We start from the raw sequence: 72,089 nt of genomic DNA on the forward strand, positions 1-72,089 counted from the left end.
AAGATTTAACTAAAGCAGTGCCCAGGAGTTATGTCAAGGAACATTATGCTCTTCTACTCACCTGCATACAGAAATATCTGACTTGTGAAGGAAGGTACAACAAGGTTTATTCTTACCATTTCAAACTGCTTCTGCATTTCACTGGGAAAGTCTCCATAGACCTTCCTTTTTATTTGTTTCGCAGCTTAAGTAAGATGTGTGATAAGGTGCAGCTGAGGAAAGAGGACTGTGAAACCTCTTTGTTTCATCATGGTTTGATTAAGTTGCTGGTTTTAGATGGCCTCCAGAAGATAAACAGAGACTGGAATTCTTTTATTTTCATGGCTGGATTCCAAAGCAAGACTGGCCTCACTCCACAACCAGCCAGAGAATTCACAATAGCTGAGCTCCAAAAAGAAGCAAAAGCTAAAAAGCAAACCAAGTCACAGCTAAGAAAACCAGTGAAGCCACTAATCATTCAAGATCAACCACAGCAATCAACAAAGGAAAAAACTCATGATAAGAAGACTATACCTGAAACAAGCACATCTGAAGCAGTTTCAAGGGTAAGGACAAGAAGTCAGATAAATAAGGAAAAAGGTAAAGCCATAGCAGTTGAAGACAACCCAGTGTCTAAGGCAAGTTTGAATGATTTATTACAGGCCATTGAATTCGAGCAGTCTGAACCAGTCCAAATTGATTTGACACAGTCACCGCAAGAAGGTACCAAAAAGTCTAAGGCCTCAAAAAGGCTTAAATTCGATGAGCCAGCTGAAGGATTCATTTTTAAGCCCAGAAGACCTATAACAAGGAAATTCCAGCAAGTAAAGGAAGCACTACCAAGAACAGAGGAAACAGGGAAAGGAACGCAAAAGGACATAAGCAAAACAGTCATCACATCTCAAGGAGATAATATAGCAGCCATAAAGAGCCAATTAGAAGCAGCTAAATATGAGATTGCCAAATTGAAGAAAGCCGCTAGAAAACGTGCAGTCATATACGCAAAGTATCGTAAAGCTCTATGGAAAGGTAGTGAAACCCTAGAAAATCAGTTGAATTCAGTGGTTGATGGCCATGCACAATTTCACACATGGACAGTACCAGCAATCAGAGAGGCCAGGTATATCAGAAGGATCAATATGCAACTGAGAGCTGGGAATAAAGCTATGAAGAGACAAATTGAAGATCTGAAGGCACAGCTAGGTCAGCTACCTGCTAAATGAGTTTTGAGGCCAAGTAAGATTTTGTTTCAAATTTTTGTCAAATTTGCTTAGTCTTATGGTTCTGAAGAAATATAAATCCCTGTTCTACATATGAAAATTCGAAAGGAGTTTTTGGCAATCAAATGTTTGGGTGATAAAGATCTCGGTTCAGAGGCAAACTGTTTTAAATAATTCAGCAGTTTCGTAGCGCGCTACGAAACTGCTGTAGGTGATGATTTTAACGCAAACAGGCAGTTTTGAATTATGAGCGGGAATTTTGAAAGAGAAACACCTAAAGGGTATGCAAGACATCAGCTGGAGCAACAATAGTCAATCAGATCAAGACAGGTGGATGTTTAAAAAAGGTGGAATATTTCAACCCAATCTCAAATTTCTGTTGTAAAGCCCCTTTATCACCATTCAAGAGGTATCAAACGATTTGTATACAAGGAACTTTTGCATGCACACATGTCCATCGATGAAGCTTACAACACATCAAGAACGTGGCAGTGTTCCATGTTTTGGGTTATTAAAGGATAGAAGACATGCTTCTGTACATTCGAGCATTTTGAGGAAAACTGAAGCCGAGAAGCAAGGGAAATCTCCTAATACTTCTGAGCAGTTAAAAGATTCAGTGTTCAAGGTCAATATGGAGCATTAAACATCCAGCTCAGCCAAATCGAAAGAGGACCAGGTGTCAAAGAACAAGGAGAAACCATTATGCATGGAAAATGGAGTTAGAGTCATAGTTAATTTAGAACTCTTATAAAACTCCAGTCAGTATTTTATTGTATTTATTAGTTAGTTAAATAGCTGATAGGTGTCATTAGAGGTAGTTATCGAATTCCCCTCATGCTGGAGGAGGAAGCTCGAATTAGTTAGAATAAGGACTCTATATATAGCTGAAACAACAATGTAATGAGGGTTGGAAAATTTTATGACAGAGCATTGTATTTGACTTATGTAAAGACATAGTTTCAGTAATAGAATTTGGGCTTTACTTCTCAGGATTCATGAAGGATTTCTATGTTCAGAATGTGTAATCTTGTCCTTTCCTAATTTCTTTTTACAGTTGTATAAATGTATAATCACTCAGAATTCACTGATTGTGCTCTAATTTCCTGTATGCATTTATAAGCTGTGGTTTCATATGAGTTATGTTCTGAATATTCAAATGCAAAATGCCCTGACTTCTATGTAAAGTCAAGATCCTAGTTTATTGAGGTACTGTTGACTCCATAGGCCCAATGGATACCTGTTTAATGTATTTCCAGCATCCATATTTGTCACAGTTATTTCACAAAGAGTTAGCCATCTTATCTTAATCAAAATCATTAACCCATCTAGAGAGAGCCCTCTCAGGTTGAGGAGGCTAAGCCTCAGCCTAAAGTAGGTCTGAAACAGTTACTTGAAGTCTTCCTGGTCTGCAGCCTTCTAGGGCCTAATTTTGAGATAAAATTTTGGTGCGTCTGCCAGGAGCCTGAAGATTACTCATTCCCGAAATTATGAAGCTGGACTTCTAAAGGTAGCAGGAGCTCAGAAGGTTTTCGAGGCTGCATTCTACCTTGGTGACTCCATTCAATCTTAAAGTTAAAAAGGTGGCTTCGAGAGGAAGGTATACAAGGAGTAATCCTGACCCAAATCCACCTAGTCCTGTGGATAATCCCAACATTATCTCAAGGAGCAGGCAAAGATTTTCTGATATACCAGGTACTTCATCCATATCAAAATCTTTGTTCCCTGAATTTTCTAGAAGTCCTGAAGATAAACTTGTTGATGATAAAATTCATGAGGTATTGTTGAGGTCTGAGAACGAAGAAGAACTTATTGGAATTATTTTAGATTTACAAAAAAGAGGCATTGATACTTCATCTTTAGTGTCACAAAAAGATAAAGAAGAGTTTTGGGAGGTTGTTACTTCAGAATTGCTATTAGAAGAAGAGGACTTGAATCAGCTCAAAGAGCTTGATCCTTTTGAAGTTTTGCTCAAATCTAAAACTGGTTTACCTCTCCCAAATTGGAGTTCTTTTGTCAGTGGTTTGCAAAGTCCAAATAGCCCTTTTCGTACCCATACTTTATCTTCTGCCTCAGCTAGTCCAAATAGTCCTCAGACACTATCTCACACTAGTTCTGCTCCCACTGGTCATACAATACCTGTTGTCACTGCTCCTCCATTCATTATGGCTATACCTGCTAGGTATGCTCCTCTAGCTCTCCCTGCTGTTTTACATGATCTCCCTAGCAAATATGCTGCCAGAATTCCAACATGGGGAGGTGATGAAGATATTACAGTAGAGGAACATGTGGATAGGTTCAATGATTTTGTTGACAGGGAAGAAGTGGATGATGAAGATGTAAAACTAAGATTGTTTTCTCAAACTTTCATTGGGGAAGTCAGAAAATGGTTTAAAGCCCTTAGAGCTGGAAGCATTCATAGTTGGGTAGAGTTTGAAGACAGCTTTCTAAGGAAATGGGGAAATAGAACCAACCCTGTCCAAGCCCTTACTGAATACAACAATCTTAGGAGAGCTCCAGAGGAAACTGTTCAAAATTTCTCTAAGAGGTTTAACAAAATATACAATTCTATTCCAGCTCATTTGAAACCTCCTGGAGCTTTGGCACAGTTGAGATATGCTGAATCATTTGATTCAGATTTCTCTCTTTTACTCAGAGAAAGAGAGTCTGCCACTCTTGCTGACATGCAAAATGATGCAATTAAGGTAGAGGTGAATATGCTTGCTGCTAAGAAATCAAAGATGGCAAAGACTAAGCTGAAGGAAGAAGAGAAGCCTTCTACCTCTGCTCAAGAAGACAAGTTTGAAACAATGATGAAAACCATGGAGAAATTGATGGACCGGCTTGCTCTTGGAAATGCTTCTGCTCCTCCAGCACAGCAAGGACCTCAATTTAGGAACCCTCAGTTCAGAAGACCTCAGAATCAACAAAGGCCAAGAGACAACAGAAATCAGCAGGCAGATCCTCCAGTGAGACCTCCCTTCCAACAAAATTTGGTAGATGAAGAGGAAGAAGATGAACCTGAAGTCCCTGAGGAATCAATCCATTGTTTTGATGAAGAAGTGTCAGGGATATTCTTGACCAAGGAGGAACATGATGAGTCCAGCGTAATAAAATCAGGAGAAGAGCCTTCAGATTTTTTAAAGGGCTATCAGCATGCTATCTTTGAGATGCAAAAGCAGTATAATCTTAGGAATAGAGATGTTCCTATTACAGCAAACAAAGCACAACTCAAGAAGAATACCTCAAGGACAGCTGATGATAAAAAGGAAAAATCAAAGGTGGTTGAAGGTAAAGATGATTCTCCCCTTGACAAAAAGGATATTCAAATTCCTTCTCCTCCCAAAGAAATTGACAAGACTACTTCTGTTTTTAACATTGAGAATGAGATTGCAAAAATTAAAATATCAGTCCCTTTTAATGAAATTCTCAAGGTAGACAAATACAGAAGCAAGATTGTTGAAATGCTTAATTCACAACCAGGAGTGGCTGACATCCTAAATGTACAAGAGGATAATCCTATTATCTGTTTGGGTCCAAGACTTGAGGATGAACAAAATGAAGAGTTTCCCCCTTTTTACATAAGCATTACCATTCATGACATGACTCTACATAATGCTATGTTAGATTCGGGGGCATCACATAATCTCATGCCTAAGGTAATCATGGAAAGACTGGGGTTAGAGGTAACTAGGCCATATAAGGATTTATTTTCCTTTGATTCAAAAAGAGTCCATTGCATTGGTTTGATAAAAGATGTTGTTGTGGGGCTCACACAAATTCCAGCAAAAACAACTGTTATGGACATTGTTGTTGCAGACATTCCACCGAAGTTTGGAATGCTTCTTTCAAGGTCATGGGCAGCAAAAATCAAGGGCACAATGCAGATGGATCTTACATATGCTACCATCCCAGTGTTTGGTGAACAAAGGAGGTTGTATCGCGAAACAAGGATGGCCTACATGGTAAGCAGCAAAGAAAAGCCTCAGAATTTTCCTATTTATTCATGTGATACTGGTCTTGGATCAGCTATCCTTTTCAATGAATCAGTTGGGAGAGAATTACAAGATAAACCTGCAGAAAATCAGAGTCAAGAAGGGCAGCAAGGAGATGAAAGGGACATCATGGGCTGTTGGTCATTGTATTTTGATGGATCAGCAGGAAAAGAAGGTGCAGGAGCTGGGATTTGGATCACTAGTCCAACTGAAGAAAGTAAGTTTCTCTCATACAAATTAAACTTTGATTGTACCAACAATATGGCTGAGTACGAATCTCTAGTTTTAGGTTTGGAAGCCTTGATAAAATTGAAAGCCAAAAATATTGTTGTTTGTGGAGATTCTGAATTGGTAATTAAACAAATAGAAGGTACATATCAAACTAAGGATGCCAGGATGAGAGCATACAGAAATTTGGTGTTGGAGATGTTGGAAAAATTTCAAACCTATTCTTTTAGCATCAAAACTAGAGATCAAAACTCTATTGCAGATTCGCTTGTTGTTTCAGCCAGTCTCTTTATCATTCCTAAACACTCTTCTAATAATTATGAAGTGGAGGTTCGCCATAGGCCAGTCATACCGAATAATATCACAAATTGGAAAGTTTTTGAGGATGATCAGCATGTAAGGAACTTCATTGAATTAAAAGAAGAGTTTGAGCACAATCAGATAGATCAGCAGAATATGTTAATAGAGTCAAAGGGAAGTTCTGAAGTTGTACAGTTACAAAACAATTTCATCCCGAAAGGCCTCATTCCTCTTGAAAAATTATTTGATCAAAATGATGTGTTCAAAGCACCAAGACTGCAAGCTAATGAAGAGGAAGTAGAAAACTGTAATTTAGGTGACTCACTTGTGCCTAAAATAGTCAAGATTTCAAAATTCCTTTCAGCTGATATGAAGACCAAATATGTTGAAATCATGAAAAGATTCATTGATGTTTTTGCATGGAGCTATGCTGACTTGAAACAATATGACTCTTCAATCATACAGCACACCATTCCTATTAAGCAGAATGAAAAGCCTTTTAAGCAGAAGCTAAGAAGAATTAATCCTCTTCTAATGCCATTGATTGAAAAAGAAGTGAAAAAGCTTTTTGATGCCAAAATTATTGTCCCAATCAGATTCTCAAATTGGCTTGCTAACTTGGTACCAGTCAGAAAAAAGAATGGAGAAATCAGAATTTGTATAGACTTCAGGAACTTAAACAAAGCTTCATTGAAAGATAATTACCCTCTCCCCAAAATGGATTTCATTCTGCAAAACATTGTTGGTTCACAAAGGATGTATATGCTTGATGGCTTCTCAGGGTACAATCAGATTCTTGTCCATCCAGATGATCAGGAGAAGACAGCTTTCACTACACCATGGGGAACATTCATGTATGCAAAAATGCCCTTTGGCCTCATGAATGCAGGAGCAACTTTCCAGAGAGCAATGGATATTGCTTTCGCTGAAGAAAAGGAAAAATCAGTGGTGGTTTATCTTGATGATATCACAGTTTTTTCAAAGAAGGAAGAAGACCACTTAAAACACCTTGAAAGGGTCCTACTGAAGTGTAGGAGATTTGGTATTTCTCTAAACCCAACCAAAAGTATTTTTGCTTTAACTTCTGGAAAACTGCTTGGACATATTATTTCTGAAGAGGGAATTAGGATTGATCCTAATAGAGTTAGTGCAATTCAAAATTTAGATTTACCAAGAAGTAAGAAGGAGATTCAGTCCTTTCTTGGGAAAGTTAACTTTGTTAGAAGATTCATTCCTAACTTTGCTGAAGTGGTCAAGAACATAACAAAGATGTTAAAGAAAGGAGCAGATTTTAAATGGACAGCTGAAGCAAAGAAATCATTTGAAGAGATCAAGAAGGCACTTACTCAAGCACCAGTCCTCATCAACCCGAATTTTACCAAGGAGTTTCTGATCTTCACATTCGCTTCTGAAGACACAATTGCTGGAGTTTTATTGCAAAAAGGAAGTCAAGGTACTGAACATCCCATTTCTTTCTTTAGCAAGACATTGGCTAATGCTGAATTGAAATATAATATCTTAGAGAAACAAGCCTATGCATTGGTGAAAGCAATTAAGGATTTCAGAATTTATGTTTTGCACTCTCACATTGTTGCATACGTGCCAAATGTTGTTATAAAAGATATTCTTACACAAGCTGGTCCAGATGGAAAAAGGGGAAAGTGGATAGCAAAACTGTTGGAGTATGACATTGAGATCAAACCCACCAAGTTGGTAAAGGGTCAAGGCCTAGCCAAATTGTTGACTCAGTCAAATTTGGACTGTATTGATATTAATTTAAGCACAGAAATCTCAGAAATTTCTGAAAATGAGGAAGAATTGGTCCAAATAAATGAGAAATTCTTGATCTCAGAATGGTACAAGGATATAGCATTTGTTTTGCAGCATAATAGAGCTCCCGATAACCTTTCAAAATCCAAAGCTCGGTTTACCAAGTTGAAATCTCTCAGATGTTTTGTGTATGACCAAAATCTGTTTTGGAACGATGCAGGAGGAATATTATTAAACTGTCTCATTGAAGAAGAAGTTGATAAAGTAATTGATGAGTTTCATAAAGGGGATTGTGGAGGACATCACTATTGGAAAGCCACTGCAAACAAGGTTTTGAGAGCTGGTTATTTTTGGCCAACTATGTTTAGAGATATTTATAAAAAGATAGCCACATGCCATGAATGTCAAGTGTTTGAAGGAAAGAGAAAGCTCATGCCAATGCCCTTGGTTCCTATTTATGTTGAAGCACCTTTCCAGCAGTGGGGATTAGATTTTATAGGGGAAATCCATCCTCCCTCATCAAGACAACATCGCTGGATTCTCACAGCCACCGATTACTTTACAAAATGGATAGAGGCAATACCCACAAGGCAAGCAAATGATTCAGTGATTATTTGTTTCTTAGAAAATAATATATTATCAAGATTTGGTTGCCCAATCAAGATCATTACAGATAATGCTCAGGCTTTCAAGTCCAAAAGAATGATTAATTTTTGTCATCAGTATCACATCTCCCTGGGACATTCCACTGCTTATTATCCACAGGGAAATGGTCTGGCTGAGTCTTCAAACAAGAGTCTTGTGAGAATCATTAAGAAGCTGCTGCAAGAAAATAAAAAGGCTTGGCATTTGAAACTGAAATATGCCTTGTGGGCTGACCGGATTTGCACAAAGAGGTCCATTGGAACATCACCATATGAGCTTGTATATGGGGCAGAGGCTATATTTCCAACATCCCTCGGAGTACCAGTAATGAAGCTTATTCAAGGATTAGAAGAGGAACCAAATGCTGTACAACGAAGGATCAATCAGCTTATAGCTTTGCAGGAGAAAAGAAACGAGGTGTTTGACAATCATCAACAAAACCAGAACAGGATCAAGAGAGCATTTGACAAAAAGATCAAAGAAGTTACATTCCAGATTCATGATAAAGTCCTGAAATGGGAAGCTAGAATTGAAGAGAAAGGTAAACATGGTAAATTTGAAAATTTGTGGAAAGGGCCATATCAAATTTCTGCTTTCCATGGGAATAACACCTACATTCTACAAGAGGTTGATGGAACACCATATGCTGGAGGACCTGTTAATGGCAGGTTCCTAAAGCATTACAATTGATTGAATCTCTGCCAAGTGTCTCACAAACATTGTATATAACCGTTTTATTAGTTTTTCTTTGTTGAAAATAAATGACAAGCTGAACAGGAGGCTTAAGCCCGAGGTGAAGGCCCACAAAAGCTAAAAAGGGATGCTTGTCAACTCTGTTTATGTTTTCAGAAATTGGACAAAGCACTGGACCTACGAGTTCTTAGTGTACTACAGGAGCACACTATCCCAAGTGGAGCCACTGTTATCACTTAGAACTAAAAATTTGATGCTTATCATTGTCTGTCCTAGTCCGATGACAAAGGTCTGTGTTCAGTTGATTTCGTTTTTTTTTTTCTCACTTAGGATTTGGAGTTTTCAAAAGTTTTTAATCCAAACCATACTCAACTCCCATTGGTTCTCCTCCACCATCATTGTTCTATAGTCATATCTCGTCTTATCTGAGTCACCGTGTCTTTTAGTAATTTCGCAGCGTAATCCCATTCGCCAGTTTCGCAGCGCAATCATGGTTAAGCAATTTCGCAGCGCGTCATGATTAGGTCGTTTCGTAGCGCATCATTAGAATTTAAAACTAACAGCGCTGCGAAATCATGGATTCATGCATTTCGCAGCGAATCTTTCCCGAAATGTCAAGTCCGTTAGGTGAGTCATCAGTTATGTCCTCTCATGTCAGTTTATGTACCTCTCGTATCACGTTTGAACGCTCACTTGCCACTATCACCACCACTAAATCGATTGATATGCACGAAGTATCATTCCAAAAAATCATACCGTGCATAAACCTTAATGATGGTCGTAATTTCTGCATGAGTGACAAATCCGCAGGATTATGTATTGAAAGGTTTTAAATGAAAGAGTTTAAATTTCAAGCGAGGCTGATTTAAAAAGAAGTTGAATCACAGTTTTAACTGGAACTGTTAGTCTTTGTGTGTGAAGACCTCGAAGAAAGAATGGAGAAAAAAGAGCACAGATCTGGTAAATGTCAGAAGACTGAACCTGAGGGCCTGGACATAACGCTGAGAGATGAAAGGGTGAAGAAGGCATTTAAAGATGCCGGATGCTGGAACTTTTGCAAGAAGCTACAAGGAGGACATGCGCAGGTAACTAAAGAATTTGCGCTAAACTTCACTGGTTTAAATTCAAAGATAGCCATGTTAGAAGTGCAGGTTTCTCCAGAAGCAATATCTGCTGTGGCAGAGATCCCAAGAGGACGAGAGGAGTGGTTTAAAAATTTTAAGTTTGACCTGAATCCTTGTAAGGAGTTTTTAAAGGAGGCGTATGTAAATGAAGATTTAACTAAAGCAGTGCCCAGGAGTTATGTCAAGGAACATTATGCTCTTCTACTCACCTGCATACAGAAATATCTGACTTGTGAAGGAAGGTACAACAAGGTTTATTCTTACCATTTCAAACTGCTTCTGCATTTCACTGGGAAAGTCTCCATAGACCTTCCTTTTTATTTGTTTCGCAGCTTAAGTAAGATGTGTGATAAGGTGCAGCTGTGGAAAGAGGACTGTGAAACCTCTTTGTTTCATCATGGTTTGATTAAGTTGCTGGTTTTAGATGGCCTCCAGAAGATAAACAGAGACTGGAATTCTTTTATTTTCATGGCTGGATTCCAAAGCAAGACTGGCCTCACTCCACAGCCAGCCAGAGAATTCACAATAGCTGAGCTCCAAAAAGAAGCAAAAGCTAAAAAGCAAACCAAGTCACAGCTAAGAAAACCAGTGAAGCCACTAATCATTCAAGATCAACCACATCAATCAACAAAGGAAAAAACTCATGATAAGAAGACTATACCTGAAACAAGCACATCTGAAGCAGTTTCAAGGGTAAGGACAAGAAGTCAGATAAATAAGGAAAAAGGTAAAGCCATAGCAGTTGAAGACATCCCAGTGTCTAAGGCAAGTTTAAATGATTTATTACAGGCCATTGAATTCGAGCAGTCTGAACCAGTCCAAATTGATTTGACACAGTCACCGCAAGAAGGTACCAAAAATTCTAAGGCCTCAAAAAGGCTTAAATTCGATGAGCCAGCTGAAGGATTCATTTTTAAGCCCATAAGACCTATAACAAGGAAATTCCAGCAAGTAAAGGAAGCACTACCAAGAACAGAGGAAACAGGGAAAGGAACGCAAAAGGACATAAGCAAAACAGTCATCACATCCCAAGGAGATAATATAGCAGCCATAAAGAGCCAATTAGAAGCAGCTAAATATGAGATTGCCAAATTGAAGAAAGCTGCTAGGAAACGTACAGTCATATACGCAAAGTATCGTAAAGCTCTATGGAAAGGCAGTGAAACCCTAGAAAATCAGTTGAATTCAGTGGTTGATGGCCATGCACAATTTCACACATGGACAATACCAGCAATCAGAGAGGCCAGGTATATCAGAAGGATCAATATGCAACTGAGAGCTGGGAATAAAGCTATGAAGAGACAAATTGAAGATCTGAAGGCACAGCTAGGTCAGCTACCTGCTAAATGAGTTTTGAGGCCAAGTAAGATTTTGTTTCAAATTTTTGTCAAATTTGCTTAGTCTTATGGTTCTGAAGAAATATAAATCCCTGTTCTACATATGAAAAGTCGAAAGGATTTTTTGGCAATCAAATGTTTGGGTGATAAAGATCTCGGCTCAGAGGCAAACTGTTTTAAATAATTCAGCAGTTTCGTAGCGCGCTACGAAACTGCTGTAGGTGATGATTTTAACGCAAACAGGCAGTTTTGAATTATGAGCGGGAATTTTGAAAGAGAAACACCTAAAGGGTATGCAAGACATCAGCTGGAGCAACAATAGTCAATCAGATCAAGACAGGTGGATGCTGTAAAAAAGGTGGAATATTTCAACCCAATCTCAAATTTCTGTTGTAAAGCCCCTTTATCACCGTTCAAGAGGTATCAAATGATCTGTATACAAGGAAATTTTGCATGCACACATGTCCATCGATGAAGCTTAACACATCAAGAACGTGGCAGTGTTCCATGTTTTGGGTTGTTAAAGGTTAGAAGACATGCTTCTGTACATTCGAGCATTTTGAGGAAAACTGAAGCCGAGAAGCAAGGGAAATCTCCTAATACTTCTGAGCAGTTAAAAGATTTAGTGTTCAAGGTAAATATGAAGCATTAAACATCCAGCTCAGCCAAATCGAAAGAGGACCAGGAGTCAAAGAACAAGGAGAAACCATTATGCATGGAAAATGGAGTTAGAGTCATAGTTAATTTAGAACTCTTATAAAACTCCAGTCAGTATTTTATTGTATTTATATTTAGTTAAATAGCTGATAGGTGTCATTAGAGGTAGTTATCGAATTCCCCTCATGCTGGAGGAGGAAGCTCGAATTAGTTAGAATAAGGACTCTATATATAGCTGAAACAACAATGTAATGAGGGTTGGAAAATTTTATGACAGAGCATTGTATTTGACTTATGTAAAGACAGAGTTTCAGTAATAGAATTTGGGCTTTACTTCTCAGGATTCATGAAGGATTTCTATGTTCAGAATGTGTAATCTTGTCCTTTCCTAATTTCTTTTTACAGTTGTATAAATGTATAATCACTCAGAATTCACTGATTGTGCTCTGATTTCCTGTATGCATTTATAAGCTGTGGTTTCATATGAGTTATGTTCTGAATATTCAAATGCAGAATGCCCTGACTTCTATGTAAAGTCAAGATCCTAGCTTATTGAGGTACTGTTGACTCCATAGGCCCAATGGATACCTGTTTAATGTATTTCCAGCATCCATATTTGTCATAGTTATTTCACAAAGAGTTAGCCATCTTATCTTAATCAAAATCATTAACCCATCTAGAGAGAGCCCTCTCAGGTTGAGGAGGCTAACCCTCAGCCTAAAGTAGGTCTGAAACAGTTACTTGAAGTCTTCCTGGTCTGCAGCCTTCTAGGGCCTGATTTTGAGATAACAATTTGCTTGGTTGAGAATAGTGATGGCAACAAATGCAGCTTCACCCCAGAAGGTTGTAGGAGTTCCAGACTCATCTAGCATAGCACGAGCCATTTGTTGAATAGTTATGTTCATCCTTTCTACCACTCCATTTTGCTGAGGAGTCCTTGCGGTGGAGAATTGCCTTTTTATTCAATGTTCTTCACAAAAGTCAAATAATTCATCCGAGGTAAATTCCCCTCCTCGATCAGATCTGAGGCATTTGATTTTGTGATCTGATTCATTTTCAACCAAATCTTTCAAGGCTTTTAACTTTTCAAATGCTTCATCTTTATGCTTTAGAAGTCCTATCCAACACATTCTGGAAAAATCATCAATGAACAATATAAAGTATTCTTCTCCACGAAGTGACTTTTTCCTTGTTGGTCCACATAAATCAGTATGAACAAGTTCAAGAGGCTTACTAGCTGATCCTTCCTTTTCAGGGAGGTGTGATATGGTTTTCTTACCAAATTGACATGATTTGCATATCGTATTTTCTGGAATGATGATATCAGGAAGATCACGAAAAACCTGGAATTTGCATGCTTTTCTTATTTTAGAGAAGCTTAGATGCCCCAATCTTCTGTGCCATAGCCAATGTTCATCATTTTTGCATAGATATCATTTTTGTTGTCCTCCCTTGAGTATGTATAAGTTGTTTGGAGTTCTTATACCTTTGATCACGGTTTCTCCTGTATCAAGCTCATGAACAACACATCCATTTGATCAAAATACTACTTCATTTCCTTGATCACACATTTGACTGACACTCAACAGGTTATGCTTTAGACCATCAACATACATAACATTCCCAGCTTTAACTTTTTCTTTTAAGAGAATAGAGCTTTTACCTTTTATGACAGTAGGAGTGTCATTTCCAAATGAGACCTTATTTTCCTTTTCTAAGGAATTATATGAATGAAGTTTTTCTTTGTCACCTGTCATGTGTTTTGAGCATCCACTGTCGATGTACCACTAATTTTCTTGTCCTTCTGCATACAAGGCTATACCACATATTTTTGTTTGCAGTTCTTTCCTTTTCCATATTTTGGGACTTAATGGAGTTTGCTCCTTCTGATATGTTTGCCGAAATTTACTCTTGCATTCAGGTTCTTCATGACCGAAGTTGTTGCAGATAGAGCATTCTATTTCATTTTCAAGAAGAGAAAAGTTATTGTAGGTACTTTTCATGATCCCTATCACATTTCTTCATGCTTCTCTAGTCATGATGGTCTTGTAAGCAACACATTGAGTAGCTTTGTGTCCAAATTTATGAAATGAAAAACATTGGCCATTAAAGAAGTTCCTGCGATTATCGAATCTACTGACCTGGTGATTGTAGCTTCTATTGATATTCATTCTAAAATTAGATTGTGTATGATTTACCTGACGTTGGTTGTAGCTTATGTTCATCCTTGAAGTAAATTGAGCCTGATTTACTTGGTGATTTGCTTTATGCCTTTGCTGACGATTATCAAACTGTTCACTACTCTTTGCTGGATCAAGATAGCTTTTAGTGGAGGTTGACGGCTTCTGTGCTTGAGATGCTTCTTTAGTATATCCAAGACCTATCTTTATCAGAGGAGAACACTGCACTTTGATAATTTCATTTAAGGTTTCTGATCCTTTAGCAAATCTAAGATTGAGAGCTTTTGTTTTCTCAATATCATTTCTTAGATCCACAATTTCACATTCTAGTTTTTCATTGTGTTTTTCTCTTTTAGCAAGTTGGAATGTCAAAGTATCTATAATCATATTCTTTTCTTCTAAACATATTTTGAGTTTAGATATTTCTTCATAAAGGTCATCTTCATCTAAAGCATCCAAGAAATCATCATCTTCAAAAGCCATCAGAAGTCTATAGTCATTACTATTTTCATCTTCATCACTAATTGATAAACCATTGCTATCTTCATGCGTATAGTAGCTTTTCTACTTACACTTTATTTTCTATTCCATTTTGCAAATTCCTTTCCTTTATCAAACTTATCTTTATGAGGACATTTAGCAGCATAATGACTGACTCTTCCACAAGCAAAACATTTGAAAGGTTGTTTACCTCTGAATCTTCTGGAACCCTGTTGAAGGTTCTTGACAAAGTTTGTTTCTTCTTCTCCTTCTGAAATATGTCCTAATTCATTGAGTTCTTCTTTTCCTGAAGCTTTAAATGTAGCTTCTCTCATATTTGATGGACCTCCTTTTCTCATCTCGAAAGCAGTTAAGATTTCGTGCAGCCGTGTCATAGTGTCACACGGAATAAGTCGATCTTGCGGACAAGATAGACCTTCCTAGAATCTAAAGAAGACCTAATGACAAGCAAACCAACCAGACACTATCTTTCTCTAAATATGCTTTGATAGACAATAGCAAACAAGTGTTTTTAGGGCCTACCTTAGGTCCAACGCTAGCTTGTGGATGCCCTCGCTCCTTCTATCGAAATAAGCTCATTTTCGTGAATCTACAAACACAAACAAGGCAAACAAATTAAATAGCACCTGAAAAGCCAATTGCATAAAACATATTTAACATGAAAGTCAAGGAGTCCATGAAACAAATAACATAAGATACTTGTTGAGAAAAATGAGTTTGATTGTATTAATTCAAAAGAAGAAGAACCTTACAACCTTTGCCTTGACGCTATACAAGCTCCTCCCAGGGTCCAGCAAGAAGTCTCCTCTACTTTGACAAGTTTCACTCACTCCCCAATGAAACCAAAAAAGGTATGTGATCTCTCCTCTTTAGGCTTAATTAGGAAGTCTTGATTTCACCAGCATTTACCCTAAAAAATGTTCAGCTTCTAACCTCCCTAGCAACCAGCCCAATGCCTGTATTTATAGTGCAATGGAGGGAGGTTACTAGGTCCTCCTTCAAAGGGATAAAGCCCTCCTTCAAAGGGATAGCTCCTCTCATCAAGGGATTAGCTCCTTCTCTTTTGGGATGCATGAACCACCTCAGAGCGAACAATCCACGTCAAAATTCCTTCTAGAAACCTCTAGAATTAACCCAAAGTAAGTTTTTTAAGATAAAACTTGCACCTTTTGACTTTCACAGGGGTCTGCACCTACACCGTTAGGGACAGAGCGGGCAGGTCCGCAGTTTTTGTACACAGAAGGTGCAGGACCACAGGTGACCATGAGAGAAAGTGCAGAACCAGAGTTACATTGATTTTTAATGTCTTTCTCTCATTTCTAAAGCTTGATTTGGAGAGCTGAGGTTTGATACTTGCTTAGGAGGACAGTACAAGTGATGATAGACCCGTACTGACTGCAAATAATCATGATGACGATATTTTTGTGTAACAGATTGCCCCCTAAAGTGCGAAGTCTGTAGTAGATGAGGATTTCTTATCATTTAGGAAGAGTGAAGTACTTTATCATTTCGAGGATCATCTTGTGGAGAACCCGGTTGGAACCTGTAAAAACATTCAATGCAAGATATATATATGAGATCATATCATCACTGAGGTAGGCATTCCCATACTCAGATAAAAACTGACTAGAAAAACTAACTACTGCTCTGATACAGGAATGATCTTGTAAAACATCACAAGTATAGACTCATGTGGACACAGTATGGATGCAGCCATCTATTTATGAATAGTCCATTATATAATGAATACAAAATTCCTTGCAGCCTGGATTGTGGAAACTAGATCCAGGGTCTTCATTTCTACTTCCCGAAACAGTACGATTCTATCCATGCGAATGAATGTGTTGATGTCGAACATGGTAGAAACCACTTGATTACCAGTCAATGATGTAAACTGTTAACAAGTGTGAGAGAAACCACCAGTAATGTCAATGGCTCTCAAAGTACCCAGTACAGTCCATGAGATGCGAATAGATGTGTTGATGTCGAGCATGTCACAGAATCCTTTGATCGAAAGTCAATGATGTAAACTGTCATCAAAGGCGAGAAATCTGCCATTGATGCATGCAGATCTCAAGGTACTGACAATTCCTAGATCATCTTTCTAGATAATGAGCTGATGTCGATAGAAAGCGATCCATCGTAGGCAAGCCCACAACATGAAATCATAGATCAAGTTGAAGAAATTTAGTTGCAAAGACTGACTCAGGGATGGTCAAGATGGATGACAGATATTTTGCAGATGAATGGCTTATTGGCAGTGACCTCTTGAACACATAACGACACGACAGATGGTTTGGTGACAATTGACCCAAAGTCAATACCCAGAAACCGGCTGAAGACTTTCAATGTGGTTTGATCAACTGTTAGGCAAAGGTTTTCCCAACCCAGGTGAATAAAAGTGTCGTGTTCAAGAGTTGTTACAAAGTATGACAAACAGGCTCATTTTTCTCTCTTTCCCCCCACCATTTCTGGCAAGTACCTCTTTATTTTTGACAAGCTTGAGGAGGATAACATTTGCTTGATTATAAGCTCATCCTTCGGATGAGTCCAACTTAGTTTAAATTCGAACCCTAAGAAGGAGTGGTTCATTCCTGTTTGTAATTGAACAGGACCTTTACTGTGAAATTTTAACGAGTCCAGTATAGGAGAAACTCGGCGTTTTTCAATTTTAGAGAGTTTGAAAAAACTTAAGAAGACTCCAGGGTTGACCTTTTTCGTACATTTGTGTCTCCCAAGCCCGAAAAAGTATAAAATAATACTTGAGAGAACCGCTTGATCTTTTATGACCAAGGAGTACTTTTCATCATTAGTGCCTTTGACCCGAAAAAGTAAAAAAGCGATCAATGACACGTCGTTTTATAACCAATATCGAATTTGAAACGACAAAAACCCGGCAATCTTTTCATGTTTTTACGGTCGGAAAAGAGCTGTAAGTAGACCGTCTTTTAATTCCATTTTAACGAGTTTAAAAGAAACACTCGGCAATATTTTCATGTTTTAGGAGTCAGAAAAGAGCTTAAAGATGACTCTACATGTTTTTCTGTTGAAAATGCTAGATTTCGCCTGAATAATCCTTGATTCTGCACAAAAATGCAAACATTACTCATACCTGTTTGAAATGGATAAAAACGTCGCAAAATACCTTTTAAAAGTGAAACATAAACAAATTTGCGATTTATTTACTCAAAAAACTTATAAAAAGGGCCTTTGCCAATTCATTTTTACCGTTTGAATTTGGGTGAGAAAAATAGTGCTTTTGGCTAGAAAACTTCCCGTGAAGATTTCGGAAAATCCAACCGTCGGAATCGAGTGCCGTCTTCTCCAGGTAATCCACATCATCCTACTCTTCATTTTCAACCGTTTAGTTTTTTGTTTTAGTCCTTCATTTCATTTTTTGGGAGGGTTTTTAGGTGCAAAACCCACGCGCGGGGGCCTGCAGGTTTACCATTGCGAGCCTGCAGACCCCAACTTTTTCTCCATTGGGAAAAAGCTCGCGGTCCGCACCTTCCATGTAGACAAAGTGCGGATCCCCGCACTGTGTCTAACCCAGAGGGTGCGTACCCCGTCGCAAGGGTTTTGAACCCAAAAATTCTCAAAAATGGACCAACCAAAATATTTCCTAGCAATTTAATTAATCTTTATGCTTGATGCAGAGAGCACATCATGCTAGATTGGCATGAACGAGAGCACGAGGACGTGGATGCTACCGCATGGAATCATCAGCCTTCTCTTGATGCTTTGAGGGCATGCAGACTGTATAAATTCTAGGCCATTCCTGGCATGAGGGCTCATGTGGATTTCTTACAGTGGCTGGTTGACAGATGGAGCATACAGGACCAGTGTTTCTTCATTGGTGACCGCCAGCTCAAAATCGAGCTGGCGGACATATATTTCTTGACTAGTTTGCCTAAGAGAGGCGAAGACTTGACTCTGCATGAGACTAGGCTAGGTGGCCAGTCTGTCGATAGCCTCCGGTTAGAGTACTGCAACAACTATGCTAGAGACAAAGGGATAGACATAAAGACGATACCCCATCCTGAACTTATGGTGATTGCGTTTACCGTCACCAGACTTTGTGGAGCTTCCGCATTACATATTGCCACTGGATCCTAGATGCGTATGGCAGTTGATTGCTCCCGAGGCACCATCTTCAACTGGTGCGATGCCGTGTTGGCCAATGTGAAAGGCCAACTGACCAGGGCCAAGAACGGACGACTAAATACCTTTGGTTATGGGGCTTTGGTCGTGAGTTTTGGCCTGGAGAGGGTTCCTATGCTAATCCCACAACACCTTACTGTTGGAGCGGGGCTTCCTCGAGAGCCCAAACTAATGTGATGGGTTGCAGTCATGGCCCGTCACCCGGACGAGAGGACAGAGGTTGCTCGTTTCAAACCTGAGTATTTCCAATGGCTGGAAAACCAGGTCTTTTCCATTCAGGACTTTCCTTATGCTGGGATAGATTTTCGTGGTGACCCAGACATGGTTCTTCCACCAGGAGAGCAGTGGGATGAGTCAGGTAAAATCCTTTTCAACATTTTCCTATTTTAATTTTTTATTTATTTTTCCATCGTCTCAAAACTGATAGTAAAAATTTTAAAATGCAGATGTGGGTCCACAGCGACCAGCCGCTCTCCGGCCTTTCGAGAGAAAACAACCAGTTGCACCCACACCAGCCCCACAGGACGAGTCAGCAGAGGTTTTGGCTGAGTTGGAGGGTCATCTCGAGTGCTTGACAGGAGATATTCCTGAGACCACTATAGACGACATTCCTCGTCGACTTCAGCGCTATGTGATTGGAGTTCCGGGACCTTTTAGGAAGTTCCTTTGCAAGGTGGCCCATGCAGTGGTTTCTTATAGAGATCATCACCAGTGATAGGATGATCGCCTATAGTGGGCACATGTGACATTTTTGTTTTTTGTACTTATCATTTTTGCCGATCATAAGGTGTTTTTCAACCTATGATCGAAGACGATGTATTTTTTGACACACTCCTATATATATATATATATATATATATATATATCACTATTACCGGCTTTATCTTGTTAATCATGTTATGGAATGATTTTAAATTTACATGTATGATTATTGCAAATGTCTATTTAACATTCGAGAAGCAATTGCATCTGCTAATGTAATTAAAGACCTTGGAATATGCTGATATTCAATGTAATCAAACTCACGTTCCAAGAGACACTCTAAAAAATAATCTTAATAACACTGGATTTCTAATGGCATACACTCTATTAAGCTGTAATACAACGAGTTCAGAATCTAACCTCACTATCAAACTCTGAATCCCAAATAAAATAGATTCATATAATAACTCAATCACTGCACTGTACTCGGCAATGTTGTTCGTTGTTTGACCGAGGCTTACCCCATGCATAGATACTAACTCGTCAGAGGGTGAATAGATAACCCAAGCTGCGGAAGAGATGTTCCGTGTATTATGACAAGCACCATCAGCGAAACCAATGTATGTTTGGAGAGGCATCGACATCTGCAATATCAAAAGTAAAACCAAGATAAGCAGGAAAAATGACGAAAAACACTCTCTAAGCTAAGCACACTGTTTAAACTAAAACACACCAGCTAGAAAGAAAAACTATCCTAACTAAAAATCTCCATACCCATTCTTTTAAGCATAACACCTCTTTAAGTAAAGGCCATTTCTGGGTTTACCCAAAGAGTCCCCATCAAAGTCTACCAATTCATAAGCCCCTTTGGCTAGTTTTCGCTGGACAACATAGGGACCATGCCACATAGGAACGAATTTTCCAGCGCCTAATTTATCATTAGCTTGATCATACACTAAGACTAGATCTCCTTCCGAAAAATTTCGAGGGGTCACATTTCGATCATACTGAGTTTCATTCGTTTTGCATGAGTCTCGATTGCCAATGCAGCATCATGTCAATTCTCATCTAATTGAGCTAAGTATAACAAACGCTTTTCCTCTTCGGAAGTGGCTGAAAGTAACTCGATGGCCATTTGCAGTGACAGGATTTCGCATTCAATGGGTAACACGGCTTCCAAACCATAGACTAGTTGGAAAGGAGTGAACCTTGTTGATGTTTTTACTGAAGTTCGGTACGCCCAAAGCGCTGAAAATAGCATGTTGTGCCAATTCGACCGATGAATCCCAATGATTTGTTGGATCATGATAACTAAAACTTTGTTGATGGATTCAACCAGACCATTTGCTTGTGGATAATAAGGGGTTGAACTATCGTGACGTAAACCAAGCTGGCTTGCAAGTTTGGTCATCATAATGTTTCGAAAATGACGCCCATGATCAGTGATTATTTCTTGCGGGACACCAAACCTAGCAATTATATGATTGAACATGAAAATTGCAGCTATCTTGCCGTCTGCCTCGAATGTAGGCATCGCCTCGGCCCACTTAGTAAAATAATCTACCGCAAGGATGATATACGCATGCCCCCCGGCCGAGTGAGGGTTACATGTAATAAAATCGATACCCCATTTGGAAAAAGGACCAACGACAATTATAGGATGGAGAGGAGCAGGTAGAGCGTGCATCTTACGATCAAAAATCTGGCAGTTGTGGCATTCTCGGACCGTCGTAATACAATCTTTAAATAAAGACAGCCATAAGTAGCCAGCGCGCAATATCCTTTGGGCTGTGGCAAACCCAGATATATGATTGCCACACGCTCCAGAGTGACAGTCATTTAGAACCCTTTCAGCTTCCTCATGAGTTAAGCAACGTCGAAAAATAGAGTCCGCCCCATGGCGATAAAGAGTATCTCCGATAATCCTGAATTGTTGGGACTCGAATCGAATTTTCCGACGTTCTGACCTTGAAATTTCTGGCCGAAAGGATTGGGTCTGGAGATAAACAATGATATCCCCATACCACGGATCTAAAGTGCTGATTAGAAACAAGGATTTGTTCGCAATGGGTTCCTCCGCCACAGTTTATGTGTTAGCACGCGGGAAGTCAGACATTAATTCCGCAAAAACTAAAGATTTCTTAGACTTAGATTTCTCAAACTCCAAGTCGAACTCTTGTAGGATAACGATCCATTTAGAGTACTTGCCCCCTAGTAATTTCTTGGTCAAAATGTAGAGCATAGGGTTGCAATCCGAAATTACCGTAGTTTTACATAGTAGAATGTAGTGACGGAAACGTTGGACAGCTTGCACAGCTGCCAATGCCAATTTCTCCACATGCGAGTATTTTAGCTCAGTTGGGTTTAGCGTGCGACTGAGGTAATATATCACATGTTCCGTTCCTGATTCATCTTCCTGAACTAAGACCATCCCAATGGTGGAATGAGAGGCGGCGAGATACAAGAAGTAATCCTGGTTGTAGTTGGGAGGATGCAACAACGGTGCATGGGTCAACGCGTGTTTGAGTGCATCAAAAGATTTCTAAGCTATCTCATCCCAATAGAATTGAGTGTTTTGCTTCAACAACCGAGTAAAACCCTTTGTAACCTCGGTGTAGTTAGGAATGAATTGTCGTAAAAAGTTTGCTTTCCCCTGCAAAATTTGGAGTTGGCGAAGACTCGAAGGAGGAGGCAATTTGATGATAGCTTCGACCTTCGAGGGATCAACGTGAATGCCGACTTTCGAAACTACAAACCCCAGAAATCGACCCGTTTCTATACAGAAGACACATTTGTGTGGGTTCAATTGAATCCGATAATGCCTACACCTCATAAAGATTGCTCGTAAATGGACGAGGTGATCAGCTCGATGTAATGAGTGAGCAGGCAAGTCATCGAGATAGGGTTGCACAATGTGTTTGATGTCATGAAACGCATAAGACATCGCCCTTTGAAACGTTTCTCCGGCATTCTTAAGCCCAAAAGGTAATTTGCAATAAGCAAATGTCCCCCATGGACAAATGAAAGCCGTTTTTGGTTGATTGGCAGGTAGAATATTGATTTGATTGTATCCGGAAAAACCGTCCATGAGGGAAAATAATTCGCTGTCGGCACAATCATCAATGATTTGATCGATATAGGGAGTTGGGTAACTGTCCTTTGGACAGGCTTGATTAATGTCCCTATAGTCGATGCATATTCTTATTGTTCCCTGTTTTTTGTTAACCGGAACAATATTCGATACCCAATCTGTTAAAGGGATCAGATAAATGAAACCTGCTTTCAATAGTTTTTCAACTTCTACTTTAATTGCAGCATCTTTTCACGGGTGAATCTGACGCAAACGTTGTCGGACGGTTTTAGCATCCGGGTAAGTTTTGATCTCATGAACAACAATCGTGGGATCAATTCCTGGCATTTCCTCATAGGACCTGGCAAACACGTCGCGGAACTCTTGAAATAGGACCTTATATAATTGAATTTCGTCATCTGTACACGAGGCACCTATATGAATGTTTTCAACAATTCCAGGCTTAACCAAAATTTCAATAGGAATAGTTCGAGAGATGTTCCCCAAATTTAACTCTGAATCGGGATGTTTCATTGGATTCTGAGGTTCCTTGACATATTCGGTTGTAAAGATTGATGAGAAATCATTTTCAAAACAATCATCCTCAGGTAAAAACGAATATCGGTGATGGAGATCTTCCCATGGTAAATCATCTACACATAGTATTTCACGAATTTTCTCATCAGAGTGAACAAGTTCAGAAAACGTAGTTAAATCCGAGGTTGATGTGAAAAGTGATTCCTCACAGACCACATTCATTAAGTCATTTTTGGTTGAAAACGAGTCAGCAAACGACTGCACAGCTTCATATGCAATTTCATATGGACTCAAAGGCATGGAATCACCAAATGAGTGTATCTCAGATTCAAAAGGAATGATCCAAGGATCATCATAAACAATGGTATCTGATGTAATCATATGAATGGTTGCAAATGAAGATGATGCATTGATTGGAGGAAAAGGAAAAGTTCCCAGTAAACCGACACCTTTAACTAATCCTACTCCAACATCCTTATATGGGATAGTCGTTTTACCAACATGCTGAATACTCTCCAAAGAGGCTGGGTCTGATGAAAAGTAAGCCAGCTCGTCTATTGTCACGATCTTTCCATTGTGTGGAAATTTTATTACTCGAAATACCGATGAAACGACCGTTGTCATAGCATAAGACCAACTTCGACCCAAGAGAAGGTTGTAGTCTAGAGGGGCATCAACCACCTCCACATCTAGACTAACGGTTTTTCCTTCAACCCCTATAGGCAAATCCTGTAGAATGCCAAAAGGATGAAACCCACGGCCATCAAAGGCCTTTAGAATCGTCGGGGATTGATTTAGTGAAGGAGAACCAAGCGATCTCCACCACTGTATCGACATAATACACGTTGAAGCTCCCTCATCAATTACAGTCTGATGAATAGGCCTATTTTTTACTATCACTGGTATCTGGAAAGCCATTTGATGAGGCAAACGTGGTGTACTATTTTCTAGATCGAAAATTATTAGGTTCGGGTCTTGAATAACAACAGCTCCTATAGCCGACAAAAGTAATTTACGTTGTGCTGGGCATGATTGCAGCACTTCCAAAGCCGACATTGCCAAGGGTGAAACAGCTAAATCCTCAACAATGTTATAATTTTGAGCCACTCTCGCATGTGGATTGAAAGCTGACTTTCGAAGTATACCCTTGGTGGGCGGTTTGATTACTAAGTCTGGATTAGGTTTCTCAATCTGTAGTGGATCGGAACCGGGAGTTGAGGTTGATGGATTAGAATGAGAAGATTCTGCTTCTTTACCATCAACAAGACTCTTACTACCGTAATCTTGTGATCGAGTCGCAATCATAACATGGGACATCATCAGTATGGGTTCTTCATTGGCATTCGAGGATGAACCTATCATCTTGCTGTCTTGAGCCAGAAAAGGATCCTTCAAAACAGCAGGAGTTTGGGAACCCTTGACAATCTTCGCAACCTCTACACGATGAGGGCAGTCTCTTCTAAAATGTTCATCGTCACAAATGGGACAAGGATAATGAGGTTTGCGCTTTTCGTCATTGGATTCCGCCTTTTCAAGTTTCTCCTTTGAACTTTTTTCCATTTTATTCTTCTTCTTTCCTTTCTTCTTCCCACCGGATTTTGATTTGGTTGTAGATGACTCTACAACGTGAATATCGGCGGAAATCTCTATAGAAGAATCTCCTGTTGGGGAATCAGGCAAGGTTATGATAGGAGAAAAATCCTTGGAAGACTTCTTCTTACTTTTAGTGTTAACTGTGCCGATCATACCATCGGCGGCATGAGATCCCGAAGGAGCTGCAGTGATTTGGTTTGACTTGGGAAGATCGGGGATTTTTTCATGTAACGTACCTGATTGAGTATAGACCAAGTCAAGGTATTGTGCTTGAGCAATGACTCGCTCCTCAGTAACGACTCCGGCTTTAGCAACATCTTCAGTGATCCTTGGCAACAAAGATTTTACAAACCACTCAGCCAAGATTTGATCCGAAATAAATACCTTCACTAAACGGCGTCGACGTCTCCACTCGTGAATATGATCTGAAATGTACATGGATGTCAATTGTTTTAGCGAAGTTAACAATTCCGTGCCATTGTCATATCGAATTGGCAACTGAAAATGAGTTAGAAACGAGGTAGCTAACTGACTAAAATTATAAAAAGTGCCTCGTGGTAACTCAATGTACCACTTGGCCGCGAGACCAATTAGAGTGCGCTGGAAAAGTCTAAGACGGATCGAATCATCTATGATGGAGTTAGACGCACACCAGAGGTGGTAAGTCATCACATGGTTCGACGGATCCTCTCCTGATTTACCTTCAAACTTGGGAATGTCACTGGGTAACTTATTCGGCATTGGCGGCCAAAACGGAAGATAATTAATGGGATCGTTCGTTAGGCGTGACAAGTCAGGCAAGTCCAAAGTTGCGATAAATGGTAACTGCCGATTAGGATCCCTAGAACTCTGGGTCATGAGACCAGCCCCAGGAGGAGGATATCTAGGATAACTAGGAATAGAAATCGCGTTCGGGATATTGTATCCTCCCGGAAAACCAGGATTAACCGGACCATACTGGGGTTGTTGAGGTTGTTGATAAGTGTACCCAGGATACGATTTATACTGATAAACTGGCTGTTGGATAGCAGGACCGAATTGGTACTATCCCTGGTACGGTTGATAGGTGAATTGTGGTTGACTTGTGACGACCGTACTTAAACCAGGTTGTCCTACAGGCATCTGAACCGAAGTTTGAATCGTAGATCCAGACGGTGGTAAAGATGTCTGAGGAGTAGATACAGGAACAGTAGAAACCAGAGCTGTCGATACTCCAGAAGTAGGTGGGGTAGATTGAATAGATGTAGCAGTAGTTGTAGCAGTCGTTTGAGGCGGAGTACGAGGTGTACTAGGCCCAGGCTGAGAAACTACCGAAGGTACAGAAGTTTGAATGATAGACTGGACAAGTTGCTGGGATGTACCAGAAACTAAGGGTTGTCCAGTTTGAGATGACAACTGTACACTTGGCTGCAACACTTGTTGGGTTTGTGATGAATCCCACACTATATTCATTCCGGGGTACTGACCCATAACTGGTTGAGAATACTGAAGACCATAACTGGGTTGAGGGTAGGATTGATAATTGAAAGGTACATTTCCCGTTCCTTGAACAAACGTTTGACCTTGGGGTGGTTGGAAACCTTGGTTCGAGTATTGACCTTGAGGTTGATACCCTTGAGACACATACTAATATTGGGGTTGACCTTGAGGTATAAATTGATACTGGGGTTGACCTTGGGGTACATATTGAGTCTGGGGTTGACCTTGAGGAACGTACTGTCTCGTAGGTATGTACTGTCCTTGAGGTTGCCCCCCAGATGCAAATTGTGTAGCTTGAGGTTTCCCCCCAGGCGTTAATTGAGGCTGCCCCCCAGGCGGTAACTGGCCACCTTGAGGTTGAGGATTGGGAATGGAACCTGACATCATAAGAATGTCTTCTACGCTCAACGGCTTTGTACCATTGCTTCCAGTTAATAAACCTTGCTCAATGGGTTGAGGAGATGCTCCCAAAAAAGTACCAGAAAGAGACTGATACCCAGAGGGAACAGATGGACCGCCGTACAAAAAGGATTCAGGTGATTGAGTAAACATGGACGACTGTCTTGCCATATTGACGGGAGTGTAAAAACCTCTAGGTGTTGAGTGATAAGGAGCACGAGGTGGTGAAAAACTTAACCCTGAGTTTTCTAAATAATTAGTCAAAGAAAGATACCAAGAACTACTCCTAGGCGGACTGTAAAAAATTGATTCACGCTCCCTTAATTCAATAGTAGGTTGATTTTCAGGGATAGGGATGCCTACTTCTTCTTCTTCCGGAGCAAGTTCTTCAATAGAAATCAATCCAGAAGGAAGATCTTGAGTGATTACTCTTTCTACCCTAGGTGAACCAGGACCACTAAAAGATGGAGAAACAAACCCTGATGTTGGAGTAGCAGCAAATTCACTTTCAGGCTCGGATATTTCGGGTTCTTCACCTATATCGCTAGTAGATGAAAAGCTACCAGCGATTTCGGAGACAGACACTGACTGCGGATTATATTCTGCTACTGGCGTTTGAAAATCAGGATGTACTATCAAAGAAGATTCTCCTTCTTCTGGTGACCCAACTCTACTGTCTCTAGGGGTTACGAGGACTTTTAAGCCTTCAAGTTGGCTTGGTACTTCCTCAGGCGGTTGGCCTCGAAGTCTATGGGACTTCCTCAGTAACTCAGCCACGTTTACAATCTCAGGAGACTGGCCCCGAAGTCTACAGGATTGTCTTGGTAATTCAGCCACAGTTAAAGACTTTTAACTACTTCACATGCAAACAAAGTAAAATCTCAATGAAAAGCACCTAAATTCTCTAAAGAACCAAACAAATTTGAATCATGTGCCTAAAGAATCTAGGAGATCAATCACACTCAAATAGTAACTTTCCAGACCGAAAACACTAGTTGGTGATGAAATCCAACGTCGCAGAGTTCAGTACAGAAATGGCGGTTGGAACAGTTACCCCGGCAACTTGCTTAATGAATAGACTAGCACAAGTTCCTCCACTTAACCGTCTCGAGTGAAGTGAACCCCCCAGAAAATCCAAGTGAGTCTAGCCGATGTCTGCTCCAGGTACAGTGGGATCTTCCCACCACTGTCACCTTAGGAAGAGTCCTAAAGAATATGGCCACTAAGGTTACCAACTGAGACAAATACACCTGGGGGAACAGTCTACAATCTGATACGCACGCAAGGGCAGAGTAGCAAGCTCAATCCCCCTGAAGGCTCCTTGACATAATCCAAGGTTTACCAACAAGTGACCCCAGGCTCCTCGACAATGGTTAATCCGAGGTTTACCGTTTGTAATATGTGAATATCTGGCGTCGTTCCCAATGAGGAAGGATTGATTCCCACACTGGTTCAGACACGATCTCGTGCTTATCCTTTAAGAGGAGCTTTCCTAGAGCATAAATGCAACAATTGGATTTCTTCCCTACCACAAGATACAGCTACTTGTTTGTTTTTACCGTCTTGGAGAGTTAATTACTCTCCTACTCCAAGACACTATCCTAAGCTAAGTTGGTGTATCAGAGCCCTAGAAATAAAAATGTTACTAGGTGAATTTTACTTTAAGCGTTAATTTTAGTGGTTTTTGTTTAAGTCCAAAGGTGCGGAGATGAAACTCGTGGTATGAAGACTCGACTCAAAATCACTAAAAATGCACCTAAGATGATCCAAACAATCTTTTTCTCTTCGATGAACTTCTAAACTAAGAAAGAGTTTGAGAATGCAAATACTTTGTAAACACAAATCTTTCTCAATTAAACAAATTAAAAGAAGAGCTTTTCCTTTCCAAAGCACTCAAAACAAGACAACTAATTATTTCACAAAAATTTCCCTTTTTCGTTTCAAAGCACTCAATCACTACAAAAAACAAACTTTTTTCAAAAGAGATTTTTTATATTTTGTAAATAAAACACTCAAAACTAATAAAAATAACTAACTTTGAGAGCTACAAACTATAAAAACCTATTTGAAGTCAAAGCCTACTAAAAGTCTTTTTAGAGGATGTTTTACTCAGCTAGATGTAAGCTAAGGACTAATTCATGCAGAATCACAAATCAATCAAGAGCAACCAATTTCGTTTTCTTTTTGAAAATGAAAATCCAGGCTCTCAAACACAAGCTTTTCGAAGTTTTGAAATGAGAAAATACAAAACGGATTCCTCAGCAAGGGGAGATTTCATACATGGTCAGACTCATAAGAAGGTTGGTAGACACTAAGGTAATCTAAAGTCCCTACAGCTTCTAAGCTCAGAGCCACTACACAACCAAAATGAAAAACAAACCCAACAAGCAAAACTCCTAGGAATTTCACCTAAAACCCTAACACTGACGAAATCAATCCAAGGAAAGCTTCTGACAAGTTATATGTAGGTCTGGGCAGTGGATAACAATTTCTAAAGACAAACTAAGCTGACTGACAGGAAATTTTAGGGTTTTCAAAATTTTGACAGGGTCCGCAGGTCCACAGTTGGCACAGGTGCGGTCCCGCTCTGTGCTAAAAGCCAAGCTGCGGGTAAGTATGCACTGTGTCAAACGGCTAGGGTGCGGTCCTCTCCCAAAGCTATGAAAAACAAAAAATAACCCTGGATCTACAAACTCTACCCAATTTTACACACAACAAGCCAAAAACAGAAACAAAAATAGAGTTTCTCAGGTCAAAGTAAAAACAAGGAAAACAATCAAGTCCCCAGCGGAGTCGCCATTCTATCACACGGAATAAGTCGATCTTGCGGACAAGATAGACCTTCCTAGAATCTAAAGAAGACCTAATGACAAGCAAACCAACCAGACACTATCTTTCTCTAAATATGCTTTGATAGACAATAGAAAACAAGTGTTTTTAGGGCCTACCTTAGGTCCAATGCTAGCTTGTGGATGCCCTCGCTCCTTCGATCCAAATAAGCTCCTTTTCGTGAATCTGCAAACACAAACAAGGCAAACAAATTAAATAGCACTTGAAAAGCCAATTGCATAAAACATATTTAACATGAAAGTCAAGGAGTCCATGAAACAAATAACATAAGATACTTGTTGATAAAAATGAGTTTGATTGTATTAATTCAAAAGAAGAAGAACCTTACAACCTTTGCCTTGACACTGTACAAGCTCCTCCCAGGGTCCAGCAAGAAGTCTCCTCTACTTTGACAAGTTTCACTCACTCCCCAATGAAACCAAAAAAGGTATGTGATCTCTCCTCTTTAGGCTTAATTAGGAAGTCTTGATTTCACCAGCATTTACCCTCAAAAATGTTCAGCTTCTAACCTCCCTAGCAACCAGCCCAATGCTTGTATTTATAGTGCAATGGAGGGAGGTTACTAGGTCCTCCTTCAAAGGGATAAAGCCCTCCTTCAAAGAGATAGCTCCTCTCATCAAGGGATTAGCTCCTTCTATTTTGGGATGCATGAACCACCTCAGAGCGAACAATCCACGTCAAAATTCCTTCTAGAAACCTCTAGAATTAACCCAAAGTGAGTTTTTTAAGATAAAACTTGCGCCTTTTGACTTTCACAGGGGTCCTCACCTACACCGTTAGGGACAGAGTGGGCAGGTCCGCAGTTTTTGTACACAGAAGGTGCGGGACCGCAGGTGACCATGAGAGAAAGTGCGGAACCAGAGTTACATTGATTTTTAATGTCTTTCTCTCATCTCTAAAGCTTGATTTGGAGAGCTGAGGTCTGAGACTTGCTTAGGAGGACAGTACAAGTGATGATAGACCCATACTGACTGCAAATAATCATGATGATGATATTTTTGTGTAACACATAGTAATAGTCTGAAGATCCTACTTTTCTTCTATGGTAGATACTTTTGATTCAAACTTAGCAGACAAGGATCTTAAAACATTTTCAACTAAAGTAACTTCTTTTATCTCTTCACCCAAATTCTTCATGCAATTAGCAATCTCATCTATACGTAAGAAGTAACTAGCTATACTTTCATTATTGTGCCTTTTGAGAGTTTCATATTGAATTCTGAGAGTTTGCAGTTTTGCACGTTTTACCTAAGAGTCTCCTTCATAGCTTAGAACGATTTTGTCCAATATTCTTTGGTGGATTTGAGCTGCATAACTTTGAAAAATTCTGATTGTGACAAACTTCCCAATAATGTATTGACAACTTTGGCATTGGTTTCATATTGCTTTTTACCTGCCGCATCTGTAGGAATTGTTGATGGAAATGTATATCCTTCTTCCATGATTTCCCAGACATCTGTTCCAAGGGATTGAAGATAGGTTATGGTTCTTACCTTCCAATAAATGAAGTTTCTTCCATCAAAGATTGGTGGCTTGATGGATCCATCTCTTTCTTGATTACTCATGATGATGGATCTTCCTTCAAGTGATCAAGCTTCTTCTGAAGGACCTGCTCTGATACCAATTGTTGGAAATAATACTGGGGGGGGGGGTGAATTAGTATTAGCAAGTCAAACAATTTTTCATTTCCATAATCAGATTCATATACGCTACTTCAGTTAATGGAACTCGCGTGTATACACAACTGTGTTTAAGGAAACTAGCGTATATCCTGTAAACTTATGATTCAGTTAATTCATCATATGTTGATAATTAATCAGTGCATCAGAGCTACATAAATAGTAACTAGGTGCAGTAAAAACAGAACAGAAAATCACACACATGAACACAAGATATAAGGTGGAAACCCAATGTGGGTGAAAACCACCTGTTGCAATCGTCTATAGCTCCTTTTAATAATAAGAAACTTCTTTTTACAATTTTTGTACTGGTGTAGACTTATACTAGTATGCAGGCTTCTACCTAGAGAAGGCTACAACCTTCTCTCGTTCTCCAGCTTCTTCTAGAAGGGAGATACTTCCCCCTAGCTCTTGTACTAGCTGATATGTTTACTAGTACGTAGGTGTTGGCCTACAGAAGGCTACAACCTTCTCTTTTCTTCCAAGGACGACGTTTCATAAATTTTCAGACTGGATCCATCAATATCATCATTCAATCATCAAATATATCTGCATCAACCAATCTCCTTTGCACCAATCACAACTGAATCAATCAATCACTTTGACAACCCTTCAATCTGATCTTTCATAATGTTGTAACCAGAATATAGTAACCAATACCCAAGCCAGAACCCAGAACACTGCAACAACAAACAGAAGGAGCTAAAACATATTTTATAAGGTATACGCTACTTGCATGTGTCGAACGTGGGTGCATACGCTCTTTTCTCAAGGTGAACCTGCATACAGATCTGCAAATCATATTTAAGATGTATACTTTGTTTTGATATGCAGAACAAGTGTGTATACGTGCCTTTTCTAAAGTGAACTTGTGTACAGATCTGCAAATGATGATTTAAACATTACAACAATTCCAGACTTCAATTATACCCAAATCATCATATTTACAGGCTACAACATGCGCCAATTATTTAGATAAATGATCAAACCACATAAAGATACTTCACTTCAAGCCTTAAGATCTTCACCCATCATTAGATCTTATCCTTCATCAAGCGCTAAGGTTCATCCTTGGTTCAGATCCAACTATGCATCATAACCCAATAACCTGTACACTAGATCTTTCTCTTCATCAAATATTCAATACTTGAGTGTCCTAGCCTACTGAGCTTCTCCTTCTTTTATAGTTTTAGGCCTTTCCCAATACCATGGACCAAAACCATTTAGGACCAATACCTTGGACCAAATACCTAGGGTCAATACCTTGGATCAAATACCTTGGACCAATACCATGGACCAAATACTTCGGACTACAAATTTAGTTTTCCAAGTTATACACGCCTTTCCTTTTGTGAAAGTGCATGTGTACGTATATGCGCCTTGAATACAGTTAACCCATGTGTACACGTGGCTTGGCCAATGGTTAACCTGCGTATACCTCTCTTTCTTCATTCTGTGAAGTCTGATCTGTAACTCTGTGCTATTAGCCTGCTACACTGTGATCTGTCATCTGAGTGAGTTGCCATCAAGGACAACACCTGTGTCATAATGCCAACAAATATTTCTTAGAATCCTTAATAGCCAACTTCATGCGAAGGGTATTAAAAAAATTGGTGAACTCTGACACATCTTGGTCCCTTCCCTGCCGCAACATGGTCCGCTTTATGAATTTATCCTCATAGCTCCCAACAGGGTAGTACTTCTCCTTGATGGCGTACTGGAACAAATTCCATGTGGGTACGACTGAAAATAGTGAGGGTGTACTTTCATCCTTCTGGTCATATTAGGTTTCCCACCAGTCCTTGATGTGGGGGGCATCTTTGAGATAACAAAAGTAATATTTTCCTGAATGGAAAATCATGAACAAAAATATATCCTTCTAGCAAATTTAACCATTTATCTACGGTGTCTACATCTATTTAGCCCTCAAATGTGGGAATGTCAAATTTTATTTGTACCTTAAAAGGAGTGGCACCTTCAGAGTGGATGCTAGATGTGGATGCGCTACCGATATGTTATAGACATTTTTGTGCCTTACAACATTAAGCATGAAATGTCCATAATCTAAGGGATCCAAAGTCCCTAAACATGTTGTTCCTACCCCTAGAGGAACAAGGCTAACAAACCACAGCAATTCACAGAAGTTCTCCACCAGAAACTGCTCAAAAACAAGTCAATTCAGCGGCTCCACTAGCTGTTTGCACTGAATGTCAAAGCCAACACTGGCTACCTGCGCTGAATGTCAAAGGCAACACTGGCTACTTGCACTGAGCGAGAGGTGACATGTGGCAAGTTCATTCCACGAGGTGTAAAATCCCAGGAAACTTCCAAAATCTTCCTCAATGACACTTGCCTCAGGGAATTCGACTGGTGATGAGTAAGAGGTTCCAAATCTCCAAGTGGAAGCAAGAACCTCCAAGTGGAATCAAGAACTGATAGAGGGAGAGGACACTAGTCAGATCTCAAGTTGACTCATCCTCTCTCCAAACATCTATATATGGATCTCTCCTCCATGAGATCTAGAGGCTGGAATTTTGTTATTGCAAAGAATTGCTGTTGGTTTGAGATTGGAATCATTGGGTGCTTAATGCTTTGAAGGGGGTGAAGATAGGAGTTCCATTTTCTGGGAAGGATATGCTGGATTGGAGCCCTTTGGGTTGTATCTCTTCCTGAACCTTGTTATTCATCAATAAAGCTATCTTGGTTTCTCCTATATACTGATGTATTTTTGATGTATGATTGCATTAGTATGTTTAGTTTATTTCTAATCCTAAACTAGTTATGAATATGAATCCATGTCTTGTGTAGTGTTCTCTTCTTGTGATCTTGCAGAAACCTCTTGAAGCTGGGTGAGCGAGAAGGAAAGTAGCTGGGAACTCACAACAAGAAGAGAGACCGGATCGAGGGACAAACGGAAGACACCGGTTAGTCCATCTATCTCTCTTCATTCTTAATTCATAAAGGAAGAATACTAGAATAGTTGTCTCTATTTGTTGCTAAGGCACTGTCACACCTTAGGTGGATAGGATCGTCCTGCATAGGCATTTTTCCCCACAACACGATAGGCAACCGTTGTAGGATCTAGGAAAATTTATCCATCATCGCATTCCTTTGCTTCTCGAGGACCTCATTGGGGACATAAAAATAAGGATCAAGAAAGAGAAAACATCTTTGATACCAATGATTCGAATTTAAACAAAAACAAAAAAAAATATAGATATAACCATAAACACAGAGATGCAATAGAAATAAAACTTCATTTCATTAATATCCAAGAACTGAAATATGCTTACATATAGAATGGAAATGAACTAGCTCGGGCGATGGTAGCTTATCTCTTAGAAGAGATGTGGCAGCTACATGCCTCTGAACTATGTTACAATGAGGTTTGAAGGCATACTTATAATTGAGAAACAATGGAAAACCCCAAACATCCAAAAACTTAACCCTAGGAGATGAAACGCCAAACTATGGGCCCCGTTGGGGTAAATTGGCATGTCAACTTCTTGGGGTCGTAACTTTGGAATAAAATCTTCATTTGGTGCACATGATACCTCGTTAGAAATATCTATTTGAGGAATACAAATATTGATAGCGAATATCAAGTTGAAAACTCGTATATGCCACTGATGATTTTCCAAAAAAACATCATTTAGGACTTCAAAACAGCTCTGGAAGTTTAGTACCTGAAAAGCTGCCAAAAATACAAATCTGTGCTACAATTAAGGAAACTGAAAAACTAAAAGAAACAATGGTGGGGGTCCAAGTGGAATAGGTGAGTGGCCACCAATATCCACCTAGATCAATGAAGCCACATTCGCTAAACAAACTTTCATTAATGAAAAAATAGAGGAGATACAACCTCTTGTTATATTTTATTTCTAGCTATAACATGCCATATCAAGCAAACCCAAGAATGCCTTTTACATGAAATAGTGTTTCATTGCAAGGCTACAATAATCAAAAAAATATAATGGTACACGTAACTAAAGAATTTTCCCTACATATTTCTCTAGGGTCATGAACATACTTGGTGTCTTAATATACAACTTCAAATTATGGATTCAACATTCATCTTGGATAATCATATGTTGCCTTTTATTTTTTAGAATTATGGACTTTAACAAAATGGTTGCACTCTCATATTGGGTTACGTAAGCTCAACACAATTTTGAAGTTTTGACTTCAAGAAATTTTTATGACCACCATAAAAGTTCTACATCAACATGCACAAATGGCATTTCATCTAAGGATCTAATCATGCTATTAAAAAAGCATAAGGCTTTCATACAATATCTTTTTTCCTATCAAGCTAACCATGGCCAATTATTAGCTACAATGGAAAGTAGATTTGTTCTGTAGCCAATTGAAGAATTTGATATCTACCACATGACCCTAGCCACACAAACTTATAATTGCTTTCAATAACATATATAGAGGGAGCGTATGTTTTGTTATATCCCAATATTTCCCCAAATCCAAAATACAACTAAAAATAGAAGGTAAAGAAACAAATGAATAGAGAGTACTTGAGGGTGATGCCATCGAAGTAGTGGCTAAGTGGAGTTGTGGTTGATCAAATCTATGCTTCATGGAAGCCCCATCAATGATCATAGGAACAGTTGTAATGAATTTTGGAGTTGGAGTTGCTGATAGAGTAGGGGTAGTTGAGACAGTTGCAAAAAGGATGGGAGGAGTCATCATTATCAGGACAAGGCTTTTCTCTTTCATCTTGGGAGATGATGGCTTGTACATCCCTTTGTTGCCATGTGACCCAAATGGACACTGTATACAATTTTGTTTGTGGTTGTGACATCTATGAAATATGAATGTGATGCCCTCATAGTCTAAAATCTGGAGAGAAGTGATGCCTTGATGTTGGAGTTTCATTTCACCCCATAAGTCATTTCTGATATCTAGATTTACCAATACCCTCACCACCTTCATCTCCACAAAGTATTTGAAGTGAGATCAACCTCCAAGCATTCCCCTATCTTGTTTTCAATTTCACTTATTGTCTGCTCTGATCAAAATTGTACTTTTAGTCCCAAAAGTCGAAACCAGATAAGGGCCTTGTCTAGTCTCTCTCGAGTGGGATCAAAAAGAGGGCTCTAATGCTTAAGCATGAAAGGGATGGAGTCAATACTCCAAAACTTATTCAAAGTCATTGAAACTCTTTCTACTTGTTGAAAATAAAAGTTTCTAACCTCTTATCAGTATCTTGAAAGTTTGCAACAATTTGATGTGAACCCCCCACTCCTTTTTCATTCATTCTGAAATTATCTTCCTGCTAAAACGAAGGCCATGAGCATAACCCACCAATGAAAACACATACATTTAAATGACTTCATGCATCTCGTTCTTGTCACCGAGAATGAAGGAGAGTAGTTGGCCCTTCTTTTCTTTCACAAAGGGGTTCTTTAATTTTCCAGTAGTAGATCGAGGGCTAAGCTCGGGGGAATGAGTGGGATCATGTGGGGGGGATTGTGTTCAAGGGAGGAGGTGTCGATGAGATCAGTGGGGGGAATGTGGGAGAAGAAAAAGGAATCGAGGCAACACAATTGGGTGGAGGAGCGATTAATAGAGAACTGAAGGAATAAATCCTTAAAAACTGACACATGTGATCCAGATCTTGTGGGGAGGCCCCCAAGATCTAAAAAAAATGAAATATTAGAAGAAAATACGAGAATACACAATAATAATAAAAACCCACAAAGAAACTATTTATTAAAATAGAGAATAACTGTAAAAGCTACATTATCATGGACAATCTGTCATTTTACAAAATGTGACTTGTTACTTATAGTCCTTTTTTCAGTTATAATACCACAGGTAAATTCCATGGGTGGGTAGATGCCATGGGTGATTGAATATCATGGGTGGATCTCACTTACAATACCATGGGTGGATACCACTTACAATACAATGGGAAAATTCCATGGGTGGATAGATACCTTGGGTGGATGAATACCATGGGTAGATGCCACTTACCATACCATGGGTCGATGAATACAATGGGTGGATGCTAATTTCCATTCAAATCATTCCCCCCTCCTTAATAATCAGTGGTCCCCATTGCATGAAGTTCCCTCCTAAGAAGCCTTTGTTGAATATGAAGAGCCACTAAAAAGAAGGGTTTTGTGTGGTTAACCCATAACCGTGATGAATGAAGATCTGAGGATAGAGATACCCTATAATGCTTATGACCAACTATGATACTGATAGTGTGTGACCTAGCAAATGGACTTCGATGAAGTGTGGGTTTGTGGATGACCCATAAACATGAGAAATGAAGATCTCAGGATTGAGATACCATGTAATGCTTGTGACCAACTGTGATACTAACAATGTGAAACCTTGCAAATGGACTTTGATGACAAGAATTTTGTGCAGTTGACCCATAACCATGATGCTAAATGTTGATGAAGTAGCAGGTGCCTACATAGCCTAGGGTGGGAGGGCGCGTCTCCAAAGGGAACCTGCTTCGAATGCTGCTCTAGATATAAAAAATAATTTAAAATGGGCATAACTCGGTCAATATAACTCATAATATTTATTATAACTTGTTTTTGGAAATATAATTACCATTTTTCATCTTCCAAATTGATTGAAATCCCTATCTAGACACACTAGAAAGTCAAATTTGAGTTTCAACTGTCCTGCTGTAACAAAAGTTCTAAAGAAATAGCTGATTTTAAATTAATGATATCTCCCTCATCCGAACTCTGATTCGACCAATAGTTTTTTTGAAATTGAGGGATTTTTCAATAGGAGCTCATATATGCAATCATTTTTCTGAAATTCTGCACAAAAGATTCAAAAATTGATAGGAGACTCATCGTCCATGAAATGTCGTTAGAAAAATTTCTACAACACTGTTGATTTTAAATCAGTGATATCTCCCTCATCCAGACTCTGATTTGACTAATTTTTGTTTTTGAATTTGGGTATTTTTTCACAAGGAATCTAGATATGTTATTTATTTTTGTAAATTTTGTACCAACAATTTCATATCTGATCTGTAAACTTTCCACCCAAAAAATTACTGCAAAAAAATGAAAAAAAAATGTATTCTCACGTTGCCCAAGAAATCGCTTGGTGGATGTCATAGCACGTGCATGAATATTGCTACAAAACTTTGAAAATGAAATATGATTCAAACCCTTATTCCCATGGAGCCATAACCTGAATTTGATACCAATGATCTAGATCTTGGGGAAGGCCCCCAAGATCTAAAAAATTGAAATTCTAGAAGAAAATAAGAGAACACCGATTAAACAAAACCACCAAGAAACTTTTTATTAAAATAGAGATTAATTGTAAAATCTACATTGTGGTGGAAAATATGGAATTTTAAAAAATGTGACTTGGTACATATAGTCCTTTTTTTAGTTATAATACCACAGGTAAATTCCATGGGTGGGTAGATACCATGGGTGATTGAATATCATGGGTGGAAATCACCTACAATACCATGGGTGAATGAATGCCATAGGTGGATGCCACTTATAATACAATGGGTAAATTCCATGGGTATATTCCATGAGTGGATAAATACCATGGGTCGATGAATACCATGGGTGGATGCCCATTTTAAATTAGATTTTATATCTAGAGCAGCATTCAGAGTGGGATCCCTTTGGGGATGTGCCCTCCCACCCTTCTTTAGCAGGCACCTGCTTCACATTCATCACTTTTGAGCATAGAAGCATCCATCTTGGGTTCTTTGTAGATGTTCCCTCCCACCCCAGGCTATGTAGGCACCTGCTACTTCATCAATAGTCAACATCATGGTTATGGGTCAACCGCATAAAATCCTTTTCATCGAAGTCCATTTTCTAGGCCACACACTATTAGTATCATAGTTGGTCAAAATAATTACATGGTATCTCTATCCTCACATCTTTGTTTTTCATGGCTATGGCTCATCCACAAACTGAAATTTCATCAAATTCCATTTGAACATTTTAACGAGGGCCATGAGTGCAACCCACCAATGAAAACTTAGACATTTGAACAACTTCGTGCATCTTGATCTTGTCACCCAGAATGAAGGAGAGTTGGCCCTTTCTTTCTTTCATAGAGGGGTTCTTTCATTTTCCAGTAGTAGATCAAGGGCCAAGCTTAGAGGAATGAGCGGGCTCTTGTGGTGGGGGATTGTGGTTAAGGGAGGAGTTGTTGATGAGATCAGTGGGGGGACTAGGGGAGAAGAAAAAGGAATCGAGGCAAGACTATTGGGTGGAGGAGCGATTTTTGGAGAACTAGAAGGAATAAATCCTTAAAAGCTGACATGTGGGATAGAGAGAGCGAGAGGTGAGGAGGGGGAAGAGAGCCAATGGTCGGCAAGGGTATGCATGTCTCTCAACAACAACATAACACTGTAGCAAAGGTAGAGCTCTATAGTCTAAATCAGTAACCCATGAGGAGCAATACAGGAGGAAAATAACCCCAAGGAGAAAACCTTGGTTGGCATCCCATAAGAAATCGAATCATCGAATGTAGACAATATGGGGGGGGGGACAAAGGTGGAAATGAGAAACCTTCAAGGAATACAAACCCTAGTTGACAGAAGAGTTTAGAAAATCGGTGACGTTAGTGTGACGACTTGAATCTCTAGTTTCACCCATGTTGTTGCTTTGAACAGAAACCCACAAATGAAAACCCTCTGTGAACGAATCTCCAGAAAGAGGCAAGACCTTGTCAGAAAGTGGAGTCACAAAACCCCGTACCATGCTTCCTTCAAGCCCCGATCTACCAAGTGGAGCCACAAAACCCTATGCCATGCTTCCTTCAATCCCTAATCTACCATGTGGGGTCATAAAACCCTGTACCATGCTTCCTTCGAGCCTTGATCTACCAAATGACATCACAAAAATGTTGTCATCTGGAAATGGATCCTCCCAATAATCAACCACTTCGATCACTTCCATGATAATGACCCAGGCCCAAGGAAAACATAATTAAAAAATTGGAAATGAGATATCACCACTGGGAAAATACTACTGATGGAAGATTGTAAAAGGACGAAAAATTCTACGAGTTCCAACCAAAGGGGGCTAAGTCAAACCATAAGCTTATAGAGCACCTGGAGGAATGTGCAACCTCGATGTGGGGGTATTTTTGGTGTGGAAATATACAAAAGTCCCTTAGTTGTATAGGTTGAAACGCTGTAACTTGTTCTATCGAGCCATGGCTCTCGTGGATGTTGACACCTAATCCGAAACGGATGGGTGAACTGGACAGTCATCTAGAAGATGAACTGATCCGTTTTATTTTTTTATATAAACATGAGTTAGTTAATGAATAAATTATCAGTTCTTTTCTCCTGCTCAACCTGGAGTTACCCTGGCCTGACATGGTATCAGAGCACAGGTCCCAGAAATAACTCCTGCCTCTGCCAGGTTTCTGCTGCCTCATGAAACCTCTGTCCTGAGAGACTGCGCATCCGTTTTCTCTGTCCTGGAGACTGCGAATTTTTTATAATCGTTTGCCTGAATTCGCTGCCCCTCTCTGTGCTGCCTCTGACTTGACAACGCATCTACCTGAATTGTCCTCTGACCTGACAACGCATCTGCCTGAATTGTCCTCTGACCTGACAATGCATCTGCCTGAATTGTCCATATGCCTGAAACGTTCTTTGCCTCTGTCGCTGCCCAGAGATGCATGTAACTTTTTTCCTGAATACACCATTCACGCTGCCCCTCTCTGTGCATACACTGCCAACGCAGTACCTCCATGACTGTATCGGTTATTTCCTGCAGTCAAACGAGCATCTGGATCAGCATCCCTTGACAACTCTCCAGTAAGCATTATTTCGATTACAACAATAAGGTGTTTGCTATTGGAATGTGATGACTATTTTCATTATCATAGATTGTTTACCAGGACCATTTATCACCATAACCATGTGCTATGACTATAAGTGAATCCGCCACAAAATATCCGACATAAACCCTGGATTCGTGCCTTTTTTTTTAACGTACCTCTATGTGCCTTGTTGTAAAATATATTTTGGTTCCGTTGCATATGGTTTCTCTGTGTTGAACCTACAAAGGTTGGACCCACATATGGTTTCTCTGTGTTGAACCTATGAAGGTTGGACCCGCATTAAATTGGATGATATGCAACACTAGTACATGTGCCTTAGACTGACAGATTTTGGTGCTGTGACCGTGGATTTGAAGACTGCAAAACTTTTTTTTCTCTGCTCTCGGCATTGGTTGTTGCCAGAAACTATTTCTTTGTGAAAGTTGAATGCTCCCTCTACTTTTTATGTGTTGAAGGGAGTAGTATATGGTTCATTCTGTGCGTGGAATGTTGCATGCAGTTTTGAATGGTGTTTGGTGCATGGTTATGCGCTGGTAATTTCGAAGGTGAAAGTTGTGTGTTGGAGACTGCGTTAAAATTTTGTAGGGCTATGTTTAATATTGGTAAATTCAATGTTGCGATGAAGTTGAGTAATTATAAAAACATACCTTTTCCAAACAGAGAGTACGTTGCAACCAGTTTTGTGAGCAAAAGGGTGCTGTGAATGCGCTGTCCAAAGAACTTTATGTTTGAGTTTTTGAATGCGTTTTTATGAATGCGTTGTTCATACATTCGTTCTCTATTTCAAAGTTTTTCCAGTAGTGCTCTGTAAAATGTTTTAGAGCCTTTGATGTATGAAGGAAAATGGAACACCATTGAATCTGTTCTCAAGTAAAAGACTGTTTTTAAACAGATAATTACATAACTGATGCATTGTTACATACAGAGGTTACATAAGGCTGTGGCATAAAGTGCATAAGGCTGTGGCATAAGGATTTTTTTTTTCTCTCAGCAGAAATTTTTTCTATCAACAGAAGTTTTTTTTTAGCAGAGATATTTTTTACAGAATGCATTCAATCATTTCTATGGTAGGAATAGTTCTCACTGGCAAGGAGAACTATTCTGAATGGTCCCGGATGGTAAAACACACCCTCATCTACAATGAGTTGTGGAAAGGAGTGTGTATTGGAGAAGAAGACAAAGACCCAGTGCAGCCTACATCAGACAAAGAACTCGCCATTTGGGAAAACAAGAACAACAAAGCCTATGCATTGATCGCAGCATCTGTAAATGAGGAAGTAAGTCGTCATATTTCATCCTATTCCACTGCCTTTGAAGCTTTACAAAAGTTGAAAGAACTCTATGATACACATTCTGCACTTGAAGTTGTTCAGCTCATGATTAAACTCTTCACTCTTGAACTGAAAAATAATGATCCTCTTGCTCTTGCATTTGAAATAAAGTCTATAATGCATGATATTAAATCCACTAAGGTTGAGCTGGATATCTCTCTTATTGCCTTTCTCAAAGCACTCTATCCTACCTACTCCAATTATCTTGAGTCTTTACAAGCAAATGGAAATCTTAAAGATATAACCTTTGACTCTCTTGTGAAAAAGTTTGTTGAAAGAGAGAAAGCCTTTGGAAAGAAAACAGTCCCTGAATCTTCTGAAGAGACTGTTTGCCTTGCTCACAAAGAAAAGCATCCTGTTCAAGATTCTACAAGAGGAAGAGGTGGATGAAGAGGAAGAGGAAGATACTTCAGAGGCAGGGGGGGCAGACATCCTCAAGCAGAAAAGGCAGATCTGCATTGCATTCGCTGCAAACGAAATGGATCACATGATGCTTCTACATGCAAGCTACCATGGGACAAAGTTGAGCAGAGAAGAAATCAGCAGAAAGGTAAAACTAATGACACAGACAAAGGTAAAGCACCTGAATCCGCTCACTATATTGAGGCACAATGTAACATTGGAGTAAATGAAGATTTGTTTAATGCTTCACTTGCTTCTTCCAAAAATGACTGGTTGCTTGATTCAGGAGCAACCTGTCATATGACTCATAGGAAAGATTTCTTTGAAGATTTCACTAACAATGTTGATGGAGCAGTATACTTTGCAGATCAGTCAAAAATCAAGCCATCAGGGCTTGGCACAATCAGGCTTAAACTGCCTGGTCTTCCAGACTTTCTTCTGGATCATGTTCTATATCTCCCACAGCTCAAGAGAAGCTTGTTGTCCCTGGTCCACATCTGCCAACAAGGTCACTCCATTCACATGTTTGATGGCAAGCTTGAGGTAAGAAAGGCATCTGACCACTCACTTGTCATGAGGGGTATAGAAGAAGAAAGACTTCTTAAACTGCAAGGAACCTCTGCTCATGCACAACATTTCTCATATATTTCTCATCATGAAGAAGGTGCACTTCCATCAATTTTATTATGGCATGCTAGATTTGGACATTTAAACTATGATAGTCTCCGCTTGTTGAAGAAAAATGGTGTTGCTGGTTTGCCTACAATTCCTAGAAAACATAAACAATGTGATGCTTGCATTCTAGGAAAGCATAGCAAACAGTCTTTTCATGATTCACATTCAAGAGCACATAGGAAGCTTGAACTTATTCATTCAGATTTATGTGGTCCAATGCATGTTCCTTCTGCAAATGGAAATAAATATATCATGACATTTATTGATGATTACACCAGAATGTGTTGGGTTTAGTTTTTGAAGAACAAATCTGATGCTTTTCAAACATTCAAGAATTTTCATAAATGGATTGAAAATGATGCACAATCTCATTTTGGGTCTATTCGCACTGATAATGGAAAAGAATATACATCAAATGAATTTGAACACTATCTTCGCCAACATGGGATTAAACATCAAACAACTGTGCCTTATAATCCTCAACAGAATGGTGTAGCTGAAAGAATGAACATAACAATTTTGAATATGGTACGATCCATGCTTTTCTTCAAAAATGTAAAGACAATATTTTGGGCTGATGCTGTTCTATGTGCTGCATATATAAAGAATAGATGTCCATCTAGTGCTATAAGAAACAAGACTCCTTATGAGTTGTGGTATGGACATGTTCCTTCGGTAAAACATCTTAGGATTTTTGGTTCCACCTGTTATGCTTTAATACCAAAGGTACATCGAAACAAACTTGGTGCTAGAAGTCGTAAGTGTATCTTCCTGGGGTATTCAAACACATCTAAAGCATACTACCTCTATGATGAAGTAAATAAAAAGTTTGTTTTATCTAGAGATGTCATTTTTCTTGAATCATCCAAATCTGACAGTGTTGTTGAGCGGAAACTTGATCGCTTGGATAGATTCACAAAACCGAAATCATTCCAAGAGTTTGATAATCAGATTCCACATCTTGAAGGGGGGATTCCTATACTAGATCAACATGTGGAATCTCCTTCTGAAGAACAATCTCCCCTGCATGACACTCCAACAACGGATGATGCTTTAAGTGATGTAATTGATAGAATTGGGAGACTTAATCTTGATTCAGTCCCAACTCAATCAACAGAACAGCCTGGACCATCTCAGAAAGGTCCCCCAAAGTGGCTGACAAAGACACTTGAAAGTGTTCATCATGATGAAATTGGAAAAACAGGAACCAGAAATACAAACCAACAAGATGGAGGTGATGTAGATAACTCTAATTCACTTGTTGATATGGATGTTACTTATGATTGTGAATTGAACTTGTCTACAGATTTTGAACCAACTTCCTTCAAAGAAGCTGCTTCTCATGATGAATGGAAAGAAGCGATGCAGAAGGAGTATGATGCCCTCATAAAGAATGGCACTTGGAAGCTGGTTGATCCTCCATTTGGAACCAAACCAATTGGCTGCAAGTGGGTCTACAAGAACAAGTACAAAGCTGATGGCTCACTTGACAAGCACAAAGATAGGCTTGTGGCAAAAGGTTTTGCACAGAAGGAAGGGATCGATTATGAGGAAACTTTTGCTCCCACAGCAAAATGGGCCACCATCCGGACACTCTTTGCACTAGCTGCTCAGAACGGTTGGAAAGTCCATCAAATGGATGTAAAAACTGCATTCTTGAATGGAGACCTAAAAGAGAATGTTTTTATGTCCCAGCCTGAAGGATTTGCTGTGAAAGGACATGAACACAAAGTATGCAAACTTGTGAAGTCCTTGTATGGCCTCAAACAAGCACCACGAGCCTGGTATGAAAAACTAACTGAGCATCTTCTGAAACTCAACTTCAAACATTTTGATCTTGATGATGCAACTTTATTTGTCAAGAAAGTTGGCAAAACAGTTTTATATCTTGTGGTATATGTAGATGATCTTTTAATGACAGGGAACAATGAAAGCTATATTGCATCCATAAAGAAAGAATTAGGAAATTTTTTTGAAATGACTGATTTGGGCTATGTTCATTACTATCTTGGCATTGAAGTAACCCAACATCCAAAGTCCATATTTCTTTCTCAAAAGAAATACATTGGAGATTTGTTAAACAGATTTGGCATGACAGAGTGCAATCCCCTTTGTACTCCAATGGAACAAAACTTGAAGCTCACATCTATTGAAGGAAAGGAATTTGAGGATGCAACAAAGTATAGACAGCTTGTAGGAAGTCTCATCTACCTCACTACTACCAGACCAGACATTTCATTTGCTGTTGGAATCCTCTCTAGGTTCATGCAAAAGCCTTGTGAGGGACATTGGTCTGCTACAAAAAGAGTTCTAAGGTACTTGAAGGGAACTCAAGACCTTGGAATCAAGTATACACAGGTGGACGACTTCAACTTGATTGGATACTCTGATTCAGACTTCGATGGAGACAAAGAAACTGGGGTATCTACTTCAGGATATGCTATGAGTCTTGGATCAGGAGCTGTCTCCTGGAGATCACGCAAACAATTAGTACCAGCAGATTCCACAACAGAAGCAGAATATGTGGCAACAGCTGAAGCAACGAAAGAAATTGTGTGGCTCAGGAAAATTCTTGAAGATTTGCAAGTAAAACAAATACAATCAACTCCACTCATGATTGATAACACATCTGCAATAAAGTTGGCCTAGAACCCAAAGTTCCATGATCGTACTAAGCACATCAATACTAAATATCATCTGATCCGACATCATGTTGAGGCCAAAACAATCCATCTCCGTCATTGTTCCACAAACGAGAAAATTGCAGACATCTTCACCAAAGCGCTTGGAAGAGAAAAGCTTGAAAGATTCAGAACGATGCTTGTACTCACCAACATCCCTTCAGATTAAGGGGGGGAATGTTGACACCTAATCCGAAACGGATGGGTGAACTGGACAGTCATCTAGAAGATGAACTGATCCGTTTTATTTTTGTATATAAACATGAGTTAGTTAATGAATAAATTATCAGTTCTTTTCTCCCGCTCAACCTGGAGTTACCCTGGCCTGACAGTGGCTTCCAATATTTGACAGAGTATAAAACTATTTCACGAATTGCAATAAGGCTCTCATAGCTTAGATCGAGGGATCTTGATGAGGCAAGGAATGAAAAATAAGTAATTGAAGGAAGAAATGAAGAGAAAGAAAATGTTTTATATTTATTTGTTAAGTAGTAAAATACTAAAGGAAATAGTTTGAAGCCATTTTTGCAAAGAAAGAATGTACTTGCACTGCAACTGTAAAAACTATCAAAGAATACAAATAAACAAGTGTTTCCCTTGAGAAAAATATCAAGGAGAAGGAATTATATTTTAGTTATTTTTTAAATGTAAGGAAGAGAAATTACAACATAATTATCTCTTGTAGGAAGAAAAATAAAATAGACATTGTTGAGACTGTTAAAAGATGCACAAATGCATCACTAGAGTTGGAACACTGGGTGATGAAGAAAATGCAAGAGAATGTGTCAAGGTGTTGAATGAAATCCCAAAAATGGTATACTCAAAATTGAAATCCCATTGATGTAACATGGAAGATGCGACATGGCCTTCAAAGTTTGTCGATGTTCAAAATTCCCAATAAAACTGATGTAGGAGAAAATGCTACAACAACTGGACAAACAACATTCTACCACATCATCCATTACAAGGTGTTGAGTATTATGAGTATTAGTTGAAGGCATAGGTTCATCTTCAGATTCCAAATCTCTTTTGCTATCTAATCTAATGTAGAAATATTGCACTCTTGCTAAACATTTATACAAATCTTTATTTTAATTATAGTTGCAATAGAGATTTCCCTTTCCATCTTCTTCACACTTGTGACTCATGTATAGGATTCTTTCGATTTGTAGTTTAACAAATATAGTAGGAAACTATAGGGACTTGTTGTAACATTAATCTAAGACCTTACAAAAGTCACCCACTTCTCCTTGATTGTGGCATGTTGAGAGTTGTTTTAGATCTATTTTGACATAAAACTGAGGGTTGTTATGTCATAAATTTCTGGCCAAATATTCTATAAGGGATTTTAAAACAAAATTTCCATGCCATGATATATGTATTTGCATGATATATGGCTTTTTAAAAATAGTGAAGATGATTAAAAATATTTGAAAAGGAAGTAAGAAAATGCAGTAGAAACTACCAGGTATATTCTCATTAGTAATATGATGCAATTTTTCTCCAAACAAGGTATCATATATTCCATTTATGGCTCCCATCCAAAAAATTGTGATGATGACCAAAACATATTGCAAGCAATTTACTTGGAAAACAATGACGCTCGACATTTGTGTGCTCTTTGTTGGAGTTTTGGGTGCATTCAACACTCAATTTTTAACACTTTGTTGGAGTTTTGGGCACATTCAACACTCAATTTTTAACACTTGGTTGCTTCTTTCTTGGCATGGTGTTCATATGGGCACTAAGTGTGCTTCTCCTTTGTTTTAGTTTCATTACTTGCAGGGTATCATGTGATTAACATATTATATTGTCATGTTCACATTTATCATTTGGACTTGATATTTCTTCCACTTGTTGGCACTCTTGATACAAACCTTGTTGCATATCATGGAATTTCATATAAATCAACACGACATCCTTTAGACCTCAACTTCTAACATTTAGCACTTGACTTGATAGTTGGTTTCTCTCATGGACACTAGTGTGTTTTCTTGGTGCTAGATGGAAAATGTGCATGGATTCAAGGGAAATTTGTGCCAAGAGATTTTTTTTGTGTGCTTAGCTCCAATATTTTCCACTTACCCTTGCACACGTCTTGATAAAACTCTCTTAAGTGTATCATTCACTAAATATTGTTGACTCAGCAAGGGTTTAGATGTGCCAACATTATTTCCATTGATTTCCTTTTATGCATAGGATGTTGACACATCATACACTGTTGATGTTTATCTGATCACTTGGGAATTTACACTTTAGGCTTAATAAGATATATTTCAAACTTTATTTCAAGATCTAGTCCTTGTGTTTATGGTGTCGAGGCCTTGTTTAATAGACAACAAAATTTAAAATTTTCCAATCTCAACAGTTTTCCTTTCAATGCTTTTGATCTACACATATCTCCTTACTTATTGACATCATGTATATCAATTTGGGTGCATCAAGAGGTTGTTTAATTTCTTGTGCATTGGTAATAATCCCACATGCACAAAGAATAATCCTAGGGCATCTCAATGCATGCCATGCATGCCAAGACTTTTCAAGTGCCAACATGTGTGAACTTGTGCTAATGTGTGTTAGGGAGTGCTAGGGCATGTTATGGAGTGGCATAAGGTATGTTGAGGAGTGCCAAGGTGTTTTCAAGGAGTGTTAGGGAGTTTTAAGGAAACACAAGGGAACACTTGGTCAAAATTCATGGAAATGAACAAATAATAGGGTGTGTCAAGGAGTGCTAATGAGTGCCAAGTATTCCAAGGAGGGAGTGAAAAGGCATATTTCTAGGAAATGGCAAGGCATGCTAGGAAGTTCCAAGGTGTGTTAGGGAGCGCTAGGGGTGCTAATATATGCTAGATAGCACCAAGGCATGCCAATGCATGTCAAGACATGTCAGGTGTTAAGGCATGTCAAGACATGATAGGTGCTAAGAAATGCCAAGATGTGTCAGGTGCAAGGGTGTGCCAATGTGTGCTAGGGAGTGTCAAGAAAACAAAAGGGAGCACAAAGTTTATAAAATACAAGGAAATTAACACATAAGAGGGTTAATAAGTTAGGAATTTACCTTTTTCAAGAGGGGCATGTCTAGGGTGTGATGTAGAGAAGGGTAGGGTGTGTCAAGGACTACCAAGGTGTGTTAGAGAGTTCTAATGCATGAAAGGGGATGCTAAGGAAACATAAGGGAGAACCAAGTCAAAATGCATGGAAATGAATGAATAAGAGGGTGTGTCAGGGAGTGTCATCAATGAGTGTCATGCATGCCAAGGAGGGAGTGACAAGGCATGCTAGGAAGTGTTAGGGTGTGTTATGGAATGTCAGGAAATGCTAACATGTGCCATATAGTGTCAAGGCATGCCAAGATGTGCCAAGTGCTAAGGGATGCCAATATGTGCTAGGTGTTAGGGTGTGATAATGCATGTCAAGGAGTGGAAGCAAAAGGGAGAACCAACTTAAAATGAAAGGAAATGAACATATAATAGGGTTAATAATTCAAGACTTTACTTTTATCAAGAGGGGTGTGCTAGGGACACCAACACTAGTTACCAATACATGTCAAGTGCTAGTTCCTGTCAAGTGTCAATGTGTGTCAATGTGTGTCAATGCATGCCAAGGAGTACCAGGGCATGCTAGTTGGGAGTACTAGGGTGTGCCAACACATGTTATGGAGTGCTAGGGCATGCAAATATGTACTTGGGTATACTCGACATGCTAAGATGTTCCAAGGCATGTTAGTATGTGCCACTACATACCATGTTCCAAGGCATGCTAGGGAGTGTAGAGGATTGTTAGCTCTTGCTTATTATCATAATTAACCAATATTGATTAATTCCAATGGGGGCATGCTAGGAACACCAACACTAGATGCCAACACATGCCAAGAACCAAGTGCTAGTGCATTGTAAGTGCCAAACCTTCCTCTATTACTTCTCTCCTACTTTCCAATAATTGATCTCAAAATAAATTTAATCTTAAACCATTACAGAACATGCCAAAGAATACAAAAGAATCTGAATGCATATCATGCATGTTAAGACTTGCCAAGTGCCAACATGGGCCAAGTGCCAATGTGCTGCAGAGAGTGCTATGCATGCTATGAAATGACAGGGCATGACAAAATTTGACAAGATGTTCCAAAGGGTGAGAATGCATGCCAAGAAGTGTTAGGAAGTACTAGGGATAGACAAGGGAGCACTACTTCAAAATGCATGGAAATGAATGAATATGAAGGTGTGAAAGGGAGTGTCAATGATTGTTAGGCATGCCAAGGAGGGGGTGAGAAGGTATGTTAGGCAGTGGTAAGGCATGCTAGGGAATACCAGGGCATGTAGACAAGTACTAAGGGGAGCTAGGGAGTTATAGGATGTGCTAACATGTGCCAAATAGTTCCAAGGAAAGCCAATACATGCCAAGTACTAAAGTGTGCCAGGGTGTGGAGGGTGCCAGGGTGTGCCAACATGTGTCAAAGAGTGTCAAGGAAACAAAAGGGAGAACCAAGCTAAAATAAAAGGAAATGAACATGTAAGAGGATTCATAAGTTAGGACTTTACCTTTTTCAAAAGGGGCATGATAGGCACACTAATAATAGGTTCCAATACATGATAAGTGTCAATGTTGTTGTTGGGAAAAGTATCTAATACGGAATGACCCTATCCCACTCTAAGGGTGATAGTACCTCAGCAACAATCGAAGCAAAGCTATCTAAGATTTCTTCTTTATGAAAGTAAAATAGGGGAGAAAGAGATCCACTAACCGATGTCTTTCGCTAATGGTTGATCCAATCTTCTCTCCTTGCTGCTTGCTCCCAACTCCTTGCTCTTTCACTAGCCCAGCTACACCAAGATCCTGCAAAATGGCAAGAGAGGGAAACTACAAGAAGCATACATTCATAATTGATTCAAGGATTAGAATAAATCAAATACACAAATATAACAATACATCATTGAGATACATGCATATAGAAGAACCTCAAATGCTTTATTAATGGAAGAAGTAAAGTTCAGGAAGTGATACAACCATAAAAGGCCCAATCCAGCATCACCTCCCAGCAGAAAGAAATCTCCTCTTCACCTCCTTCAAAGCAAATCACCCAATAGTTCTATACTCAAACCAACAGCACTTCCTTACATTCACAAGATTCCAGCCTCCCTAGACCTCATGAGAGAGCTCTATATATAGGAGTTTTGGAGAAAGGATGAGTCAGCTTGAGGCTGGCATGAAGCTGACTAGTGTCCTCTCCCACTTTAGTTTTACTTCAGTTCTTGAGTCCACTTGGAGGTTCTTGCTTCCACTTGGAGATCTAGACCCTCTTACTCATCACTAGTCGAATTCCTTGATCCAAGTGTCATTTTGGAAGCTTCCTGGGCATTGACACCTTGAGGAATGACTGTGCCACATGTCCCAACTCGCCCAGCGCAGGTAGCCTTCTTTGCAGTTGACATTCAGCGCAGGTAGACAGTGGAGCAGTTGACATTCAGCGCAGATGCTCAGTGGAGCAGTTGACATGATCCAGAATTTCCTTGTTTTTGAGTGTTTTCAGGTGGAGAACTGATATTCAGTGCTGTGGTTTTCTGACCTTGTTCCTCTAGGGGTAGGAACAACATGTTTAGGGACTTTGGATCCCTTAGATTATGGACATTTCATGCTTCATGCTGTAAGGCACAAAAATGTCTATAACAAATGTGTGCCAAGAACTATTGTATTTAAATGAATGAAAAGGTGTTCTAGGGCATACTAGAGACTATAGGGCTTGCCAACACATGCTAGGGGAGTTTTATGCTTTTTAGGGCATGCCAACATGTGCTTCGGTGTGCTAGTCATGGAAATATGTTCTAGGTATGAAGATGTTCCAAGACATGCAAGATGCCAAGGAATGTTAGTGCGTGCCAAAGCATGTCAAGGTGTGAAAAGAGTGTTGAGGAGCTATAGGTCTCTCTCATTAATAGAATCAACAAATATTGATTATGTATTCAATAATATGGTTCCGACACACACTAGAGGATCTTCATCTAAATGGAATTTGTTAGTTAATAACCCTAATAGAGATGAATCATGTGTCAACTCATAGGAAAACAATATTCTCATTACTTGAGGGAAATGATACACACTAATTACTTATTAACAAATTGATTGACTCTAAGCACTATGGCCTTGGACAAATAATGAAAAATACTCCATAGAAATTGTCTTAAATAGTTATCTTTTGACAAAAAATATAGCAACAGTCACATTGCGTCATCAAAAACGCATTGGAATGATCAATGATGATGGACATTTTTTGACCATCACCAAAAGTAACCAAAAAGACCATTGGTGAGGTCCAATAAAAGATCGTCACTTGAAGTGTCACCAAAGACAGAATTAGTTATGGACCTTTAACAACCGTTACCCAAAGTGTCATTGAAAATATATTTGGTGACAAACCTTAAAGGACCATCAATGTATGTAACGTTGATGATGAGCCTTAAAGGTCCATCATAGGCTTGACCATCACCAAAAACCTTTTTTTTTGTAGTGTGACATTATGTACTTGTATTGTATGTATCATTGGGTCATCTAATCATGAGTCATGAGGTCATGATATGGTAAGATGAGAGTCATATATGAGGTCTTATGTTGCTGCGACATCCATGTATTTATCATGTATATGTCATTCAGTCATGGTCATATGGAGTCTATATCCATATGGTGCTTCTATTTGTGGGAAAGAAGCATTCTTTGCAGTGGAAGCAGCTTGTTGCAGGTTGGATCTTATTTTGGAGATGGCATGTGTTCAGGGGGGAGCATCTTATTTGATCTTATTTACTTTAGCCATCCATTTTTGGCATTATGGTCCACTTGGAGGTGTTCATGACGTGTCTCATGCTATGCTTTGATTGTTGGTTTTTTACCTCATGATATGAGCAGAGAGGTTGATGTTTCCTATCGATGAAGAGTGTTGGTTGAAGCTCATGTGCATATTGTTGCATGTTGTTGTTCATTATGATGTTGCTCATTTATGCTTGTATGGTTGCCATATGTTGTAATATTTTTGTTGCTACTAGAGGTTGTTTAGTGTGACATGTTTCTTTGATGTTGCTTGCTTATATACGCTTCAAGTTGCTATTAATGTGAGAGGCATAGATGTTGGTTCATATTCATTACTTTTCATCCATGTAGTGATCATATGCTCCATTGTTTGTGCTTCAATTCTTACTGCCTATTCAAATGGAGTGGACCATTTGACATTGATGTCAAAGGGGAGTAATTGAGGACATTGGTCTTGAGTTTGTGGGTGGTTTCCATCAATGCCAAAGGGGGATATTGGTGCATGGTTCTAACTAGTTGATGTTAGCACTGGTTTCATGATGGCAGTTATCTCATGTTGGCATTGACATCAACCCTATGTGGCTTAGTTGAAGTGTTGATTCCATTCTTATATCATGGTTGTAGCCAGTTGTGTTGACATTGAGATGGTTATGTTGGCATTTATGTCAACCCTTCATGTTAGCCTTGATGATCTGGCTTGTTGGTAGCATGGTGTTCATGGAGGTTTGTCTTGTGATGGCATGTGTTGACATGTGCATTGACGTAATATTGTGATGTATTATTATGTATTGATTGGAAGCATTAGAGATGATACTATAGGTGGATGTTGCTGCTACAAGTATTGCAAATGATTGCTCAGGTGTCCATGTTGTTTTCCACACTTGTTGAGTTGGCATATTAGGTCTTCATCTAGGTCTCCATGCTTGTGTTCATGGATATGACTTGCAGTAGTGATGGTTGGCCTCATGATGATTATGATGGTGTTGAAAATGTGTTCCATGTCTATTCACATGTGTTTCATCTTGTGCAAGTGTTTGTGAAGAGTAAAGGATGTGTTGGTAGTCATTCCAACCCTTGTTTGTTGGCCTTTAGGTCAACCGTTGTAGTGGAACTTGGGAGAATTTTTTTATCTATTTACAAAGGCGTTATTGGCTATGAGAGAGGTTTGGAGGCATGCTCAAGAGCTGAAGAAGGTGAGCAAACAATTGGCAGACGTTTTGGGCTAAGGGCTGATGTTTTTACTTAGGCTTTTCCCTAACCGCTAGCATGAAATCCTGTGGGAGCAGTTGAAAGGCTCGAACCACTGGGAGACAAGATTATGGGAGTCATTGCAACCTAAAGCAACTAGATTTTTCCATGAGGTTAAGCCTTTTCATGGAAATTTTTCTAGATTTCTCACGCAAATCAAATTTAATTTGGCATGGAATTTCCTAGGGGTTTCTAGATTAAGTTGTAAAGGTTGGGAATGGTTTGAAAAGGTCCTCCAATGATGTGAACACATTTAGTGCACAAGTAGTGGTGATAATGGATTGATTTCGTCAAATTTGTGCACCCTTGATCCCATGCCTAAGGTGAATTTCACCCAACACATTTTATATACATCATTTTGGAGTTGAGTATTGGTTGGTTGAGTATGATAGTGAGTGAGAGAAGCTGGTTGCATTGAGTGAGTGTGCTTCAGACCTATTAGTGAGAAATATTTCTTTAGTGCATGATCTCTAATGGCAGAAATTTGAGTAGATCTATTTGTTGAAACAATATTTTTTATTCAGAACTTCATATTACAGATCAACAAGTAGAGAATTGTAGTAGAGGTGTTGGCAGAGATGGAGAGCTTGGTATGGCTCCATATTTGATATTCTCACATTTGTTTTTGCAGGAGATGCTAATGTGTTTGGTACATAGCCATTGTGTTTTTTATTGTTGATTTTATTATGAATCATTGATATTTTGGAGGAAGGGTTTGTTTTTATGGCCGAGTATGAGTTTTATTTCGGCTGCTAGTGATAATATTATTCATATTTGATGCATGAATTGTGGCCACTATTTTTCTATAGCAGAGAGCATATAATTGTGGTGTTTTGATTGATTTGATTATAGTGTCTTACTACTAGAGACATATTACAAATTTTAATCGAGTTGAGCAAAAAGTCTTGGTATCTAGTATGAAAATAGATGAAACGAGGTCCACATAGAGTAGAGGAGTAGTGATTTCATGGGTGTGGTGTAGTGATTACAAAGTTTCAATGAAAGGAATAGTTTCTCTATCCAATCAGATTTTGATACTCCAATCAGAGTTGGGCAAGGATCATTGATCATGGTGGATTTCAACGGATGGTAGTTCGTAGATCTGTGTGAGAACATAGTCTGCTGAGTTGATCAATAGAATCAATTCTCCTAGCTGATGGGAGTTAGTTGATTGTCTATGAGATCGAGTCTCCATGCTGATGGGTGTTATAAATCTATGTTAAAGACACATTTTTCTTAATAGAAGATTTAGAATAGTGAAATAACAACAAGGCTAGTTTTTTACTCGATGAAGGGTTTTCCACTAGATATTTGATGTCTCTTGTGTGATGATTTTTGTGGATGTTTTAATGTGATGATTATTTTTTATCATATGGTTATATAGATTTAGCTACTTACATGTTTATACTTATGCTATAGTTTATGTGATATGTTGCTGCTTATGTGCATGATTTAGTAGAAAAGTTTAAATTGGTACAAATTGTTAAGAAGTCACACTGTTGATTCACCCCCCGCCCACCAAGTAGTTCTCAAAGGTTTCTAACACCATATATAAATTATTTTCATTTGTATGTTGGATCACATCAAAGGAGATTTATATGGCTAGCATTCCACGATGGCGTCAAGATATAGATAAGATTGTTTGTATGTTTGAAAATGAATTGTTGACAAGTTTCATGGACTTATAGGTTCATCTTCTAATTCACCTAATAGATGAGGTTGAATTATTTGGGGTAGTTTCTTGTCATTGTATGTTCTTCTTAGAGAGGTACATGAATAAATTGAAAGGTTTTTTTCATTAAAGGGAAAAACCCATGGGGTGTATGGCAGAGGGGTATATGTTGTATGAGTCTTTCTATTATTCTAGTGAGTACATCAACTAGATAGACAACACACCAGATGTTGTGATTTAGGATGATGAAAGGGATGAAGACAAAAGAGAAGTGGAGCTTCTTAAGATGAATGGAAAGAGTCACATGATAGAGAGTAAGTGGATTATCATCTGTCAAATTTATACACAGTAACTATTCACATTGAAATTCATATTAATGCATATTTTGATCTCATACCTACTATATATGTTGGTTTGATTTCATTAGAAAATTCAGAAATTGAAGTCATCAATAAATTAATTCTTTACAATATGGAAGCGACACAACCATGGGTCACATTGTACAAGCAAAAGAGGAGGAAATGGAACAGTGATAGGAAAGAATTCAAATGGCTGAATGGTAGAAGTATGCCTTCTCGTGATCATTTAAAATAAAATATGCCAATGACATTCCCTAATAGTTGGGTTGTTGATCAAGTCAAAGATAAATATGGTGCATCTAGTCATTACCCACATGCTAAACAGGTTGCACTAAACATAGGGATTGGATGCAACAACCCGGTAATAATCTCTTCTGTACATTTTTAGCTTCATATAGCACCTTTGAGTTATAATATATATCTATCTATCTATCTATATATATATATATATATATATATATATATATAGATATATATATTATATTTTTAATTATGTTCGGCTTATTAGACACATGACACTATGACTTTTTCACTTTTTTATAGGTGCATTTGTTCCCATCTATATCGGCACATGGACATCATTTCGCACGGAGGATGCCAATGATGGATGCTTGGCACAATACTGTGGAGTGGAATTTGAGTTCGACCATTATATTTATGCTAGCCACCACGATCAAAACCTAATGTAAGGAATGTTAGGTCATGTTGGAAAGATACAAGAGATATTTCAAGTGGACTTCTCTTCGTTCCAATGTGTTATTTTTAGGTTTAAGTGGCGGGACACCTTTGATCAAAATAATGTAAAGGAACATCGTGATAGTGGGCTAATATTTATCAACTCTAAAAATATGTAGCATGAAGCTAGGGAGTCTTCTTGTTTCCCAAAACATGGCAACTAGGTGTTTTTTAACCCAAATGTGTTGGATATGTATTGGTCATTTGTATCAAGACATGACCCTAGATCAAAACATATTTTTTAGAACAACAATGTTATCATGCCAAGCGAGGAAGATAATCAGGGTGATGGCAATGGAGAGTGATATGTACTTGTGCTATTTCATCATTTATACTATTGTTGTATGCTCTTTTTCTTTATTTTTCTATTTATATTGTTTTTTTATTCCTCTTGTTGGAACTTTATATAATTAGTAAGATTCAAAAACATTTTTACACCTAAAACTAAGTATTTCCAATTGTGTACAATATCTATGATAATCCCCAACTACAAGTAACTTAACAAGCCTTATTTTACATTTCTTGATCTTCATCTTTAGAAAGAGAAATTTCTAATTTAAATGGGTAAGAGTCGCTATAAATATTAAATTTAAATTGCTTGAAAATTTCACAACTTTAGTGATAAATTAAATTTTATTAAAATTATTTTTTTAAAGTTATATTAAATCTAGATTAATTATAAAAAATTCTGACCTAAGTTTTTTAAATTTAATAATAGATTGAATTTTGTAAACCAATATAGTCCCATCTTGACAACGGATCTACCAAGAGCGAAGAGGGATTAAGTGTCATTATATGAAAATCTCTTTTTAGAAAGTAAAACTTGAAAAAATATGTACATGTCAAAAAGATTTAATCTCTTTTAGTGATTGATAAATTTGTCATTAAAATGGATCTATCATACTGGTTTTCTATATCTAAATATAGATCGACCATAGTTTAGTTTTTCAATGGTTAAATTGTGATGTTGAATAATTTATTATTATTAATATTTATATTAAAAATTGAATGAGTTACACATTTTCGTCTTATTAAGATCTAACTAAATTATTTTACCTTTAATTATTTTTTTCCTTATGAGTATTGAAATAGTTTACTAATTAGGTTAGAATGAATATGAATGAGCTATCTAAGCAATAGAAAAATATTTATCATAATTTTACAATCATAGTTTCAACCATACTAAACTTTGTAATTTATAAAAATATATTTGCAGTTTTTTTAAAGTAAGTCATTTTGCATGCAATTTTGTATATAAAAATTTGATATAAGTTTACAAATACATAATCTATAATATATATTATTTCATAAAAATAAACAACATGGTGATAACCATATAAAAAACATAAAAATCATCTAAGATACACATTCAAATTCACTACCATCATCTAAATATATACACCTCTAGCACATATAAACGTCATTAGCTAGCACACAAATCTAATAATCTAATAGGGCATCATCATCATGATCACATCTAAAAAAACAAAATTATTGTAATCTAACATCATCACCACACACATCCTCAAATTATATACATCTCAGGTCAAATAATTGTTATCACATACACATCTATCTACAAGAACATTAAATGAACATATCTAACATGACCTAACAATATACACATCAACACCAACATATAAATGAAGTACATAAACACACACACACACACACACAAACAAGTCAAACAACTGCATCAAGTCAAATAAATTCCATCGAATATATGATACAACAAGCATAGTAATGGTAGCCTATTTTGTAGCTAGGTTTGTGGAAGCATGGTCTTTGGCCTAGTCAAGTACTTCCTCAACTGTCGAACTCTGAGGTGGAGGCAGAGGTGTATGGTATGCTCTCTTAGGAGAAATATGTGGTACATCCTCTAGATCTGACATCTGATCATCAGGAAAATGATGAGGAGATGTACTACAAGAAGGTTCACCGACACCCTAACCATGATTTGATGGGGTAGTACTACTAGAAGCTTGATCACTGCCCTCATCATTATGATCCAATGGGGTAGCACTACGTGAAGTCTCAATTAACATATCTATCATTGCATGCCATGCATCCCTCCTCACTACTAGTATTGTACTAGATCTTTCTATATGATAGATAAGAGCCATCATCTCACGTGGACAATCCCTTAAGATATCCATGAACCTAGGAATTGTGTTGATGTCTCAAGCTGTCATAGGGAAGATTCCATCCTCAACCAAAACTCTAGAAAATTTTTCGCAGTAGTCCATCCTAAATCTCAATACAACCCTACAAGCTTGGATGTCCACGCCCCCCTAAGGATGTGCCTCACTCTCTTGGGCCTCACCCATCTCCTCATTTTCTCCCTCCGGTGGGGGAGGAGGCATGTCCCCTACAAATAATGTCCCGATGTCTGCAAAATATATAGTACACAATAATAAATAGGCAATTCATTAAACAATTTAAAGAATGTGTTAGAATAAATTTTATTCTAATTAATTAAGACAATAAAATGAAACTATATTAATTTAAAGAAAAAATTAATATTACCTCTATCATCTACAGGCTCTTCTGGTGTGAAGACAATGTTGGGACACTATCTCCAATCAATACTCATGTACGGAAATAACAACATGATAAACACGTGGTCGTCCTCACTGGCTGGTAGTGCCAGTGCCTATGAAGAAATCCTATCCAGATACTCCAGCAGACCCCTCTTGGGTATCATTTGGACCCACATGCATATATGCACCTCAGTCATCGTCCTACGTGGGTGGTAGTGAAATGTATGCCTCCTCTCTGGAAACCTTTCAAAAAATAAAGAAAAAAATATCTGAAGTGAAAGGGAAGCTCATCCTCCCATGTATGATTGCACGACTTTTATCTAAATCCCTACAAAAAATCCTTAAAAAATGGCAATCCATCTAATACATCATTATGCTTGAATCAAAGAATTGACATAATAAAAAACAGGGCAACGAATCCATTTCCCATCACTAGTATAGTGTGCAATGGTGGTCACTAATAATAAGAGGCACCTGACCTCCTATGCATCCAAATCAATCCATATTTTCCACCACACCCCTGGAAATCTGTTAGACAGACTACATGAGCCCCAACATATCTCTGAGAGTAGACAAGCTGACTCTCTACTAAAATTCCATGGGAGAAATTAGGGAACTGGGGAAAATCCTCCCTTCTCCTGGATAGGCGAGTGATAAAATATATGTCCTCCTCAAAGGGCCTATACAATGCCTAAGGATCGATATGGAAACCTTTCTCCTAAACACTAAATCCGTGGAACAAATGTGCTAATGAGATAGAGTGAACCTTCTTGGATGTAGCCTCCTCATACTACTTAAGAATTCCTACATTCCTTAAGAGTGCTCGGGCTGCTGTGCTAATAGGGTGAGGGTATAAATCCCTCTCCCTCTCTCGGGCCTTCCATGGTTAGAACACATTGTATTGGTTTACCATTTTCTCCTTCTCTTACTGTTGCTCCCTCTGTTGACATATCTACTTCATGATTGAAATATAAAATACAACAACCTCATACATAAAACACATTTTCTTTTATTAAATGAAAAATGTATATATAAATATGGAATCATAACTTTCAGTTTAAAAAAAAATCCCCAGTGCACCCAAAAAATAGTAATGCATCAGCTCTGGTGCATTATCAAACACAACTACACCAGAAATAGTGGTACATATGTATGATGCACCACTTTTGGTTCATATATATACATTTTCATTGTGATGCGTCTCAAACTTATGCATCAGTGCACATGTATAACCTTTTCGCACTGGTGTGGAACAGTTAGGTTATCGAATGCACCAAGCTATATTTTTTTATATTATGTGTGTGGTGTGTTTGGTAAATATAAATGCACTCGGCGTGACCTAAACATGTACACACCGACATAAAATTTATATCTTTTATAGATGTGTTTTAATTAACATACTACACCACAAAAATAGCAGTGTGTTAGGTTCATGCATCAAGCTACGTTGCACCCAATAAATTTACAAGGTGCACCATTGTCGGTGTGAGTCAAAGTTTTCAAATGCACCATGTAGGAAAACAAAAAATGGATTTTTTGACCTATTTTAAAATTTAATCCACTAGAAAATTAAATTAGAAAGAAACTTAGACATTACCTAGACATTTGGTCATCGGGGAGGCATTGTTGATACATAATTGAGAAAAAACAAATTTCCCCACCATTTGATAAAATTGGAAAGCCACACACTGAGCATGGTACATGTTAGTGCCTAGATTTACCTTAGGCTGAGGAAGGTAGGATCCAGGGCCAAGATCAAACCATGCTTAACCTGGTAGCTAGCCCTACCAGGTCAGGAGAGGGCTCTCTCTGGGTCAATCTCAGCAAATTATGATCGATGAGGGCTTGAGATGACTGATAGAAATACTAATCCTAGGCTAGGTATATGTGCAAGAGAGTTTGATTTGATAAAATGGTGTTTTGTTGGCTCAGATGGAAAGGTAGATTTTGGGTGCAGGGATTAGGGCTCAGTCCTGCAGAGATTTCAATGGGGCAAGGTAAGCGATTGTTTTTGTCACTTAAAACTCAATGAGATGGAAGGAATAGACAGGTGAGGTGTTGAAGAGGGCAAGAGCGATCATGGATTCTCCCCAAACAGCTGAAAACATCAAGAAACTAAAGCAAGCTTCAAGTAGAGCACTGCACTTTCAATGGATTCTACTTACACTCTTGTTTGTTTATTTCAGAAGAAACAAGATAGAGAATGGCATACATAATACATTATAAAATTCATAATTACAAAGAAAAACATTGTACCAAGACAAATTTCCACATGAATCCCAAAGTTTGCTACAAATCTTGGTCTCAATTCCTTAGCCAAAATGCTGATATGAGTGTACAATGATGCTCAAGGCTTTCTCAAGAGTCCAACCATGCTAATGAGTGAAAAACAACATAATATAGACAAACATAGCTCATCCTTTCCTCTAGGGGTCAAGCACACATGTTTAGGAGATTTTTCAACTAATTCCAAACTGAAAACTGGAAATTAGGCAACATAACAGCATGCCTCTAGAAACAAGGGAACTGATTCATTCAGTTTCAAACAACCTTTAAACTGATGAATCTACCTCTACAAGTGAAAATCTAACATATTTACATCATGATCCATCAATATAAATCAAATTACATCACAAATTTGCCATTAGTAAAGTAAAATAGTCAAAGTAGGAAAAGTTGGGCGAAAAACAGAGCAAAACTTCGTCAAATTGGCGATTTTTCCTCTATGCATCGCGCCTGTTTCTCTATGCGTAGTGCCTATTTGGACCCACTTTTGGAGGCATTTTTGGTGTCAAAATAAGCTCCAGGTGTGCTTTCTAGAAATTTCTTCCTGTCTACTGTCCAACCTAAGTGGAATTTTTCAATTTGGCCTCCATTTGCCCCTCCAAAAGTCAGTTCTCCCAACACTGCTTCCTGTGTCAAAATAGGGACAATGAGGTCATTTTTTGATTGTTTTTTACCCTTTTGAGGGCTCAAAACCTGCTCAAATTTCTTGGCCATAGGTAGGAAAGCATAATTTTTCATGCCAAATCCAAAAATGTTGAGTTTTTGTGATTTGGAGGCTCCTAGCAAAAGCGAGCACCACGTGGCGTAGCGCATAGGGCAGAAAAACCTGTTTTTTGTGCCAAAAATTTGAAAAATTCAAAAAGTGCTCCAAATTTTTGAAATTTGGGCTGATTCTTCTCTATCAAGAGCTATGTTGGGCCAAGGAAGCCTCAGCCAATATCTGAAGTCGATCATGCTCCTTTTTCCTCTTTGATGCCTTCTTCAGTTTTGCTTTCAAATTCTTGATTCTCGCCTTGCAAACTTTGTTCCTCGCCATGTAATGAACAGCCATGTGTCTCAACAATTTTTTCTCCTTGTTGGCCTTTTCTAGCATCCTCTCCAAGTGGATATTGGCTCTTTCAAGCCATGACTCCCTATCGGCATTAATCTCCTGCTCAAGTGAAGTGAACTCCACCCTGCTCCTTTGGGCAGCTTGGCGAATCTCCCGAATGTTTTGCAACTCCATAATCACCTACTGGTCCTCCAGCTGCTTATTCCTTTGCTCCAGGTACTATATTGTCCATTGGGCTCTATCCAAGTTGGTAGACAAGGCATCAATGTCTGCCTGCTCCTGAATGATTTCTCTAAGATTTGTGCTTTGCGGGCCCATATCAGTATCATCACCCTCGATGAGAATGAAATCAGTCTCCCACTCACCTGATGGTCCTTCCTCTTGTAGTGGCCTCTTGCCTCGGTCTTGAACTTGTTGTGCTAATGGTGGAAGCAAGGCCCCTTCCACCCTAGGTGGAGATAACACTTGCTTTGCTGCTGCAAACAACCGTCTAGTGCCCTTCTGATAGGTGATGAACACTGGCATGCTAGCAGTCTGTGTCTCATGACCCTTATGCTGATAAGAAGGTCCACCTGTCTCATGCAAAGCCTCTGAAGTTCCCTGTGGGGCTCTGAAAAACTCACGAGAAATGAAATCCTCCGAAGTGATGCCCTGTAAGCCAAGCTAATGAATGACCACAATTTTAATGAGAGAAAAATGGTAAATATTGTTAAACTACTGTTGAGGTCTTGTGTTGCAGTAGGGTGGTCATCTTCTCTATTTTTTGGCACATGAAGTAAGGGATGTTCATCATCTGTACCCAGGTAAAATGCATCAGCAACCTGATATGATAAGCATACAAATGGGAGAACCGACCCTCACAGCTGAAATACTTCATGATCAGTTTCATTAAAGGAGCATATTCATCTTTGAGGTACCGGAAAGGAAACACTCTCTTGAGCTATCTCAAAAAGTCGAGCTTGATGTACGGTTCACAATGTTGCCGGTCAATTTTCTGCCTCTTGTTCCATTGCTCTCCAATGTTGGGAATACTGGTTGCTAGTGAAATGGATTCTGGTGTTAATGTGAAAGTGACACCAGCTAGAATGGCTTGATCACCATGTAAATGCAGTACAAACAAACAAACCAACTCATGATGAAACTGAATGTTAGCAACCTTCTCACAAAATTCATAACATGACTGATGTTGGAAACAAGAGATGGCAAGAGGGCAAGCCTGTAATTCAGCAAGAGTGGTTGGTTCTTCTCTAATATGTTTGCCACCGCTATGAGGCCTCCTGGGTGCATGTTCCTCTATTGGTGAGTCACTGTGGGTCTCCTCTTCATAATCATATGAAGGGTCAGATGCCATGTCTGTTGGTGGATAAACTGTCTTGGAGTTGTAGGTGTTGATGTGTTAAACTGTCTTGAACTATCTTTGATGATGTGTTTGACCTCTGCCACCAAGGGAAAATAGTAAAATGAGGGACTGTGGAGGGGGAATTTAGGGAAATAGGGAATTAGGGAATGATTTAGGAGGGGCTAGGGTTTGGGAGTTTGTTTTTGGGATTTTGGGAAAGGGAACTTGGGATAGGGGATTAGTGAATTTAGGGGGTAGGAGAGCTTAAGGAATAAGGAAATCAATGGAAAAATGGGGTAAGGGAGTGATGGGGGAATTTAAAGGATGGACTTGGTAGCAAAACAATCAATCAAAACCCTAGCACTGTTTGCTTTGGAAATTTTGAAGAAGTAGGGTTTGATTTCTTTAAAAAATCACCATTCATCAACCACCATGAAACAAGCACCAAACTTGGATAAAAAACAGTGATGGAGGCTCTACCTACTTGTACCAAGACAAATCCACACGTTTTGGGTGATTTGGAGCAAGATTTGGCAGTTTTTGGGCTTGCTGAATGTGTGGGTCGTGCATCCAACCCAATGTGTTGTGCCTAGCGTATGCCCTGCGCCTGTGAAAATTTGAACTAGAGTCTGAGGCCTAGTGCGCCGCACCGGTTGTGTGCACTGCGCCTCCTGCCCGGTGCGCTGCACCGGTTGTGTGCGCTGCGCCTCCTGCCCAGTGCGCAAAGCCCAGGGATTTGGAGCGATTTTCACCAAACTTTCTCACTTGCTCACCAAAATCACTTTGCCTTGATTCTACTTTGCAAATGAACTCTTGAAATGAAGAAATGGCTTATAAACAAGGAGCTTTTAAATTTTTGGCTCATAAAACCCATTTTTACAATGTTTTGAAATGACTTTATTTTTTAAACTCTATTTTTGGACTTTTTCACTTCTTTTTAGCTTTGTGATGAACTAAATGACCTGAGCTTTGCTTGTTTTGCAGGTGATTGGAGCTACTGGGGCTAAGGAAAGAAACCAGGCTACAGATGGAGTGATATACAATGAAGAAAACAAAATTTCATTATTTTTGTACAATAAAGGCAAAAAATACTCTGTTTTTTCACTTGATGATGAAATTTATTGATGTTGGAACCTCCTCATGGCCTACTGGTTGTTATTGGACACTTTGAAACATTTTTTGACAAAACCCTAATGAAACCCTAGACCTAAATGACAATGAAACCCTAAGGCGAAACCTTTGCAATCTTTAAGACAAAAGATGATTGTATATGCATTTTAATGAACAAACATGAGCCAGTAGGTAAATGACATGAGGGAAACTGTAGGAAAGCCACTACAGTCAGATGATCCATGCGCCTAGTGGAATGCAAATGATTGGGCGGGACACCTAATATGAAGTGCAACAAGAGAATTTGATCTCTGACGGAGGGATGACGAAACCGACACTAACAGTACAGAGGGGTGGTGAGCAAGAGAAGCATTGACATCAAGGTGATTGCATGAGGAAAGAGTGGCACTGGTGCTTCATATCTCTATGTCACTGTAAACAATATAAATGTAATTTATGGCTAGCAGGTTTTTTCTTTTATTTAACCCTTGTTTGGTGCATTATTATAACCACACTAGTGCATCAGATATCCAAGAGCACCCCTTGTTTTTTAAATTAAAAACCCTATAGAGCTACTCTTATTAATATGCACTCGGGTGTTTAAATACATGTACCACACATGTGCTTTGTCAAATTATAGCACTACATTTTTAAAAATTAAAAATATCATAATAGTTCTCTTTCAAGGACACACTGGGATGTTTTAATACACGAACAACATTAGTGCTTTGTAATAAGATAAACCTTTTTTTCTTTTAAATTAAAAAATATATAGCGATGATCTTGTTAAGATGCACCAGGGAAATTTAAATAATTGATAGCACTAGTGCTCCATGGGAATATAGCACCGCATTTTAAAAACCCTTAGCAGTGCTCTTTCTAAGATAGACCAGGGTGTTTTAACACATGAAAAACACTGGTGCTTCATTGGAATATAGATACAAATTTATTTTTTAAATTAAAAAATATAGCGGTTCTCCTTCTAAGTATGCACTGAGGAGTTTTACTACAAGAAGAGCATCAGTGTTGCAGGTGGATATAGCACTGACAAATTTTAAAACTTAACCTTTTTTTGGTGCTATCGAGTATTCAAGCATCGGTGCATGGTATATTGTGCACGCACTAGGGTGTTATAGTATTGGTTTAACATTAGGTCATCATCACAGTATAGCACGGGACTAGGAAAAATGAATTTTACAATCGACATTTTTGTAAATTTAACCCTTTTCTAGTGCTATTGAGTAGTATATGCACCGATGCTCTTTGTTATTTAGTGCACTATTTTTTTTAATAAATTTACGATGGTGCACCATGTTCTATTCTGAATTGGTTCTTATATGTGTATTAAAGCATCAATGTGTTTTTATATTGTAGACACACAATAGAAAAAAACATCTTCTAAAACATTTGTCTGCCCACCTCTGCTACAAACAGATTTTTGGGCTATTTTTATAAGGGCTTCTGCAAAAACTTCTTCTAGAAGGTATTTTCCTTATAGTGATGGTTTTATTTTGATAATGAGACTCAAAGTATTATTCTCACTCATTGGATTTTGTCAAGTTTCGCTTACTAGGTCGGATGACACAAACCCTTGTTTACCTCATTTGCTTGAGCATGAATGTTATGTTGATGTGGTCAAGGACATAATTTCTGTATTTCAAATGTTGAGCATTTGTCATACACATTTGTTTTTATTTTTTATTTTTTATAAAATTACTTCTTATGAGGAAGTAAAATATTCAAGGATTTAAGCCTAGGATGTAATGTACTTATGGGAACACTATATCCCCTAATTATTTTTGAACGATACCTCAGTTCCTGCTAATAATTATTAGGGCCCTTTGGACTCTCTTTTGTATTTTCTTACTAATTACTTCAAGTCACTCAACACTGATATATTATTATTAAGAATATTGTATATATGTTGTTTTTATAAATTTCTCTTTATAATGTATTTTTCTTTTCAACTGTGGTTCACGGTCACTGACTGGCTGCTACATCCATGGGTAATAATCCAGGTAGAGCCACACGAAGGGATCTACCCACTAACTTATCTAGTGAGGCCTAACCATAATGGCGTCGAGGGTATTTGACCCTGTGACCTCCCAATTGGCAAGGTACTTAGCAACGAGAACTCAACCAATTGAGCTATCCCTTGGGACTATAAGGTATATTTTGTTACCATTTATTCTCATCATGAAATTTGTTACTTACATAGCTCAATTGCTTGCGTTTGTTTGTATAAATTTTTAACTCTCGCTTAATCTGAGTGAATTCTATATATGTAAGATATTATCTCATAATTTACTATACAATTCAAGAATGAACTACTAAATATTTCTATACATATTTTTTTTCATATTCTCTACTAGTCTTTAATCAACCCAAGTTTATACTATTTATATTATATCTTATATTTACATACATACCTTTCCCAATTAGAATATTCTAACCAAACAAATAATTGAAATTCTACTTTGCATTCTTCTATACATACTGGTATTTTTCTATATAAACATACATATAATTATTAACTCAATACAATCTTACATTCAAAAGCTTACTTTCATAGATTATTATTATTATATGCACTAAATAAATGATATAATAAATACTTTTTCTTCCAAAATTAACTGCTATACATTCTATTTGCATAAATTTTTCAGAATAAACAAAATACATATGAGTAGGAAACATAATACAAACTTTAAATTATCTTCGGCTATTTTTAAATTATGCTTGATCTATTCAGCGACTTCTTCCATCTCCTTTAACATATATTGTCCCAATACTAGTTGATCCTCTGGATGGTCCCAACTTAGAGGTACTTTTCATCTTCTTCCATACAATACCTCAAAGGGACTCATCTTCAAAGAAGTTTGATATCCATTATTATAGGAAAACTCAACTAAGTGGAGATAGTCTTCCCACTTAGTTGGTTTGTCCATAACATGCATTCTTAACATATATTCTAAGATTTGATTGGTTCTTTCTATTTGACCATTGTTTTGAGGATGATAGGTTGTACTAAAGTTTAACTTTGTCCCCATACCTTCAAATAATCCCTTTCAAAATTTTGAAGTGAACTTGGCATCACGATCTAAAATCATAGTTTTGGGCATACCGTGGAGTCTAAATATCTCCTTCATGAAGATTTATGCTATATTAATAGCCTTAAAGGTAGATTTAACAAGAATAAAGTGTGCATCTTTGTTGAGTTTATCTACCACTACCATGATATAGTCATGTTGCCTCCTAGTCCTTGGTAATCCAGTAATGAAATCCATGGATATTTTTTCCCATTTCCATTATGGAATAGGAAAAGGTTGCAATAATATTGTTGGGTGTTGATGGGAAGCCCTCACCTGTTAATACTCTAAGCACTTAACCACATACTTTGTTGTCTATATTTTCATGTTAGGCCAATAAAAATATTTCCTCAACACAATTATCTTTTTTGATACTTAAGATGGCTAGATGTTGGTTTATTATGTAGTTCATCTAAAACAAATATTTTAATAGATGGATCATCATACAAATAAATTATGTATTTATACAACAAAAAAGCCCAATTATTTACTGAAAAATCAGTTTCCTCTTCACCTAACAGTTTAGTTTTCTATGTTTTTCTTTAATTTGCATATATTATTAATCAAATTATGTTGTTGTTTGAATATTTTCTATCAAGTCTAGCTTCTAATTAGTTGATGAAATGAAGCAGATTTGATTTAATTTTTTACTCAAGGCATCAACAATTTTGTTTTATTTTCCTTTAATGTGTACGATTTCAAAATCGTATTCACTAAGGAATTCCAACCATCTAGCTTGCCTAACATTCAAATTTGGCTAGTCAAAAATGTATTTGAGGTTAACATTATCTATCTTTAGCTGAAATCTTCTTCCTATAATATAGTGTCTCCACATTTTTAGAGCATGTATGATAGTTTCTAGTTCTAGGTCATGTGTGGCATATTTTCATGATCCTTTAGCTTCCTAGATTCATAACTGATTACGTGGCCTTATTTCATTAAAACACCTACCAATCCTTCTTTACAAGAATATTTACATACAACAAAATCTTTATTAGGATTTGCTAGTTTCAATATTAAAGTAGTAGTTAGTAGTTGCTTAAGTTTTTCAAAACTATCGTAACACTTTTGACTCAATTCAATTTTTTTCCGCTTCTTTTGCAAGGAAATAATTGGATATTCCAACTTGGAGAAACCTTTTATGAACCTTCTGTAATAAATTGTAATTCAGAGAAATGACCTTATATTAGCTACATCTTTAGACACTGGTCATTCAGTACTAGCTCAATTTTTTTCAAGATCCACAACAATCCCTTCCTTAAACACTGCATGTCATGAATATTGAATATATCTCTAGTAAAATGATCATTTTCTAAACTTAGCATGCAACACGTTCTCTCTAAGTGTTTAAAGAACAATTTGCATGTGTTGATCATGTTATTCTTTACTTTTTGAATAAATCATGATATCATCTATGAATACAATCGAAAATTTGTCAAGAAAAGGAATAAGAAAACTCTTCATCGGACAAATGAAAGTGGCTAGTGCATTAGTTATTTCAAATGGAAGCACTGCAAACTCATAGTGTCCATATATTCTCCTAAATTTTGTTTTGTGAATATCTTCATCCTTGATCCTAATATGATGATATCTAGATATTAGATCAATTTTTGAAAATATTGAAGCTCCTTGGACTTGATCAAATAAGTCATCAATCCAAGGCAAATGATATTTATTTTTTATGGGCCTTTTTATTCAGTTTCCTGTAATATATACAAAGCCTAAGAGTCTCATATTTCTTCTTAACGAATAAAACTGGTACACCCCAAGGAAATACACTAGGCCTTATGTACTTCTTATATAACAGATCTTGCAACTGAATTTTTAACTCCATTAAATCAGGAATACTCATTCTCTATGGAGCTTTGGATATTGGAATTACTTTAGGAATGAGATCAATAGTGAAGCCTATATCTCTCCTTGGAGGAAAGCTAGTGTCTCATCAAGAAAGACATCTTTATATTTCTCCAAAAAAGGGTAGTCTTCTAGAGATAGATTTTGTTTACTATTAGACAAATCTTCAAACTGAACTACAAACATTTGGAAGCTTTTATGAGCACATTTCTTTAGTTGTAAGGAAAAAATATACCTGACATAAATATCTCTTGGCACTTCTTTAACTATACAGTCATCTCCCTCATCATTAACACAAGTGAAATAATTTTCCAGGAAATTAAAAATTACTCAGTGAGATTCTGACCAATCCATTCCAATAAGAATGTCATATGACACCAAAGGTAAAACATTCAGACTTAAATGAGTGTTCATTCCATTTATTTTTAATAAACAATAGTTTCTTATTTATGTAACTTTCATTTTTGTGGATAATTGTACTAACTAGGGCATACTTTGTTTTTCCTTTTTAAGTTCACACTTTTCAATTGTAGTAGGGGAAATATAACTTAAAGTAGATCTAGGGTCTATTAATACTGAAACATTTTTCTCAGAAATTTTACCTTGGACTTCCACCATAGTGGACTAGTGGTTTGCTTGTCTTCCATCCAATGTTGCACATATACTTGGAATATTACATAGAAATATCATTGACTGTAGAGGCTTCTTGCAGGACATTTATTGTTTCTATTTTATTTACAGTGTTTCGTGGATAGTCTCCCCACAAATGGTTCTCACTGCAACCCCAAAATTTGATTCGTGGTCTGGTCATTTCTCCAAGTTTCCTATTTCCTGCACCAGACCCTTGTAAACATTTATATGGTAAATTTTTTTGATGGTTCACACTTTTGATGTAATTCCCTCCTTGATTACTTTTAGAGGTTTTTTAAAAGGAAAATTCTTAAACCCGTTTTTATTATTATTAAATTTCTCATGTTTCTTGGCCATCCAAGCCTTAGAATTTTCACCTTTCTTTTGGTTCTAATTTAAACACAAATTTTCCTTCCTTATAGTCTCATCCATGGTCTTTAGATTGTCAAACTCGATCCTCTCCCTATATGAAAATTAAAACCTACTAATGAACCTTTGTATTTTGGCTTTTTCCCACCATAAGGTTGATTTGCCAATCAACTGGTATATTTCCAACTTCACCCTCAAATTGTTTGCATAGCTATAAAACTCGAAATATTTTTACATATTTAGAATCCATACCTCTACTCCTCTAGACTCCCCATTAAAATTTGGAGGCCTAATATTTTTGAATTCTCCTTACAACTAAGATGTATTCCTCTTCTTCTTGGACACAGAAGTACTACTTTCAGATTTTTGTTCTTTTCCTTCATCAAACTCATAGGTCTTACTTTCACTAGAAGTTATAGAATCAATTGTATCAGTGCATTCACTCCTAGATCTATTCTTATGAGTTTCTTTTGTTTTCCTATTAGCTCTATCTTCTTCCAGCTTCCTCACGAAATAACCATTAATCTCCTAATGATCATCCTTAGCTTTAGACATTTTTTTCTTGATTAACATTGTATTATTTAGATCTACCTTCAAGATATGCATTATTTGCAAGATTTCAAATGATTGATTTTTTTTATTACCAGTTCCTCCTCCCATCATTCAATTTTAGTATTAGTTTCCTCCCCACCTCTAAGTGACCCTATGAAAGTATTACCATTATATTATTTAGCCATACTTCAAACTCTTCCTAACAATCCTTTGATTATCTTATCATTGCATAAAGAAAAATAATTATTTTAGTTTAGGACCAATAAAAGGTCCAATGTTTATCCAGGTGGCTCCAGAGAAACACACAGGACAAAGAGTACTCAAGAAACCTCAAAACTAAAAGTTCTTATATTATGCTCGAACCAAATTCATGTTGAGGATCTCATCGTCTTGATCGCGGTGGTGTGAACGGTTCGTCAAACTGACTTCATATGCGAAAGTTAG

The sequence above is a fragment of the Pinus tabuliformis genome, chromosome X, assembly GCF_031772625.1.
Source record: "Pinus tabuliformis cultivar Carrire ecotype Pingquan chromosome X, CPIR1, whole genome shotgun sequence".
Lineage (NCBI taxonomy): Eukaryota > Viridiplantae > Streptophyta > Pinopsida > Pinales > Pinaceae > Pinus > Pinus tabuliformis.